The 63,497-nt window shown below is 38.0% G+C and overlaps 1 protein-coding gene across 1 annotated transcript; it reads right to left on the reverse strand.

The window, feature by feature from the left end:
- Positions 1 to 7,686: 7,686 nt before the first annotated feature.
- On the reverse strand, positions 7,687 to 44,233 carry slc7a5 (solute carrier family 7 member 5). Its single transcript, XM_023270432.3, has 10 exons — positions 43,482 to 44,233; positions 38,613 to 38,738; positions 21,301 to 21,406; positions 19,958 to 20,002; positions 19,725 to 19,848; positions 19,197 to 19,300; positions 19,014 to 19,110; positions 17,535 to 17,684; positions 10,695 to 10,872; positions 7,687 to 9,726 (listed from the first exon to the last, which is right to left on the reverse strand). The coding sequence occupies exons 1-10, from the start codon at positions 44,029 to 44,031 to the stop codon at positions 9,671 to 9,673; spliced, it is 1,536 nt and encodes a 511-aa protein (XP_023126200.2). The 5' UTR covers positions 44,032 to 44,233; the 3' UTR covers positions 7,687 to 9,670.
- Between the last annotated feature and the right edge of the window lie 19,264 nt (positions 44,234 to 63,497).

The raw sequence follows: 63,497 nt of genomic DNA on the forward strand, positions 1-63,497 counted from the left end.
CTTTCTTTCACTTGTTGTTTTTTTAAGTCATTTTTATAAAAGATAATTTGTTCTTTTACAGCATTTTACGAAGTGTTTCTACTTTTAGCAGTAAAAATAAATTTTTTTTACTGTATTTAAATCAGCAAAAATATTATATTCCAGATATTTGAGAGAAAAATATGCACATTAATGACTGAAAAATTTTACAGCTATATGATGCTATTTGAGGGAATAATATGTACATTAAAGATGGGGAAAAAAGTATTTATTTTTGAAACTGTTATTTTCCCTGTTTTGATCAATTATAGATAATATCAAGTAAAATCAGAAAAAAGTGCAACCTAGTTGTATTTAAATCTGCTGAAAATGATTCTACAGATACTTTCTGTCACCGTTTTGATGGTTTTTGATCATCACATTCAGTGGCTTTTTACTGCTCTGGTCTCTTTGCTGCAGATTTTCACAGTTTTTTCTTTACAGTTTTCTTTTCCAGTGTGAACTCAGCACATTCTTAAAATATTTACAAGCATTTTACTGCATGAAATGTGACAAACACTCGTTTCCAGCTCTTAACACAAACACCCATGAAGAGTTGTGAACCGACTGTCTTGTGATCGAAGCTCCTGGGAGGTTGTTTGAGGTCAGCTGAGGTTTGGCTGTGAAATGTTGCAGCATCCTGCGGCCGAATCCACCTCCGTGTAATTTCCTAAAACGCTCCTTCACAGTAACGCAGTCAGAGTCAAGCAGCTGCAGGAAGTAGTGGAACAGTTCCAGCAAAATAAGGCAGGAGGTGTGAAGGAGTTTTAATCAAGGGATCTATTCTCACCACAGAGATCTGTGAAATATTATCATCATTAGCTGATTTAACCCTCCTGTTGTCTTCATTTACAGGCACAAAAAAAATGGTTTCCTTGTCTGAAAAAAATTCAAAAATTCAGCAAAAAATTCCCCAAATTTCATATATATCAGTAAAACTTCTAATATTTTCTTTAAGAACATTCACAAAAAAAAAATCAACCAAAATCCAGCGAAATTCGCTGGATTTTGGTTTCCTTTTGGTTTCCTTTTTGTCTCGCTTGAGTTTTTCATCTTGTTTTTGTCATTTTGTGTTTTGATTTATTGTTGTTTTTGTTGTTTTGTTTCATGCTTTTGTCATTTTTGTCTCATAATTGTTGTTTGTCCATTTTTTTGGCCCTTCATATTTTTTGTCTAACTTTTTGTGTCTTTTTTGTTTTGTTTCGTGTAGTTTGTGTCATTTTTTGTTATTTTGTTTCGTGTAGTTTGTGTCATTTTTTGTTATTTTGTTTCTCGCTTTTGTCATTTTGTGTCTCACTTTTATTGTTTTGTGTCTCATTTTTTAAATTTTGTTTCTCATTTTTGTAATATTTTGTCTTGTTTTCGCTTTTTTGTCATTTTTTGTCTGACTTTTATCATTTGTCTCATGTTTTTGTCATTTTGGTTCTCGTTTTTGTCGTTTTGCGTTTCCTTTTTGTCTCACTTGTGTTTTTCGTCTTATTTTTGTCATTTTGTGTTTTGCTTTATTTGTTGTTTTGTGTATCATTTTTGTCGTTTTGTTCCACACTTTTGTCATTTTTTATCTCGATTGTGTCGTTTGTCCATTTGTTTGTTACTTTTTTGTTTTGTGTCGTGTTTGTCTCATTTTTTGTTATTTTCTATCTCATTTTTGCATCTGTGACTAAATATTTTGTGCCTCAAACTGGGCTGAATGTGGCCCTGAATTAAGATGAGTTTGACACAGGATTTGTGTTACATCGGGAAGTTCATCTGCAGTTGTGTGATTTATAATTGACATTAAACGACTTCTAGAGCAGCATCTTCATCTGCTGATGAAGATCATTCAGTTTAAATTAAAGCTGCAGAGAAGCTAATAAATGGATCAGTGGTTCAACAGTCCTGGGTTTAAACTTCATTCTTCATCCTCCTGCTTTACATTTACCGTCAGACTGTAAACTGACCTGGGATCAGCCTTCACTTCCACCTCTGGCTTCTCCGAATAGCTCCGAGGATTAAAGTCTGTTTACTTCTGAGAACATTCATCAGCCGAGTGTCATTTCAACCTTAAACCTGAAGCAGCCTCAGCAGCAACGTGGCGTCTGAACACAACATTTTTAGCTGATTAGCTTCCAAACTAAACACTGAGCTGCTGTTTGTGAGACATTAAGACGGAGACGGTTTGTTTTTCTTTTCAAACTCCAGGATAAAAACAAGATACAGAATCAGACAGATGTCAGGAGGAAACAAAGATAAAGCGGCTGAAGGTCGATCTGTTCTCACCTCCACTCAGTTTCAAGTAAATTTAATACATAAATGTTGATTTTTGTGCGATTCTGAATGATTTTACTTGCATCTTGAACTGAAAATGGACCCAAAACTGCAGCTTTGTCCTTCATATTTACCTGAACAAGCACAGAAGTGGCCTACAGCTGCAAACTAAAGAAGGTTTCAGAAGCTTTAACATCTTCAAAACATGCATCCAGTCAGAAACAGAGGTGGGATGCAGGAATTTCAAATCATTTGCAAATCTTTAATGGATACGGGAATGTTTGAGCTTCAGCAGGTTGTAAAATGTGCATTTAAAGGCAGAATAAAGCTTGAAAAAAGCAGATTTGCAGCATAGAAAGAGAAAAGGAATCTCTGCTGCAGGTTTCACAGCATCTCAGAGGTTTAACCTTCAGAATAAAGGCACAAAGAACCAACAAAAGACTGAAAAAAATGCATAAATTCATCATCAAAATCATTTTCTTCTGCACTATAGAAGCAAATCAAAGGACACATACTCACATCTAGATGCACATTTATAAGATAAAAGTGTCTCATTTACTGATTTTAAATTCCAAATATTATTTTGAAGGGTCGCGTTGACGTAATAATGCTGCATCAACTTAACATTGTGTATAATTTAAACTCAAATTTCTGCATTAGTTCAATAAGTGGAGGTAAATTGACAAAATTGGCTTGATAATTTTACTTTTCTTTGCTTTTATTTCAAGATTTCAAGTCTCCTTTGCTACTTACTCAACACTGGAGCATTTTTTTATTCATTTTTTAAAAATCTACCAACTTAAAAATTATTAAGTACACAAAACTTGAAATTTAATTTAAAATCACAGAAAAATGCTAACTGCCAAACAACTTAAAAGTAGATTTAACAGTTAAACTTGTATTTTTGTGCCACTGAACTAAAATTGCACCCAAAACTGTAGATTTATTCTTCACTGTTAGCTAAAAAAAAGTGACTTTTGTGCCTCTGCAGAAGCAGAAAAGCAGCATAAAGGTCTGAAACTACGACTACATATCGCTTTAAAACATGCTTCCAGCTGCAGCTTACAGATGGGTGTCTGCAGGAAGTTCAGATTATTTATAAATCTTTGATGGATACCAGAGGATCTGAGCATCAGCTGACTGTAAAAAGAGCATTTAAAGGCAGATTAAAGCTTGAAAAAGGCAGATATGCAGCATAAAGAGAAGAAAAAACACTTAAAGGTGACTTTACAGCCTTTTTCTGTCTTGTGAGAACCCAAAATGTGCAACTTTCTCCTATCTGACCCTCTGATACAAAGCTCTTTGGTTTTAACCACGATGCATCAGCTGGTCTTAGTTCATATTTACATTTCAGAACATGTTAGAAATGGAAAGAACCGTTTTTGGTTGGATAGAAGCTGCATTTCTCAAAGTATTCCAACAATTTCAAAGGTTATGAGCCATTTTTTACACACCATCTCCAACAAAAATGTAATAAAATGGTTCAAATTCAACAGTTTTTTTGACTATAAATCTAAATTTGGCTTGTCATTCAAGTAATTCAAGGGATTGATTCACATCTTTAATTAAATTCGTGTTTGCAAAATCAAAAAAATGGAAATAATGATGCACCAACTTAATATTTTGTGTAATTTCAACTCAAATTAGGTGATTGATTAATCTTAAGTTGAGGCAACCTAATAAAATCAGCGGAATAACTTCATTTTCAAGTCCCCTTCCCTTTTTTATTGAACACTGGAGCAACTTATTTTTAAAAATCTGCCAACTTAAAAATGTATGATCACAATTATGGTCATTTCGTACAAAACGCTTCAAAAAATCCTTTAAAATAACATGAAAACACTACTTGGAAGAACTTAATTTTGTCATTAATCACCTTAAAAATGTGTGCTTATGCTTAACAAAAATAAAATAAATAAAAATATAATAATAATAATAATAATAATAATAATAATAATAATTATTATTATTATTATTATTATTATTATTATTATTATTATTATTATTATTATTATTATTATTATTATTATGTGACTGAGCAGGTAAGGCTGATTGTTGGTTGAACATAGCTTATTTAGAAGTTGTCTAAATTCAAAAATGTTAATGCAAACTGTTGTGTGAAATTTTCACATTATTTTTTAGACTTCATCAGTTTGTTTTTCACATTATAGCCTCGAAACAATCTACACACACGGACAAAATTGTTGGTATCCCTTGGTTAATGAAAGAAAAACCCACAATGGTCACAGAAATAATTTGAATCTGACAAAAGTAATAATAAATAAAAATTCTATAAAAAGTAGTCAATGAAAATCGGACATTGCTTTTGAACCGTGGTTTAACAGAATTATTTTAAAAAATAAACTCATAAAACATGCCTGGACAAAAATGATGGTAGCCCTAGAAAAGACTGAAAATAATGTGACCATAGGGAGATGTTCAATCAGGGTGTGTCCTCTAATTAGCATCACAGGTGTCTACAAACTTGTAATCAGTCAGTCGGCCTATTTATAGGGTTACAGTAGTCACTGTGCTGTTTGGTCACATGGTGTGTACCACACTAAACATGGACCAGAGGAAGCCAAGGAGAGAGCTGTCTCAGGAGATTAGAAAGAAATTTATAGACCAGCATGTTAAAGGTAAAGGCTAGAAGACCATCTCCAAGCAGCTTCATGTTCCTGTGACTACAGTTGTACATATTATTCAGAAATTTAAGATCCATGGGACTGTAGCCAACCTCCCTGGACGTGGCCACAGAAGGAAAACTGATGACAAATGGAAGAGACGGATAATATGAATGGTAACAAAAGAGCCCAGAACAACCTCTAAAGACATTAAAGGTGAACTCCAAGGTCAAGCTACATCAGCGTCAGATCACACCATCCGTCATTGTTTGAGCCAAAGTGGACTTCATGGGAGATGATCAAGGAGGACACCATTGTTGAAAACAAATCATCAAAAACCAGACTGGAATTTGCCAAACTGCATGTTGACAAGCCACAAACCTTCTGGAAGAATGTCCTATGGACAGACCAGACAAAACTGGAACTTTTTGGTAAGACACATCAGCTCTATGTTCACAGATGCAAAAATGAAGCATATGAAGAAAAGAACACTGTCTCTACTGTGAAACATGGAGGAGGCTCTGTTATGTTCTGGGGCTGCTTTGCTGCATCTGGTACAGGGTGACTTGAATCTGTGCAGGTACAATGAAATCTCATGACTATCAAGGTATTCTAGAGAGAAATGTGCTGCCCAGTGTCAGAAAGCTTGGTCTCAGTCGCAGGTCATGGGTCTTGCAACAGGATAATGAGCCAAAACACACAGCTAAAAACACCCAAGAATGGCTAAGAGGAAAACACTGGACTATTCTGAAGTGGCCTCTATGAGTCCTGATCTAAATCCTGTTTAACGTCTGTGGAAGGAGCTGAAACATGGCGTCTGGAGAAGGAACCCTTCAAACCTGAGACAACTGGAGCAGTCTGCTGATGAGGAGTGGACCAGAATACCTGCTGAGAGGTGCAGAAGTCTCACTGACAGTTACACAAATGGTTTGATTGCAGTGATTGCCTCAAAAGGTTGCACAACAAAATATTAAATTAAGGGTACCATCATTGTTGTCCAGACCTGTTTCATGAGTTTATTTTTTACAATAATTCTGTTGGACCACAGTTCAAAAGCAATGTCTGATTTTCATTGGTTAATTTTCATAGAATTTTTATCTATTATTCCTTTTGTCAGATTCAAATTATTTCTGTGACCATTGTGGATTTTTCTTTCATTAACCGAGTACCAACAATTTTGTCCACGTGTGTAGTTTGATGGTCAGAACAGCGATAAAAATGAAATAAAAATTCTCTATAATCTAAACAAACAAGAAAATTAAAAGATAAAGTAGATCTAATTGGAGCTGCATTATCAAATTATTGTTATTGTGTGACTCTGAGGTAAAATAAACACAATATATTCATCATATAGCAGTAAAATAGAATAAATGGCGAGTATGTTGCAGTATTTTTAAATAATCCTGATAATTAAAGTAGAATATTTCATCAAATGCTGGGAAATGAGATTCATCGTTTTACATTTTAGCCAAACAGAAACAACAGAAATTCAGTTTGTTAGTTTTTTTTAAAATTAATGATTCATTAATTAACATGTTTAAGGTGGACATTTAAGGTGGATCGACGTTGCTGTTGTCGGTGAAATTAAACATGAAACAGTTTGTGCAGCAGGAAGTTTGCTGCTGGGCGACTTTCACTATGTCAGAGTTGGTTTAGTTCATCTTTAAGTTTGCTTTTCAAAGCAGGAAAATTCTATTATACTGACAATAAGTACAGACTGCTCTGTTTCTAATCCCTCTTTGACTGAAATGACTCCAGCTTCATGTACTGCAAAGAATAAAATACTGACTTTTCTGAATAAAATGTTCTCCAAAAAGCCAAGTTTGAAACCGAGGATTGTCCAGATTTCCACTTCACACAGCTCAAAAGTCAGGCGGTTATTCAGTGTATTTAACCATCATTTTGTCCAGTGTTCATATAAAATTATGTCAATTAAACCTCTGCAGTCTGAGTTTTGTTTTGGTTGAACTTTATGCTAAAAGTAAAGAATCGTTCCGTCTGAAATCATCACATTTTTACCACAATTTCTGCTCCACCATCTCTGATTTGCCTGAAATTTCTACAGCATCAAATGTGGATATTTATAAAGATATCTGTAAAATTTTAGATTCATATATCAAATACTTAAAGAGATGCATTGTTTTAAAAAAGAACTGCCCATCATCCCACTTTTAGTCAATTTTTGCACAAGTATGAGGCTGTTTGAACAACATCTCAGAAACTATTAAAGATAAAAGTCTGATTTTTTTTTACTGTTATTTCTCATCATGTTATTGATTTAGAATCTGCAATATTTAAAAACTGAACTTACCAGAAATGTGTTTATAGTAGAGAAGGTGAGGCCTTTAACCCCAATAACACCAAATTGAGGTTAAAGGCCTCACCTTTGACTACAAACATCTTTCTGGTCATTATGGGCATAAAGCTCAGTTTTTAAAAAAAAATATTGTAGATGAATCAATGACATGATGAGAAATAGTGAAAATTTCAGACTTTAATCTTTGTTTCTGAAATATTGTCATTTAAACAGTTTCAATTTCAATGTGCGAAAAAAAAACACTCAAAGTAGGTCGATAAGCAATTTTTAAAAAAATTGTAACTTGGAAAGTATTCCATATATCAATCTAAAGTTTCATAGATACCATTTTTAAATCTATACTTAAAGATAAAAGGGTTTCATCCAAATCAGAGATGGTCGAGCAGAAGATCTCTGATGGTTTTAGATGGAATAAATAAAAATAAGGAATCAAGGAGAACAGATGAGAATAAAAAAATCAAACACAAGAAAACACAAGAGTGGAAAAAAAACTCAAGATTTATTTGTAAAGCACTTCTCCACAAAATGCCCTGTAAACAAATTAGAGGGACTAAATAACAAACAAAGTTTACTAAAAATAAATAAATAAACTTTCTACAGTCCTATCCAGGTTAGTTTTATTCCCCCCATCGGCCCTGTGCGACGGCTGGAGTGTTAGAAGAAAAAAGACTTCTAGCTCTAAAAAGTCACACTTTTTTACCCCTCCCGTTTCCACGGCAACATGTGCTTTTGGTCCTTTTTGCCAGGATGGAGGACGACGTTAATAATAATAATATTACAGCACTAAACTTCTTCTGGTTGTCGCCTGACTGTGTGTGAAGTAAAAAAAAAAAGAAAAAAAGAATGAAAACTAGCAGTTCATACTGTGATCTGTCTGCACTTCCTCCAAAATAATCAAAAATAAACTCCCTCCTTCGCTTTTCTCTCCACAGACTGAAGCCTGTCATCCTCTTTGACCTTCCACCCACCAGCAAAGTGTAACAGAGAACAGAACAGTGAAAACTTCCCTCCACAAAAACACGAGCTACGCTAAAAGCATCTTGTTCTGACCTGTTTGTGTGGTTTTTTTTTTGTGTTTTTTTTTTAACAGTTTTTACAGTAAATCGGCTGAAAAAACTCGACTCTGGCGGAGCTTCGACGGCGCTCTGGCAGCTCAGAATGCTCACATATCGATCCCCAAAGTGAACACGAGCTCAGTGACCCGGAAAATAACCAACAGCAGAAAAAAGTTTTGACCCACTTTTCTTCAGTGGCAGACGGTTTCCCAACTCTGTCGATCTGGTGATTTAAAGAACTCAAATTAGGCTTTTCTAAGGGTGTTTTCCCTTTAATTTAGTGTTATAATGATGCTCCTTATCTGCCTGAAATGCCTCATTTAAATCCTTAAAGTTTCTTCCGTTTATGTCACCATGCAACATATTAGCATAGCAACTCCTTGGCAGCTAGTTTGGCCCTTGAGCTTTGGAGCTACAGTACAAAACCTTTGCATTTGTCGGACCAGCTGACCAATCACAACACAGAAAATGGAGCTAAAACAAAGCTTTTCAGACAGACGATCCGAAGAGGAGGTACACTATGACTGAAATAATGTGTTTTTTGAACATTAAACCACCTAATATGCTCTAGAAGACAAAATAAATGTGCATAAAATGGGCTCTTTCAACAAAAAATACACAGAAATCCTGTGAGACGACATCAGTAGACTGCACATGCATGTAATGACTTATTCAACCCTCAAATAGGACAAATACTAAATGGGCTTCATTTCCCGACCTGCATGAGGGTAAACCGCAGCAGCTGATTGCTATCAAAAGTCTCTGAAGATTTCATTCTCTCATTGGTAAAGCAGCACAGACGCCGACATGTAACAACATCCAGCGACAGCAGGACGCTTCAAGCTGCTAAATGACATCAACGCCGCTTCCACTTCTGGAAATCAAAAGTCCCGCGGCTCCCTGTTTGCTCAGGATTTAATCTCCGTCATTGTCAACAACTGACAAACTCCTGCGGCGGCTCTGAATTCATTAATGCCACGTAAGGCACGACTTTCTAAACACTTAGAGGGATCTGATGAGACAGAGGGAGGGTCACTTTACCTGAACGTGTTCACAAAACAACAACAACTCAATGAGAAACAACAACGCATAAGAAACTACAAATGGCAGAGACTAAAAATAGTGAAAAAAGCAACCCAAAAATGTCAGGAACAAAAGAAACTGAAGAGAAAACGACAAAAGGAGAAGACGGCGGAGTTGCCTCTTTCAGGTCCTCATCGCCGCCCTGCAGACTGGACAGGGTGTGGGTCTGTTTGTGTGTGTTTGTGTGTGTTTGTGTGTGTTTGTGTGGGAGAATAGGGCAAAGAACTGGTCAACAGAGGTCAAGCTTCATCGGTCGTGATGTCGGAGCCCAGAGGTCACTGTAGTGCAGTCTGATTGGCCGCCGGCTGAGGTGGGAGGCGGGGCTTCTACGACTGCTGAGGAACCACCTCCATCACCTTCTGACACATAGCTGTGGTGGAAACTGCAACAAGAGAGAGACATCAACAGTGTGGTGATGAGGTTTAGGTCAAAATGAAGCAGAAATGTTCATGAAAGTTTGAGGAAATCCAAGTTTCAATCTGGTGTCACTAAAGGAACATCTCAGCTTCTTTATTTCTTACTTCTAAGGAGCCAAACAAAACCAGTTCTGCTGGTGCTTCTGTGGCACAAGAAGAAGAAGATGAAGAAGATGAAGAAGGTGAAGAAGAAGAAGAGGGAGAAAAGGGAGAAGAAGCAGAAGAAGAAAAAGACAAAGAAGATGAGGAAGGAGAAGACAAAAAGATGAAAAGAAGAAAAAAGATGAAGAGGAAGACAAGAAGATGAATGAGAAGAAGGAGAAAAGAAGCAGAAGAAGACAAGAAGAAGATGAAATAGAAGAAGACAAATAAGAAGATGAAGGAGAAGAAGGAGAAAAGGAAGCAGAAGAAGACAAGAAAAAGATGACGGAGAAGATGAAGACAAAGAAGAAGATGAAAGAGAAGAAGCAGAAGAAGAAAAAGACAAAGAAGATGAAGAAGGAGAAGAAGAAGATGGAGAAGAAGCAGCAGAAGAAGGTGAAGAAGAAGATGGAGAAAAAGGAGAAGAAGAAGACAGAAGACAAAGAAGATGAAGAAGATAAAAAATAAGGAGAATAAGAAGACGTAGAAGAAGAAGGCGGCATGCTAGAAACCTGGAGAGCCTGTAGGCTGTCTTTGTAATCAAGTAATAGGAAGCTTCAGGAGAGCTAAAGGAGCATTTTAATTTACATCTGAATCTACATACAAACTGTTCATTTGTCTAAACAAAGAGATTTCATAGACAAAACACAGGAACACAGAGAAACTGGAATTTTAACAGCCTTGGCTGAAGCAAAAATATTGTTTATTTCTCAGTGACCAGTGTGAGACTCGTGGCAAATACAGTCTGAGACACTTTCTATTCCCAAGAAGACGAGATAAATGCTGTACTCACAGATTCCATGCAGCAGCCACTTGGGTTTGTTCTTCCACCAGACGCCGATCATGTAGACGGGAACTCCGGTGGCGATGATGCCGAAGCCGATGGCGCATTCTTTGGGAGTTTTCCAGATGGAGACGACGATGAGGAAGAGGCAGGCGAGGACGAAGCTCACCGGCAGCAGGATGTTCACCTGCAAGGATGAGGCAGGACTTTATTACAGAAATAGTTCAGCTCATTAGAAACAGACTTAATCACTCTTATACTGGGACGAGAGAAATGAGAAAAGTGACACAAGGGATGGTTTGGGCAAAATAACCCCAATATAATCACAATATGTAGCTTATACAGTTTGGTTTTTGTATTGATTAAGATGAGATGAAATGATATGACATGAGATGAGATGAAATAAGTTAGGATTCCATAAGTTCAGTTAAATAAGTTATAGTAAGTTGGGATGAAATGAGATGAGACAAGATAAGATGAGATAAGATTAGATCAGATAAGATACACAGAGATAAGATGAGATTAAATAAGATGAGATGAGATAAGATGAGATGAGATACGATGAAACGAGAATGGATAAGCGATGATAAAAGATGAGATACGTTAAGATGAGATTAGATAAGTTAACGTAGGTTGAGATAGGTTGATACAAAATGAGATGAGACAAGATAAGAAGAGATAAAATGAGATAAGACAAGATAAAATGAGACAAGTTAAGATGACATAAGTTGAGATAAGATGAGATAAGTTACAATGAGATGAGATACATTAAGATAAAATGACATAAGTTAGAGATAAGATGAGATAAGTTTGGATAATTTGCATTGTTTCAGCATCAATGGAGATAGTGTGAACATACTAGGAATGCAGCACAAAAATAAAAAATAAGCCAAAATATACACAAGTACTAGTTCCACACCTAACAGTACTGGTCACATTGGTGGTATTTGCACAGATTCTGAGAAAGATTTACAGAGTGAAGTACTAATATTGCACAGATTTGTCTCTAAGTAGAAATATAACGACACAGCACATATTCTAGAACATGTAGTACAGTAAAGTACATGAATACATAATATTGTACCATAAAGTCAAGTATGACAGTTTGTCGGTGTTAACAAAAGGTGGACAGGCTAAGCTAATGCTAAGCTAACTGGCTACTAACCTCACCTTCATACTGACCACATTATTTTTATCCAAATCTCAGCTTGCTCCACTATATTTAGACTTTATAGGCCACTAACTCTGTGTACCTGCCATTTGTCTCTGGGAAACGGTGTTCAGCAGGTTTTTGGTGGTATTTTGTGTTGCCTGTTGTGGCCACAGATGGAAAGACTGAAGCAAAACAATGAAAGTACAAAACCACAGAGACAAAACAATGAGGTGAAGGGTGGGAAAACTCTGTTGACCCGATGGGAACCACAGCGTTGGTGATAATTCTTTGTGGTCCAGGTCGACAGTATGACCTTATCCAGGCAAATTCTCATTGATGGGACAATCTTTAAAGTAAAGCCTTTCATAAACTCTTCTTTCAAAAGGTTCTATATAAATAAATAATCATTATTAATATTTCTACTTGCATTTTTTTATTTTTATCATTATTATTTTTGCCATCTAATTGTTTTCTAACTTTATTAATTTAATTGTTCATTTTATTCTTTTACTTTTTATTATTATATTATATATAATATTATTTTATTTATTATTATATTATATATAATATTATTATATTTATTAGTTACATATCTATTTACTATTACTGATTGCTTTTATTATTACTACTTTTCTGTTTTTGATTTTATTTTAAATTTTTATCATCAATTTTTTAAACTTTAATTTCATTGTTCATTATATTCTCATTTATCCGTTATTTCTTTACATATTTATGTACTTATTGTATTTTTATCACAATTATTAATATTTTTAGCCCTCTGTTTATGGTTTTACCTTCTTTTTTTCTTTCGTTCCACTTCTTCTTTTCCCTGACTTGGACACAGCATTTTTTTTCTTTTATTAATTTATCTGGTGTTGCTATATTTTGAAAATATTTTACAATGTTTAACTTTATTTATCCCTTCTGGTCTTCTTGAGTATCCTTCTTTTTTTTCTTTTTAAAATAGTAAATAAGTAAAATAAATGCAGAAATAAGTAAATAAATGAACTTCAAAATTTTTCCATTTTATTTTACATTTGTATCATCTAATCGTTTTTAATTATTTATTTTATTGATAATTTTATGCTCTTTTACCTTTTATTTCTTTACTTATTTATGTACTTAACTTTATTATTTACTTTTACTAATATTATTCTTTTTAGTCTTGTGTTTATGGTTTTATCTTCTATTTCTCTTTTATTCCACCTGTTCTTTTTCTCTTACTTGGATGTGACATTTTATTATTTTATTGGTGTTGGTTTATTAATTTTGAAAATCTTTTCAACTATGTTTAACTGTATTTCTTTCTAATGCTATTTATATTTTTTAAAATATTTTTCTAATTGTATTATTTTCTTTATCTCATTGCTCATTTTCCTTTCTTTTACCCTTTATTTATTTATCTACTGTTGTTTCTTTTACGATTTTATATATTACTTTATATATTAGTTTAACATGTTTAACTGTTTCTCCTCAGTGGTCCTCCTGAGTATCCATCTTTTATTTTTTGTCATATTGCAGGTTTAGGTTGATTATTTGTCTAACTTGTTTTAGTGTAAGACTCTGTAAACTCTACTAAACTACAAGGTGTTATATGGACTAAGTCATTATTAATATTATTTATATTTTTTTCTCTTTTATTATTTTTAATGTATTTTTATTTATTTATTTTTACTTTATTTCATTGTTCATTTTTTTCTTTGACCCTTTATTTATTTATTTATGTATTTATTTATTTATTAACAGTTTCTTTCATGATTTTATATATTACTTTATATATTATTTTAACATTATTTTTCTCCTCAATGGTCCTCCTGAGTATCCATCTTATATTTTTTATTATATTGCATATTTAGGTTGATTATTTAGTCTAATACGTTTTCGTGTAAAACACTATAAACTCTATTAAACTAATGTTTTTTCTATTTTTATCTTTATTATTTTCTATGTATATAATTTTTATTTTATTTATCTCATTGTTCATTTTATTTTCTTTTACCCCTTATTTATTTACTGTAGTTTCTTTTACTATTTTATATATATATATTACTTTATATATTATTTTAACATTTTTCTTCTTCTCAAAGGTCTTCCCGAGTATCCTTCTTTTATTTTTTGTCATCTGTGAAGCGCATTTTTAAAAGCTACATGAATAGGCTGTGTAAATGAAGGTATTATTAGTAGTAGTACTTGGCTGTTTTTCCATTTTACTACAGCTATATACTCTACATAAATGTACAGTACTGTAGTCCAGCTTTGCAGCAGCCTGTTTCAACACCATTATTCTGTTGTGCTCAAACCATGAAGCACTTTTTGGATGGACTAGAACTCCGACAGCGGCGTCTGAATGGGACCAAATGCTGCAGAAGGTTCAGAAATCAGCTGGAATGTCTTAAATAAAGGAAGCCGTCGGTGCAGCAGATTAACTTCCATGGTTTTGGAGATGCAACGTTCAGGCCTCTGCACGCCTCGGACCGATAACTAGCCGGGTTACAGATGAGTTAATAAATCCTCGGTCCTCCGGCAGCTCGGCCACAAATCTGTTGAGCAGCAGGAATGCGGCGGACAAAGAAAAGGAGGAAGAAATAGAGTGGGAGAGGTCAGCGGAGACACAGAGCCTCCACTGTCCCACCGACCCATCTGTCTGCTGCTTTCACTTCACCGCCTCCGAACCGATGCCACCGGAGTCGGAGCGATAATCAGAGGAAACAGTCCCAGCTACAACTCATATCAGAGGACATCACACTCACTTACAAGAGCTAAATTACTACTTTGAGTCCCATCATTTTAAAAAACTGTAGGGTTTTAGCTATAATATCACATAAATTAGGTTAATCGCCATAAAAATGCGCTTCAAATGTACTATAGTGAGGTAAAGCAGCATTTTAATCCCTAATATATAAATTAGTCAGGTAAAATCACACAATATATAACACTATAGGGTGTTATTCCCACATTTTACACTTGTTAGTGTTAGCCAAGAGTATTTTTAGCTATTTCATTGTCTTAGTTAGGTTGTCCTCCATAAATAATAACTCTAGATAGGACCTTAATAAGATTTTAATCCCTAATATATAATTTACTTGATAAATAACACTAGCTGAGACTGATTTTTTACTATAATATTACACTAGTTAGGTTGTTCTCTATTATTAATAACACCTTAGGGCCTTAATATGTATTATAGGCAGGTATTTTATATCATTTTTGTTGGGTTTTAATTACAAATATGTAAATTATTCAGGTAAAATCACACCATATATTACACTACAAGGTCTTAATCCCACATTTTACACTTGTTAGTGTTAGCCAATCATAATATTTTAATACTGACCTTGAACTAACAGTTTTTTAAAATTGTTATATTGCATGTAACAGACACTCAATGGCATTATTTAGCTATTTTTAGTTGTATTATTACATTAGTTACGTAATTTTTTCATAACTAATAACATTGTATGCTATTAAAATGTACTACTGTCAGGTAAAGTAGTATTTAGGTTCTGTATTTTAGAATACCGTAGTGTTATTATTATTAATTATGAGATGTGTGCCCATAATTAATAACACTATAGGGCTCTATTATGTATTCTACTCAGGTAAAGTAGCATTGTATATAATATTTGTAAGGTTTCAATCCATAATATGTAAATTATTCAGGTAAAATCACACCATAAATAACAATAAATGATATTAATCCCAAATTTTACACTTGCTAGTGTTGGCCAATCATTTTCTGTTTTACTGGATGCACCGTCTGCCGTCTTTAATGTGCTGTAATAAAGACATTAACCTGACTTTTACCTTGTTATATTGCATGTTTAGGATGCTTATTTGTCTAATTTGATTATTTATTGTAAAACACTTTTTAAGTTTGTTTTTTAAAGGTGCCATATAAATAAAGTTACTATCAGTACTTTCCCAAAGCTCACCTAAACTTTAAGCAAAGTTTTCAACCTAAAATTTACCTTTTCACACAACAGAGTTGCTTTTTTCCTCAAACTCCCTCAGTGTGAAGGTATAAACAGAAACTACCCAGCAGGCCTCTATAACCGGCTGATCCAGCTTCTCTTCTGTCTTCTCTGATCTCAGGTCAGATCTCAGGAGGACCAGCTCAGGCTGCACTGGAAGCTACAAAGGACCCTGGTAAGTAAACAAGTCGGCCTCTATCCACTGGAGCTGCACTGAACGGATCTTTGTTGGTCGCACGAGTCGAGGAAGAAACTTCTCCGGCTGCCAAAGCTAACTGGAGTGGGAGTGAATGGTGACAAGAGAGGAGCTTCAGTGTCCTGTTGTTTATCTGGGACCATCTTCAACTGGTCGGGTTTCTGCTCTCCGATGTCCAATTAACTCAGTGTGCCACATCAACACAGCTGTTTAACTAGGATTTGCACATCCCAAGTTGTTTATACCATATTTTTGCACATTTTCTGGTTATTAATCTGTATATTCCTGCACAATACAAACATTTCTTTTACTTATAATTCCTTGTACTTGCTACAAGTGTCTCTTGTTTGTCTTCAAACACTTACTACAATCAGCATTGACTTGCAAATGCTTGTTTCTATGCAAACATTAAGATATTGTTCTACTTTTATGGCCATTTTTAAATATGCAAGTCTTTTTTTTTGCACATTCGATATAGATGAGCCATATTGCACACTGTATATTTGTATTTCACATAAATTTTCTACATCTTTCCACATGTCACATTCTCTATACTGTATATTTTGCACATTATACACTACCGTTCAAAAGTTTGGGGTCACCCAGACAATTTCATGTTTTCCATGAAAACTTCCATTTTTATCCATGTGCTAACATAACTGTACAAGAGTTTTCTAATCATCAATGAGCCTTTCAACACCATTAGCTAACACAATGTAGCATTAGAACACAGGAGTGATGGTTGCTGGAAATGTTCCTCTGTACCTCTATGGAGATATTCCATTAAAAATCAGCTGTTCCCAGTTGGAATAGTCATTTACCACATTAACAATGTCTACACTGGATTTATCATTCATTTAATGTTATATTCATTGAAAAAAAAGCTTTTTTTACTGGTACAGCATCACTGTAACCATGACAACAAGTGAACACTACGTCAGCTGCCTGCTGACGATCACATGATTGTGATTCTACTACAAACTGACTGTTGTGGACTTATCAGGACTTATCCATCCGAAATGATCAAAGGAACAACTGATTAAGTTGTGGGGATGTTTCCGAGTCCCATCAATTCCCGCCGCCCGCTACATATTTAGGTCACGCGATTCGGTATTCGTACATAACGTACACATGCAGAACACACACCTGTGCTCAGCGCAAGATCATTTTGTTTGTGGGTACGTCTATATTAAATATCCACATTTTATGGTGCCGTGATTTCTGATCATCAATAACCAATAAACAATCAAATGCTGCATTTCTGACAATGCTATATGGGGGAATGAACAGCTTTGGTGGAGTACTGCACTCTCTGAGTGCTTTTCTAATTAATGCTCTTTTTGTCTATTTCTAATTACTGTTATACACCAAACCCAAAGTCAAATTCCTCATATTTGAAAACCCACTAATTTTGCTTCTCAAAAACAAACAAAAAAACTATTCTGAGACTTGAAATTTTGATGAAAACTAGTTTAAATCTATCCTTTTCTTTCATTCTTTATGTCTTTGCTGCTGAAAGGTCGACTCACCTTGATCGGTCGCTCCAACTCGGGCTTCTTAAAACGGAGATACATCATCCCAACGATCGCCATGGCGATACAGAGCCAGTTGAAGAAGCTGAAGAAGTTGATGACGGAGAAGATGTCGTTGGAGAAGGCATAGAGCAGCGTCATCAAACACTGGAGAAAGAGAAAGAAAAGATTTTCAAAAACACGTTTGAAAACAACCCAGATATAAACTCTGACTCCTCATTGGTCAACAATGTGTCAAACAAGTCTGATAAACCTGCCCCTATCTCTAAGGTCCGTCTTTGGTTGTTGATTTAACCCCTAAAACCTCATCTGTGTGTGTCAAAATTATATATTAAGATGCCTTCTTGCATGAAAATAATCCTTTATTGCCTTAAAAATGGCTCAAATGCGACTCTAGATGCAGCTCGAGAACACCAGCTCACCTTGGACTTTGCTAAAACACTGTAAAAAATAGTCTTTGTTGCATTAATGGCAAGATGTACTGAAGTAACTCAGCTGCACAAACTGATTCTGATGATGAATAAAGACACAGAAAGCAGAATTTGGTCTTTAGGTTTGTTACATGTGAAACCCTGAAGTCTGAATCTGTGTTTTTGTGATTTGAACGCAGCAGTTTCAAAGTGGAAAGAGGTGTTAATGGCTAACTTTATGGATGCTAACAAGTTCAAAAAACAGGATTGTTATGATCCTTTTGCACAGATATCAATGAACCTGCAAAATTTCAGGACTGTAGCTACTTTATTTATCAAGTTATGGTATTTCACACATTGATATACAGCATGATACTGCCACCACCATGCTTGGCAAAAATAAACATAATCCCACCTTCTTTAAGAATTTTTAACTTAAAAACTAATTTTAATCTATGAGCCAATATTTTACTCTTGTTTTACTTAAAAACATACGTATGCACAGAAAAAAAATCTGTTTTCAGCAGTTTCAAAGTAGAAAGTGGTGTTAATGATGAATTTTAAGGATGCTAACAAGTTTTTAAAAAACAGGATTATTGTTATTATCCTTTTCCACATTTCATGCTGTTGTTTACATTATATACTAGGCAACGTTGTATATTCTCAGATTAAGTCATTTGCAAACTCTTGAGTTGACCTGGAGACATTTTCAATCCATCTGTTAGTGTTTATGAGTCAAATTCCTTGTATGTAAAGACCTACTTGGCTATAAAACCTTTCTGATTATAAAAAAAACTTGATTTTTAACTTTTAAAACGTGCCTATTTTGAGATTTTGTGGCTGGAGTATCAGTATCTAGTTCACAAGCAGCAACCAGACACCAGAATTTCACTGAAGTGTAGGTAAAAATTATCAACTTTGTGTAAAAAGAACGCAAATTGTTGGTTTATATCTTCATTTTTTTCACCACCGTAACTCAGTGAAGTGGTACTCTGTGGGTCAAATGGGACGTAATTGATTTGCTCGGCTCACATTGTGCAGTGTGTTGGAAATTAAAAGTACATACAGTGAATAAAAGTGAGGGCAGTGGGGTCAGCAGAGTGGGGTGGATCATGGATAGCAGGCTGGGCAGGTGACCTTCCCGAGAACCAACAAAGAATAACCTGAGAGGGAAGGAAACGAGTGGTTTACGATTGTACGACTAGATGCTGGGTGTTCATGCAGGTGTTTTTCCCTGAAACTGACTCACCTGGACGACGTAAAGAGCGAACCGTTGACTGAACCGAAGCAGGACAGACCTACAAACACCGGGATGATCCAGGCCATCGGACCCAGGTGCTGGTTACCGAAATCCTGCAGGAAACACAGATGGAAGTCTTAAAATCAGTCAAGCATTGTGGCAAATATTGGAACAATTCTATATATACTATATGTATAGGTAAAGAAAATAAAACACACAAAATGGAACAAAAAACAACCAAACTAGTTTAATTTATTAACCTCTCCGTGTCTGTACATCTCATATCTTACTGTTTCCTGTTTTTACACTTGTTTTACTTAATAAAATCCGTACACACAGAACAAAATCTGCTAAATATTAGATGATCATGTGCAAACTTAAAAAAAATTTAACAGCAAAGTATGAAAATATTAATTTTGCAGCAGATTATAAATGTGCTGAGCAGCTTAGAAGTAATTTTTAACTCACCTTGGAAGGTATTAAACTGTTCTTTACACTGTTTATACAAACAATAGAGCTTAAAGTGTGTAAACTCACCACAGCAACGGCCTCTGATTGCAGCATCTGATCTGGGGACAGTGTGGTGAAATAAGCCAGGTTGGTGAGGACGTACACGGCAGTGACGATGGGCAGAGAGATGATGATGGCTCGAGGAAGGTTCCTGCAGGAAGAAACGCAATAGCCTGAGTTACAACATGCAACCAAATAAAACTGCAGACTTTCAATCACTCTCCTGCAAACACGTGATATTCTAAATGGTGTGAACTCACTTGTAAGGCTCAATCATCTCCTCGGTTACGAAGTTCAAGTAGTTCCTGAAAGCAAAAGAGAGAAATATGAGATTCTGTGCAGTTATGAAGCAAAACAGATGTAATTTATAACACACAACTGGTTCCAAGAGGTTTCTCAGAACTTTAAATTAAGATTTAAGACAGAAAGAGTGATTCAATTTAGAATTCAGTCCAGTGTTATTAATATATACACCCGACACCTTTGCACCTAACACATCTTTTGCTGATGCACCTTGTATTTCTTTAGTGAACCTAAACACTTGTACATATGTTTATGTATAACTGCACCTTTTATGTACTTTTTGCACAACTTTAAGGCATTATTTTTTTCTTATGTGTCCAGTAATGTACATTATTCAGAAGTTTTTGTAATTCTTCTTCTACCCTTTCAAGAAGACACTATCCCATTGTTTCCATAGATTCACTTTTATGTATGATTTTTCTACTAGATTTTCTATCAGACGTCTGTATTTGCAGCATTGCTGCTGCTGCTTCATTGGGTGAAATCGTATCATGATAAGAAAATATCATGCTACCAATTACTCCGCCAAGGAACGCGGTGGAGTTATGTGATGATTGGCATATGTTTGTTTGTCTGTCTGTCTGTTAGCAACATTACTCAAAAACAGACTAACAGATTTGGATGAAATTTTCAGGGAAGGTCAGAAATGACACAAGGACCACCTGATTAGATTTTGGCAGTGATGCAGCTTATAGTCTGGATCCAAGGATTTGTTAAAGATTTCTGTATCATTGCGAGATAGTGGCACGGCGTCACTGTAACTATGACAACAAGTGAACACTACATCAGCTGCCTGCTGATGATCACATGATTGTGATCCTACTACAAATCCACTACTGTGGACTTATCAGGACTTATCTGTCAGAAATGATACAAGGAACAACTGATTAAATTGTGGGGGTGTTTCTGAGTCCCATCAATTCGCCCGCTACATATTTAGGTCACGTGATTTGGTATCTGTACATAACATACACATGCAGAACGGACGTCTGTGCTCAGCCCAAGGTCATTTTTTTTTGTGGATACATCTATATTAAATGGACACATTCTATGTTTCGGTGATTTCTGATCATCAATAACTAATAAACAAATGCAGCATTTTTTTAAAAATGCTGCATTTCTGACAATGCCATATGGGGGAATGAGCAGTTCTGGAGGAGTACTGCCCTCTCTGAGTGCTTTTCTTGTATACAAGATGTTGTGGTCCAGTGCATGACCCATTTCCATCCTTTTCTCCAAGGCGGCAGCATTAACATTTTAATTGAGGGACACTGGATATTTTGCAACCCGATCAACTCACCAGCCCCCGTAGGCGAACAGACCGCTGTAGAGCGCCAGGCCGATGCTGCCGAACTCATATTTGGAGCCCTTGAAGGAATTTTCTGGAAGAAGATCATCAGTTCCACCTGCAGAGGACAAACAGGATTATGACAAACATGCAAAGCTCCTCCTCAGTCTGGAGAATCCGAGATGTGGAACAGTCAATGAAATACACAAACCCAAAAGGCTTTAGGAGAGGGAGAACGTATATATTGGGCTTAGATCCATCTCAGTAAAGGGATCAGAGACATTCTGCAGAATTCCTGGAGGTAAGACGGGCTGAGACGGTCACTAAGTGACCCAGACTGTGGACCTGTGGGTCGGCCTGAGGCTCAAACAGCACAAACACACCGGGCTACAACAAATCTGTGGTTCAATGCCTTCCTTTACTGATGATTCTGGATTATTTCAACCTGATGTATTTCCTTTGTGGGTTGTACTAACTTTGAGTTGTCTACCGTTGTTGCAGAGATTTGATTTGGGGAAACAAGAATTGGCACAAAACAGCATGAAAATAGTGTTTATGTGCAAAATACATATGGTTCCTGAGGTTTTCCAAAAAACATGAATGATTTTAAACTTTTTAATTTACAATAGAGGTGGAGAAAACAAGGTTAGCACGACCCAATGAGCCACAACAGATCCTCTAATGGACAAACAGCTGGTTTAAATAAACCAAAATTATCCTGTAGCCCAGTTTCTGCCTTCTTTTAACGCTGAATAAATTCTAATACAAACATCACTGACTTATGATTTAAGTCTTAAACTGAATATACATTTTTATTGACATAAATTTGGGGTGAAAACAGATTTTTCTTCTTCTTAAATGTCTTTAAATGACCTTTCACTCTCCAAATCAAAAAACCTGCGAGCAGATTAGAAAGACATGCCATCTTTGGAAAAAAAAAAAAATCACCATAATTTCACCATTTATTCATGTCAGAAAGTCTAAAAACAGAAAGAATTGACAGAATTTCAACTTTTGTTTCTTTGGAAAACTTAATCAGAAGCTTAAACCAACAGTTATATGACAAAAAACGTATTTTATTCCATTGGAAAACGTAACCAGAAGCTTAAAATCAACATATTTCATCAACATCACTATATTCTATATATCTGACATAAAATATTGGTAAAAATAGATTATTTGGTTTAAAAAGATTCTGTAAAAGACAAAAACTTCTGCGATACCTGGCGCAGTTCTGAAGCAATCAGACTTAGCTGTGATCAACAATCAAGTGACAAAAATTCTGACTTTGTGGCTCAACTTCAGCAGTTTTTATTTTGTAGTTTAACTGTGTCATAGTGCACAAACGATATTTTTTCAGTTCTCTCCATTTCTAATCATGGTTGTGTTGTTTCCATAGAGGTGCAGGATTTTCTATCACACCAAAAAATGAGCCCACAGTGAATAAAAATGCGACAAGAACAGCAAACGTCCGGACACTGATTGGGGTCAGAGGGTTCATGCAGACATGGTGTAGAAGGAGCGTTTAGACGACAACAGTAGCACATCTGAACTTGTAATTTTGCAAATTTGTAGCTTGTAAAATGCTAATTATCTTGAGAGCTACACTTGTTTGCTGCAGGTATTTGTTTTGGTTAATGTGGAACTCGCAGACGTCGGCATCCACACATAGCAGAGAAGCTGAAAAGGGAAAGCAGAGAGTATTTACTTGTGAGGATTTATATGATTTTGCCTCTTTTCTCTGACCTCCAGGTTCCTGCCAGCTTGTTTCTGGGGATCCGAGCCACATTCCTGCTGCTCTCTACATGCTCACACATTCTCAGACATGGCGACGGTTGCTAAACCAACAGCCCCGGGCCGCTGTTGGTACTGGGAAGGTTCGCAATAAGCCACCGTGCAGCGTGGGAAACGTCCGATTACCGCGGTCTGTCTGACCCACTGTCTCACTCAGTGCTACACCTATTATCAGGCAGACAGATGTGGCGACTGCGGTGCCCTCAGACAGATGTTGGACCTCCAGCTGTGCCTGAGCTGGCCTGGTTTTAAACTCATCACCTGAAGCCGAGGTTTCTTTCGAGGTTCTTTCATCTTGCTGACCCCACTGGTAGACAGAATGCCGCTACTCTATGCTTCAGTTTCACAACATGTCAGAGGAAATACTGTAGTTTTTACTGCACTACATTGTAGGTCAACATTATAGAAAATAGTCAAATTATCCTTTAAACTCTGTTTTTGCTTCACTTAGAAAAATCACAGAACTCTGATTAATGGCTTAAACTAAACACACATTTTTACTGGCATAAAGTCAGGGTAAAGATAGATCTTTTTTTTTGGTGAAAGAAAATGTTCCAGTAGGTTTAAATGCCTTTAAATAGCCTTTAACCATTCAAACCCAAAAAACCCGCTAGCACATTTGAAACACATATTTTCTTTGGTGAAAAAAATAAAACTAAAACCACTATTTATCAGAGCCAGAAACTATAAAAACACAAATATTTTTTCATTTTTCTTTCCACAAACCACTCATCTGTGACATGCCGTTCTGTTGGAAAATTTAACCAAAAGCTTAAAATCAAAATATTCCATCAAAATCATTATATTCTACATATCTGATATAGAAATTTGCTAAACAATAAACTATTTGGCCCCCAAAAGATTCTGTAAAAGACAAAAATTACTATTATCAACAAGTAAAATAGGTTTAAAAGACAAAAAAGTCTCATAAATACAAGATCTACAGTCCAACAGAGTAGACTTGCATCAGTGTACTGCCAATATATCAACATCTGGGTGTTTAACTAAAGGCAGACTGAAGGTTTTGCGTTGGTGCCTGTTTGCTAACTCTTCGTGTATGCAGACTGAAGGATTATGGGAATTTAAACATACAGAGGTTACAGATGTGTGCTTCATGTCATCAAGCCAAGTGCTCGTCACTCCAGTGATGTCATTATGTATAGGTCGAATGTTAATTGGTTGAAAGGTTGGCTTGAACCAGAAAGCACCACGGTTCCTTTTGGTATAATGAACATTGAACAGGTTTATAAGTGACTGCTGGATGCAACAGGACTTGGTTTCCCTCCAACTTGGACTTCTATCTTTTCCACGGCAGGGACCAACAACAGCAGGAACATGAATGAGAGAAGCGTACGTTTCTGATTTTCCATCTATCCATCCATTGATCCATCCACTGATCCATCCATCCATCCATCATCCATCCACTGATCCATCCATTTATCTATCATCCATTCATTCATCCATCTAACATCCAACCATTGATCCATCCATCCAGTCATCATCGATCCATCCATTCATCTATCATCCATCTATCCAATGATCTAGCCATCCATCTGTAATTCATCATCCATCCATTGATCCATCCATGTATTGGTCCGTCCATCCATCAGATGTAAATATACATGCCATCGGTCCATCCATCCATCTATCGGTCCATTCATGCATCTGTCCGTCCATCTATCTATCTGTCCATCCATCCACCCATCCAGCTATCATCCATCCATCCATCAATCCTCTCCTGTTGATCTGGGGTTGAGTCGTGATGGCAGCAGGGTAAACCAGCATTAAAGACAACTCTCTCCTGAGCAACACTTTTCGAAATCTGGTTCTACCCTAGTGTTTACTCCAAAGGATGGATGCGCCCAGAAAACCTCCAAAGGAAGTCATCAAAGAGGCCTCCTAATCAGAATGATCTAGGTTGGACGCTTCAAAGAAGCAGAGACTCTACTCTGAACTTCCTCCATATGTCCAAATTCCTCAGTCTATCCCAAAGGCTGAACCAAGCTACCCTACAGAGGAAACTCCTTTAGTATCTCATTCTTCTGAGCACTACTCAGAGCTCATGACTAACACAGGTTGGGGTTGGGATGTAGATTGACTGGTAAATCGAGAATTTTGCCATCTGGATCAGCTCCATCTTCACCACAACAGACGCTTCACCAATCCATCCGTCCTGCTCATGAACAAGATCCTGAGATGCTTAAACTCCTTTGGTCACCAAAACCACCCCAAGGGAGCAATAAACCAGTGTCTAGAACCGACATTTCTGGTTGTACCACATATTTTTGCCTCCGTGTAACAGCAGATAACCACAACTGTAAGTGCAAGCATGCACCTGCCAACCTCTACATAACATGTTGCAGCTTTTAAACTCGATTCTTGGCTCAAGATGTAAAACTACATGCCATGTGTATGAATGTGGATTAGCGGAGAAAAGAAATATTTGGCATACAGCCATGCATTACGGAAAAATGGAAGTAGAATATCAAAAGGTTTAAGATAATAAATTTTCCTCTATGTTAAAATTCACAGATCTACTTGCAAACCACTTATTTAGTTTCCATGTTTGCATGCAGGATATCTGCAAAAACATGGTGTTTTTTGTTTCAAACCCAGCTGAGAAGCCACACATACAAACAACCCCCAGGCCTTGTTTGTTCCAGACTTGGCCAGTCAACCTTCCCACTTATCTTGCAGCATCTATCAGGCTTAAAATCAGATTTGTTTCTAACCTTTCAAGGAGGTGAAGTGAGACTCTACAACATCTCCTGCCCTTAATACTCCTCTACCCTGTGAGGGGAGGATTCTGCTTTAAAATAAATGTCTGTGATTGCATTTTTCAGTGACTTCTGGGGGCAAAGAGGTTATAAAGAAGGGAATACAAGTAAATTCAGGTACCTTTTTGTTTAGTCTTTCATGCAAAGTGCTCTGTTTAACAAGTACTTGGCAGAATCTACTGAAAAGGCTTCTTTCATTAGGAGAAAGACGTGTTTTATTCCAGTGAATTAAGGCCCAAACCTCCTTCTGTTAACCGGCAGTGGTATAAAGGAACCCTTTGGTCGGTTTGTGGTAGACAAAACACAAATCTATTCTTCCACTCTTTCAATCTGCACTTTACGGCCTCATTTCTTCTTCTGTTCCTCCCCCTCATTACCTTCCACCACACTGGTCAGGAAACACTCGACTGGTCACATGATACTGGTGCCAGGCAGTGAAAGTGACACACAAACACACATAATGAAATATGCATGAACAATGGAGGACACACACACACATAGGTGCACTCAGGCCAAAAACACTGAATGAGCTCAATTCCTGCCTCTAATTAATAGAAGAAGAAGAAGAAGACGTAGTTTAACATGTTGGGGAATCTACTTATTTGGTTTATTTCCAGAGTTACAGTTGGTAAATTAAATTTGAATTTTTAAGATAGATAAGTCCTTTATTTCTCCCCACACCAGGGGAAATTTACATTGTTACAGCAGCTTATGTAGCAATAGACGTAGTGATATGAATAAAATAATAATAGAACAGTAGTAATAATATTTACAATATATACAGGGGTGAGAGATGAGGATGAAATAGTGCAGTATTGACACACTGTAAGACAATGTAGTATAAAGTGGCTTAAAAAAATAAAGTTTAAAAGTGCAAAGATGTAGCAGTGCAAGAATGTCAGTGCAAATTTTATGGTTTGGGGTGGTAATGATATAGTCCAGTTTATGTTAACATCAGCCAGTGATGCTGATGTTGTAAAGTCTTATAGCAGATGGGATGAAGGACCTGTGATAGCGCTCTTTCTTGCAGGGTGGATGTCTCAGTCTGCTGCTGAAGGAGCTGCTTAAAGACCCCACAGTGTCATGCAGTGGGTGAGAGGGATTGTCCATGATGGATGTGAGCTTTGACAACATCCTCCTCTCACCCACCTCCTCTATGGAGTCCAGGGAACAGTCCAGGACAGAACCAGCCCTCCTGACCTTCTGTTTAGTCTCTTTCTGTCCCTTTCAGTGCTCCCTGCTCCCCAGCAGACCACTGCATAGAAGATAGCAGACGCTACCACAGAGTCATAAAATGTCCTGAGCAGAGTCCTGCACACTCCAAAGGACCTCAGTCTCCTCAGCAGGTGGAGACGACTTTGGCCCTTCTTGTACAGAACCTCTGTATTGTGTGTCCAGTCCAGTTTATTGTTGAGGTGAACACCCAGGTATTTGTATGTGTCCACCATGTCAATGTCCAAACCCTGGATGTTCACCGGTGCAGTCTGGGGTGTCCTCCTCCTGCTGAAGTCCACGATCATCTCCTTCGTCTTACTGGCGTTGAGCTGCAGATGGTTTCGCTCACACCAGTCCACAAAGTCAGAGATGACCGTCCTGTACTCCCCCTCATCCCCCTCAGATACCCACCTGACAATGGCTGAGTCATTGGAGAACTTCTGGAGGTGACAGCTCCCAGAGTTGTAGTGGAAGTCCGATGTGTACAGGGTGATGAGAAAGGAGGAGAGCTCTGTCCCCCTTAGGAAGATAGCTTTAAAAAAATACTTACCACTTCACCAATTAACCTGTTTTTATCCATTTTGTCCCCCTGTACAGTACTAGAAAATTAAAAAATTACATTTCGCAGTTTCATGAGGAGACATTCAGCCAATTCGTCAAAAGCCACCAGCTGTCATTTTTGTATTCCTTATTTGAGCAAAAATTGAGCAAACAAGATGTATTGTGATAATTAGTGAGCAGGTAAGTACATTTTTGAGCTTTAGATTATTTCCTTCCAGTCTTCTATGCTAAGTTAAGCTATTTAGCATCTAGCTTGAGCTTGAAAGAGGCAACAATCTGTTCATTTTACGCTCTGTAATTTAAAAATTGAGCATAATTGTCAACATTTTTTTATGTTTTTACCTAACCAATGTCCAAAAACTTACATTTACTTTGTACAAAAAGGTTGTTGACATGTCAAACCCATGAAAACAACATTTTTTGGAACTTAAATGAAATTGCGTTGACCTATTAATGCAATTTAAAGCTTCATCTCTCACCTGGATCAATAACTCAATGCAGGTAGGGAGTGTGCAGGCAGAATTCAAATGACAAAACTTGTTTTTTGCAGATTAGGTTGCGTCTAATGGCAAATCTTAGTATATCAATGCGTCTACTTAGCAGTGACTTTGTTTTCATTCAGTTTATAGTGAGATTAGCCGCTCAGCTAAGACCGGGATGAATGAAGTTCTCCACGCTTCGGAAAAAAAAGGATTATTTGTGCACAGGGAGGGACTGAAGTCTGAATCAGGCTTTGTAAACAGACGTCTTAGCAAACACACACCTTGATTCAGTGGAAAACTAGTTCAAGGTGATGATGACGCCGACTTTAAAACAAGGTCAGATAATACTGGTGTGTAAGTTGGCTCATGCTTGTATTAATAAATCATGTCACTGTAACGCAGTTAAAGAATAAGAAGGCAGAGTGTTGCTACAGATTCAGTGTGACAGGATGAAACTTGTCCGGTTCACAGGAGATCAGCCTCTCCGAGTGTTCCACTTCCAAACAGTGCGGGCGGCTGTCAGATTGAGAAAGCAGGGTTTTACTGAAGCTAATCAGATTACGATGGTCTCTAATCTGAGACACCAGCAGACTCTGACCTTATGAGCCACAGAAACACTCAAGACACGTTTCTACTAATGGACCTACTTCACCGAAACCTAAATCTAACCTTAAAACTGAGTCGCAAACAGTCATAATTAGCCTCGTGCAAAAATATGCTCAATAGCTGGTTTTAAAGCTAGTGTGGTACCCATGTGGTACACTGACTATCCTCTAATTGATTATAATAAATGAGAAACCTATAACAGAACAACTGAAAGGCCAAAATGCATGTATGAGATTTCAATTGGAAGGCAACATCTTCTAGTTTCTCACAATGTGATTGTTTAGCATATGGATAAAGGCAACCCAAGCTACAGTGGTTCAAAGAAGGCTCCCGACAAGAAGTCATATTTGAATATCAAAAACTCGGACGTGCAAATCACCACAGAACTTCCACATCTGGTCAACCACACCTGTAAGAAATTCCAAACAACCAGGACCAACCTAACGGGAGGTAGGGAGTTTCTGGTGAATGATTGAATTGTGAAGAATCTTACCGATCTAGCCATGTGTAGCAAGGCCATATTGAGAAAGTTTATGCAGGGGGTCCTCGGTTTATGACGTCCTCAATCTATGGCGTTTCTTCGTTATGTCGGAACTGGTTACGTGGAACTCGTTGGCGAGCAGGGTGGACGAAAACGTCGTCTCGCGGCGAGCGGAGCGGACAAATACGTCATAAACATTTGTTTACATTCGCCAAGATACCTTGGATCGTGCTACATTCACTAACTTATTGCCCTTCATTATGCTCCCAAGTGTAAGTCAGACTCTTCTTGTTGTTGTATTCATATTATGTTCTGTTATCTTCTTGTAAAATGACTCAAACATGCATGAAAGTCATTGGTATTCATGACTTTTCCGAAGAACCGATCTATATCGTGATGCACGTAACGGCTTTACATTTTCGCCGGAGTTCCAACTTATGGCAAAAATCAACATACGCCGAGCCGCAACTTAACTTCGATGCAAGTTGAGGACCTCCTGTATATTTATACGTAATTCTAAGCTGATTCTAACTGGTTTAAACAGGGAAGTTCATCTTCGTCACTGGTTATATCCACATCAAAGTGGTTCCCTGCTATAAGAAAGTACTATAATTGATAAATGTTGTTAAAAACTTTGGGATTATTGCTTCTAAACTGACCCATTCTTGCACAAAGTACTTTCAAGGTGCCTGCACTTCTGTTTGTTGGTACAATCAGAGCCACGGCGTTCGTCTTTGTCTAAACCTACGTAAACAGTTATTAGAGGCAGTATGATGATAAAGACGGACGCTAAAGACTCAAGAACAACATGAGACTTAAGACGACACAGAAGTGACACTTAAAGGACTAGAATTACAAATGAGTAGAATTACAATCCGGCTATAAACCAAAACAACTATTAAATTGGAGCGGCTTGCTGCTTGCTATGTGGATTACGATCGCTTCAGGAATGAAATGAAAGCACTTCCTGCTTCTGTTTAAGAAACAGTTAGAGCTCGTGTTTGGTATTTGCTGAAGATCAGCGGGATCCAGTTTGATCCACTGGAACCAGGTAAGGAAGAATAAAAGCTAAAACCAAGTGGTGGAAAAATATAGTTGAAAAATGAAGGTTTTTGTGATGGTGGGAACATTATGAGGAACAAGAAGGTGGAAAATCAAGACAGTCAAGGTTGTGGCGGTTGACCTTCATTGGATATTTGAAATGTTCAATTAATGTATCACACCCAGGTGGCAGAGAACATTCCAACAACATTAGCTATCATAAGTTCCAATAATGTTCATCATTACCAACAATGTTCCTGTGAAGTTAGAAGACCATCAGATGCAAAGAATGTTTGGAGGAAGTTGTCAGATTGTGTTCCATGATACCAAAGACACAACGTTCTCAAACAATATTCAAACATTTCCACGTTACCGAGGTCTCAGATGATGTTTTTTTTTTAAAAAAAAAATAAATAAATAAATCAATGTTCCTGTAAGGTGATTTATTAACACAGATGGAACATTCTGACTGCAATGTTTTAAAGATGTTTTGGGAACGTTGTTAAGGAACACAATATAGGATATTCTTCTATAAAATATTCTCACATTGTTCTATGATAACAAAGGAAGAATGTTCTCAAAGCAACATTCAAAAAATGTTCCTTAAATGTTACTGAGGCCTCCGTTGACAGAATGTTTTTACACAGAACATTTATGACGTTCCTGTAATGTGATGTTATCATGGGACACTGTGGGAATGTTTAATAGAAGAGTGTTCTATTATGCATTCCCTTAAGAACAGCTACAGAACATTGCTGGCAGAATGTTCCACCTTTGTTACTGTATCATATAACAGGAACATTTTTATAAAAAATCATCCAAGGTCTCGATAGCATCTAGAAAATGTTTCACTGGATGTTGCATTGAGAACATCCGTCCTTTGGTATCATTGGAGAAACATTTTATAAAAGAACGTTCTATAATGTGTTCCCCCAACTTTAAGGCTGAAAGTTCTACCTTTAATATCTCACATTACAAGAATGTTACAAAAAAAGTTCAGTCGTCTGTGGCCTCATTAAACATTGGAAAATGTTTTTTGAATGTTGGTTTGAGAACATTCTGTTTATATCATAGAACACCGTGAGAACATTTTAGAGAATAGCATTCTAGTATATCTTTCCCTTAAGAACATCTACAGAACACTGCATGCAGAATGTTCCATCTTTCTTGATATATCCCACTAAAGGAACATTTTACAAAAACTATTTGAAGCTTCGATAACATCGAGACTTTTTTGAATGTTGGTTTGAGAATGTTCCTCTTTTGTAATCATAGAACACTATGAGAATGTTTTACAGAAGACTGTTCTATTATGCACTCCTTTAAGAACATCAACAGAGCATTGCAGGTACAATGTTCCATCTTTATTGATATATCATATAACAGGAACGTTTTTATAAAAATCATCACCTTGATGACGTTGGAAAACGTTTTTTGAACGTTGGTTTGAGAATGTTCCTCCTTTGTTATCACGGAACATTGCGAGAACGTTTAAGAGAAGAGTGTTCTATGCGTTCCCTCAAGAACATCCTCAGAACACTGCAGCCAGAATGTTCCATCTTTGATGATTTTTTGATCACACTATAGGAACATTTTAGAAAAATCATCTGAGACCTTGATAGCATTGGGGCAACTTTTGTTGAATGTTGGTTTGAGAACGTTCCATTTATATCATAGAACACTATGAGAACGTTTAAGAGAAGAGTGTTCTTCTATGCATTCCCTCAAGAACATCCTCAGAACACTGCAGCCAGAATGTTCAATCTTTGCTGATATATCACAGGAACATTTCACAAAAATCATCTGAGACCTTGATAGCATTGGGGCAACTTTTGTTAAATGTTGGTTTGAGAACGTTCCTCCTTTGTAATCATAGAACATTTACATTTTTTTTAACCTAAAATGTTCTTTGAGCTTTGGATTGACACATTCACTTGAACTTGTAGGTAATGTTTCTTGCTGCTAAACTACCAGTTCCCCACCTTCCCTCTCATTAACCTCCATTCTGACCTCCTCCCGTTCGGTTCCACGTCTGAACAATCCTCCCCACTGTTGAGGTTCCGTTGCCCACCAGTCAGCTGATCTGAGATCTGTGACCTCCGACCTTCACACAAACAGACGGCCTGTCGCTTCACCCACCATGAACTCAAGCCAAGTTTGACCTTCTTAACAAACAGGTGCGTCTCTCAGCTCCACGTTTCCAAAGAATATAGAACATAAAATCACTAGAAATGGTTCTAGTTTGGTTCTGATCTGGTGATGTGAGGGCAGCACAACTAATTTAATCTAGGCGGTGTGTTTTTTAGAAAGCAGATGTAAGATTTTCCACTTTTTGTAGCTGTTAGGAAGTGAATACAGTGAGCTGACCTACTTTTGATTGAACAAGCAGAAGTTAATTAAAGCTCTGGGATGAGAACATGGAAGTAACTGCAGCTGTTAAGGGTTCTGTATAAATAAACTGAATGTGAAACTGGTGGTTTTGGTACATTAGGCATTTGAATTTGTCATCTAAACACTGGATTCTACTGCTGGGTACTGCTAACTTACTTGTGGATATATATACATTTAAATATACATACATTTGCATGTATATAGCCTGAAAAAAAGCTAAAACCTGTCTCAACTTTTGTTTTATTGCCACTTTTTCAACTAAAATTCAAATGTACCTCCAAAAAACACAGATTTTTGGGGGTCTACTGCAAATAAATGAGAATAAACACTGAGAAAATTTGCATTTAGCCATTGCACTTTGGTGTTGCAGTTCTAGTGAAACTGAGATTGTAGAGAAAACTGCTGACTTTCAAAGTCCAACCTTACAGAGAATGTTTGCATTTGAAACAAAACACTGGATTCTAATGTACTTTTGGAACTACATTCATACAAATAAATGTACTTTTGGATGTAAACAGCCTGAAAAAAGCTAAAACCTGCCTACTTTAGTCTGATTTCCATGTTTTGATCTCAAATTCAATGTATAAGCAGCAGAAATCACATATTTTTGGAGATTCCTGCAAAATAATCACCAAAAAAAAGAAAGAAAATTTGCATTTAGTCATTGCAGTTTGGTGTTGCAGTTAAACTGTAGAGAGAACCGCTGCCTTTCAGAGCTGACCCTCATGTCAGATGTCATATTTGGGCTCCAGACAGATGAAACAGATGAAAGCAGGCGGGTTAAGTCCACAGATATTTCTCCTTCAACAACAAATTGTGCTGCAGCTCAGTGAAAACTGACAAAGCGTGCTCTGCAGGAAGACTGGGACAATTCACCGCACGCTAGCGGTTTCCCTTGGGGTGGGTTTCCCCTCTCAGGTTGGTTTTTTTCTCTGTACATTAGATCAGCGCTGCAGCTTCACCGCAGGCAGGAAGAGAAGCCGCCATCAGAGAGCATCCAGGCTTGGCAGCCAGCAGACGAGCAGCGGGGGGGAAATGAGGCTGCAGCCACCTACCAGAAGGCTTCTGCATCGTTGGGAAGCGTCATGTCACCTCTGATATGTAGGACGGCACATCATAGTAGGCATGAACCCAGAGAACCCTGAGGTCTGAGAGCTGCACCGCCGTCCTCTAGAGGGCAGAGTTTGATTCTCTGAGCCAACAGACTCTCCTCGGTCATGAGTTCCTGCTTGTTCAAACGGATGTTTCAAGTCTTTTCAGTGAGTCAGACTTCCAAATTAAAGGAGCGGAGTTCTACTTAAGAGACTTTGTGTGGCTTTCCGACATTTCTGGCGGCACTTCACAACATCCTGTGGCCGTAACGAGGGCTAGAGCCGACTCCAGGAAGCTACGCATCGACAGCATGCAAGACTCGACATTTACCAAGAATACAACCACAACGGTTCAATCAGATGACATCAATCTACTGAGATAAAAAGTACAGGCATCTGCACCAACATAACCTCCCAGATATCATCAGTTACAGATAATGTGTGTTGGAGAAGCTGATGTTTTTGGTACTATGGGCATTTAAATTGTACTGTTAACATAGTTTTGGATATATATTATTATAAATGTGTGCTTTTCGTATGTAAATAGCCAGAAATAAAAGCTAAAATTTGCCTATTTTTGGTCTGATTGTCATGTTTTGATGTCAAAGATCTCAAATTCAAGGCATATTTTTTGACAGTCCTGCAAATAAATCCCCAAAAACGTAGAGAAAATTTGCATTTAGCACTCGCAGTTTGTTGAAATAAAACCTTTATCCGTTTGTGCTGCTATAACCTCCCAGATATCCTCAATTACAGTTATTTTGTGCTGGAGAAACTGATGCTTTTGGTACTGTAGACATTTGAATTGTACTGCTATGTACTCTCAGCATGCTTGTGGATATATATTGTTATAAATATGTGTGCTTCTTGTATGTAAATAGCCTGAAATAAAAGCTAAAATATGTCTACTTTTGTCTGAGTGCCATGTTTTGATCTCAAATTCGATGCATAAGCAGCAGAAATCACATATTTTTGGAGGGTTTACTCCAAATAAATCACCAGAAATGTAGAGGAAAATTTGCATTTAACACTCAACGCAGTTCCTTGAAACTAAAAGTTCATCCATCTGTGCCGCTATAACCTCCCAGATATCCTCAGTTTCAGCTAACTTCTGTTTGATTTTGGGTTTATTTCATTCCACCAGTTGTTGTTTTGTCTACAAAATGATATGCAAAGCTCTTAAATTTTGTGATCTAATTTACAGATTCCCCCATTGGAGGCTGTTTGCTTATGCAACAGCAGGGAGGAGCACATGGCAGCAGACCGCTGGTAAAAACCACCACTCCCTGTTTCACATGTACATAGTAAACTGTCAAAGCCTGTAAGTTCCTGCATGAAGCACTAAACCTGCAGAGCTCATGTCTGTGTAAAGCAGCTTTGTAAACAACCGCATGTTTGTTGCAGGTTTAGTCTGTTTAAACCCAAAAAAAGCCCAAACACGTACAGGGAGAATTAACCCTAAAGAGTTTCAAATTTCACAGAAAATAAAGTACTAAAGCTGCAACAATTAATTGATTAATCATTGTCAACCATTAAATTAATCACCAACTAGTTAAATAACAGGTTAACTGGGTCATTTTTAATAAAAGAAGAGATCAAATTCTCTGATTCCAACTTCATAAATGTGATTATTTTCGGGTTTTGTTCCTCCTCTGTGACAGTAAACTGAATGTCTTTGAGCTGTGTAAAAAACAAGACGGTGATTTCATAATTTTTTGATGATTTATAGACTGAACACACTGAATAATCGAGAGAAAAATCCACAAATTAATCTGCAATGAAAATAAGCATTTGAAACAAAACACTGGATTCTAATGTACTTTTGGAACTACATTCATACAAATAAATGTACTTTTGGATGTAAACAGCCTGAAAAAAGCTAAAACCTGCCTACTTTAGTCTGATTTCCATGTTTTGATCTCAAATTCAATGTATAAGCAGCAGAAATCACATATTTTTGGAGATTCCTGCAAAATAATCACCAAAAAAAAGAAAGAAAATTTGCATTTAGTCATTGCAGTTTGGTGTTGCAGTTAAACTGTAGAGAGAACCGCTGCCTTTCAGAGCTGACCCTCATGTCAGATGTCATATTTGGGCTCCAGACAGATGAAACAGATGAAAGCAGGCGGGTTAAGTCCACAGATATTTCTCCTTCAACAACAAATTGTGCTGCAGCTCAGTGAAAACTGACAAAGCGTGCTCTGCAGGAAGACTGGGACAATTCACCGCACGCTAGCGGTTTCCCTTGGGGTGGGTTTCCCCTCTCAGGTTGGTTTTTTTCTCTGTACATTAGATCAGCGCTGCAGCTTCACCGCAGGCAGGAAGAGAAGCCGCCATCAGAGAGCATCCAGGCTTGGCAGCCAGCAGACGAGCAGCGGGGGGGAAATGAGGCTGCAGCCACCTACCAGAAGGCTTCTGCATCGTTGGGAAGCGTCATGTCACCTCTGATATGTAGGACGGCACATCATAGTAGGCATGAACCCAGAGAACCCTGAGGTCTGAGAGCTGCACCGCCGTCCTCTAGAGGGCAGAGTTTGATTCTCTGAGCCAACAGACTCTCCTCGGTCATGAGTTCCTGCTTGTTCAAACGGATGTTTCAAGTCTTTTCAGTGAGTCAGACTTCCAAATTAAAGGAGCGGAGTTCTACTTAAGAGACTTTGTGTGGCTTTCCGACATTTCTGGCGGCACTTCACAACATCCTGTGGCCGTAACGAGGGCTAGAGCCGACTCCAGGAAGCTACGCATCGACAGCATGCAAGACTCGACATTTACCAAGAATACAACCACAACGGTTCAATCAGATGACATCAATCTACTGAGATAAAAAGTACAGGCATCTGCACCAACATAACCTCCCAGATATCATCAGTTACAGATAATGTGTGTTGGAGAAGCTGATGTTTTTGGTACTATGGGCATTTAAATTGTACTGTTAACATAGTTTTGGATATATATTATTATAAATGTGTGCTTTTCGTATGTAAATAGCCAGAAATAAAAGCTAAAATTTGCCTATTTTTGGTCTGATTGTCATGTTTTGATGTCAAAGATCTCAAATTCAAGGCATATTTTTTGACAGTCCTGCAAATAAATCCCCAAAAACGTAGAGAAAATTTGCATTTAGCACTCGCAGTTTGTTGAAATAAAACCTTTATCCGTTTGTGCTGCTATAACCTCCCAGATATCCTCAATTACAGTTATTTTGTGCTGGAGAAACTGATGCTTTTGGTACTGTAGACATTTGAATTGTACTGCTATGTACTCTCAGCATGCTTGTGGATATATATTGTTATAAATATGTGTGCTTCTTGTATGTAAATAGCCTGAAATAAAAGCTAAAATATGTCTACTTTTGTCTGAGTGCCATGTTTTGATCTCAAATTCGATGCATAAGCAGCAGAAATCACATATTTTTGGAGGGTTTACTCCAAATAAATCACCAGAAATGTAGAGAAAATTTGCATTTAACACTCAACGCAGTTCCTTGAAACTAAAAGTTCATCCATCTGTGCCGCTATAACCTCCCAGATATCGTCAGTTTCAGCCAACTTCTGTTTGATTTTGGGTTTATTTCATTCCACCAGTTGTTGTTTTGTCTACAAAATGATATGCAAAGCTCTTAAATTTTGTGATCTAATTTAGAGATTCCCCCATCGGAGGCTGTTTGCTTATGCAACAGCAGGGAGGAGCACATGGCAGCAGACCGCTGGTAAAAACCACCACTCCCTGTTTCACATGTACATAGTAAACTGTCAAAGCCTGTAAGTTCCTGCATGAAGCACTAAACCTGCAGAGCTCATGTCTGTGTAAAGCAGCTTTGTAAACAACCGCATGTTTGTTGCAGGTTTAGTCTGTTTAAACCCAAAAAAAGCCAAACACGTACAGGGAGAATTAACCCTAAAGAGTTTCAAATTTCACAGAAAATAAAGTACTAAAGCTGCAACAATTAATTGATTAATCATTGTCAACCATTAAATTAATCACCAACTAGTTAAATAACAGGTTAACTGGGTCATTTTTAATAAAAGAAGAGATCAAATTCTGCTACCTGCACTCTTAAAAAATCGATTTAATTCAAATTCAGACAGTTTGTGGATCATAAAATTAATTTTTAATATAACAAAAATATAACGTGTTCTTTAAAATTAACTTTATGTCAAACGTGCCCTTTATTTTAAATGTTCAGCCTGCTAGCTTGATGCTAAAATGCTGATAATTGTGTTAAAGGATACAGAAATCAAACCGCACTTACGGGAACATTTTATATTTTGGTTCCTGCCAATGTGGTTAAAATCCTTGTTGCATTACATCAATTTATATTATGGCAGCAACTAGTTTTTAGTTTCATTATCAATTAATCTGTTGATTATTTTATTCAATAACTGATTTTTGGTTTCGCCTAAAAGCCCGAGAAATGTCTTGTTTTCTCCACAACCCAAAGATATTCACTTTACTGTCACAGAGGAGGAAAAAAACTGAAAATATTCACATTTGAGAAACTGAAATCATAAGTAATCAGTGATCAAAACGGTTGATGATGCCTTAGCTAGCATCACACTAACGTAAATGTATCTAAAGTTATGTAGAAACAAATTAAATGGTCTTAATTACAACTTATTCAACCAAAATGTGTAAAATGTCAACATGTTAACTTCATATCATCACATCAGAAACTAAAATTAACCATCAAGGTCTTAATCCAACATGACGACTTTGTGTTATCATCACGCTTTTGTGTAAATTCTGTAGATAATTTACTTTTCTGTTGTTGGAAGGTGTTCCATGGGGCTGATAAATACATTTATGACCCGTGACAGGAAACTAAAACCTGCTCCAGCAGTGAAGCTGTCAAAGCGTTAGAAGCAGGTGTGCTTGTGCGACGTACCTTGGCCGATCTTGACGAAGCCGATGATGATGATGAGTCCGAGTGCGAGAAGTTTGGCTGCAGCGAAGAAGTCCTGCACTCTGGTGGCAGCTTTCACACTGTAGCAGTTCACGAAGGTCAACAGGACTGCAGAGAAACACAGGAAGTACGATGTTAACGCAGAAACCCGGGTTCGACTTTGGTTTTCAACTTGAATGTGAGTCAGAACGTTTAGAGGCTCTGGTTTACGAAAAATAAATAAAAATGTGCATATTAGCTATGTAGTTCCCATGTTAACATAGGCTCTAAAAAATTATTTTTAAGTGCAGACAACTGCCTCAACCAGTTAGGGTGAGGGAAAGAGGTATGATAGAGGGATAAAATGATTTTTTTTAATTGCCAAGTATCAGGTAGTCTTTTGTGATGCGTTTATTGTGCGTGTTCATGTTGCATTCACAATGAAAATATAATTTATTGGTCAGGACTGCCTGCCCACAATGGATCCTAGAGGTTTCAAATTAATATGGGGTCAGCAGTGTCTTAAAAAGTTTTAGAGGTCATAAAACAAAAGGCAAACTTTTGGCAGAACCAGGCTCAGGGAGGGCAGACGTCTGCCTCCACTGGTTGGGGTTAGGTTAAAGGGCATTAAGAATAAAATACTATTTCTGATTCGTCACCATGTTTTAGCAATCATAAAATGAATGTGTAACAGTGCAAAGAAAAAACTCCCTTTAAAGAGGAAGAAACCTTCAGCAGAACCAGGCCCAGGCAGGGCAGACGTCTGCCTCCACTGGTTGGGGTTAGGTTAAAGGGCAGCGTGACTAAATGGATTTTTTATGCATCAGTCAGGCTCCTGTGATGTGTGTTTTGCACATGTTTATGTAGCAATGATGACAAAAATATAACACTGGTGTCTGCCCAGACTGAAATACAATCCAAAAGTTTGCAAACTAAAATTAGGCCATGAGCATTTCCAAACAGTGTCAGTTTTAGGGGTCAGAAAGCAACAGAGTAAAGTAGATGTGAGGAAGCAAAAGTGATGCATTTTATAACATATTAGGGTGGATATAGCCTCACTGATTGGTGCCACCGCTGCTGACCCAATATTTAGATTTGCACAAGGGTTCGTCTCGCACAAAGAACACTTCTGCAGTCATAAATATTGTAAACAGTCCTTTAAATTGCCTCGTGCACCTTTGAGGACACAACAGCGGTCGTCTTTGTGTGCACGTGTCCCTATGCATTTCTCACAACACAACGTGAGCCGCAGAAGAATTCAAAGCGCCGGTAAACAAGGTCTCGAGAAAATAAAAAAGCCCTTGCAGCTGCCCCCCTCTGTCTCTTTTTAAAAGCACATGTACAGCGCTGCCGGTATTCGCCTCCCTCCTGGTCCCCGTTAGCAGCAATTAACTGGAGCAGCAGGTCCCTTCAAAGCTCCTAAATCAGGTCGAGGGCCACAATGGAAGGACAAGACAGCACAATGAGGCTCTGTGTTAGAGGCCGAGTACAGTAGTGGACTGGACACACACACACACACACACACACACACACACACACACACACACACACCCACATAAATGGACATACATGCACGAGTGTGAAGCTGCACAAATTCCCACAGAAACGGGTCAAAGGGAACAATAGCCTGCACCAAAACACACGTACTGAGCTTTACATGCACCAGTAGCTGCACCGGAGTCGTGCACGCAGAAGTAGTAAAACACACACACACACACACACACACACACTGATAGCTGAGCCTCAGCGTGGTCATGTGGTGTCAGGATTTCGCCTCCGAGTCAAGCCTGAAGATTAGGAACCAGAGTTACTTGCTGGCACCAGACACACACTCTGATTACACATGCATGCACAATGTGGTGTGTAACTGCGTATTTAGGCAGAGTGTGTGTGTGTGTGTGTGTGTGTGTGTGTGTGTGTTTAAAAAAAACTAGTGCAGAGGTGGAGGGTTAGTAGAAGCAGATACTGGCGCTAACAGGCTAAAGCGGCTAATAATCCAGAGTTAATCCCGTTAAGGCTCCAAAACAAGGCGCAAAAAGGACCACGTTTGTGAAATGCATCGAATTTATCACACCGAACCGACAGTAAACATTATTTAACTCTTCTAACGCACACAACGCATTTCTGATAAACACAGGTGTGGGTTTAGTTCAGAAATAGGGGTGGGACATGTTGGGGTTTTGGGATCCAAATTTTGAGCATCAAGCACCTAATTTCCTGCATTTTGGTGATTTTTTTGTGTAAATTTGTGCCTTTTTTGTGTCAATTTATGTTTAAAATGTTCATACAAGTAAAAAAAAAACAGGTGATGATTCAAAATAAAACAGAATATAATGCAGTGAGGCTCTCAGAAGTTCTGTATAAACATTGATGCATTAGCTCGTCTCATTTATTATTTTCCCTGCTGAGTCACACAGGCAGCAGATTTTAGAGCAGCCTACAATATATAACGTTGTACTTTAAGTGAACTCGACTCAATAAGTTAATTTTATTACTTCCTATTTTTAGCTGGGGACATTATGCCCCTTGCATTCTGTTAAATCTACAAAACTTAAGCCAATATTGGCATTTTTGTTTCTTATTAAGCCCAAAATGATGAAGAAATGTGCTTTTAATTGCATTTTTTTTCAACATGTAAGCATCTCATTTAAACATATACTCACAATAATGCAGCAGCTTACAGTATATTTGACTCAATAACTTAATTTTATTCCATTTAAAAGACATTTATCTTGACATTTAGGAAGATTGTGGCAACTTTGTGAATCTTAAATGACAGAAATTTTACTGAGAAAAGAAAATTAAACAAACTTAGACGTAGCCCCTCTGTCCCACCTTCAACCTTATAATGACAAATTAGCTTTAATTTTTTTGCTTTTATTTTGTAAATATCTCTTTCTTTTGCATGTTTAGGGACATTCTGGCATCTTTGAAACATCGCGAGTCACAGGAAATCAGTTACCACAATGAAAAACGTGTAAATTTAACACTTTGGGTGCACATCAATAATGGTAAATTATCTTTTTAATCAGATTTTTCAACATGTACCCATCTCATGCCAACACATTCTTACACTTAGAGTGAAGCAATATTCTACTGGAGCAGCCTATGTAATTGAACTTGACTCAATAAGTTAATTTGACAGTTTTTAAGCATGCTTTTTGACACATTTAGGAACATTCTGGCATCTTTGCAGCATTTTAAGTGACACAAAATGAACTGAGTTATTATAAAGAGGTCATTTTAATTCATATTCATGATGCAATAAGCTAATTTGACAGGTTTAAATTACACTTCTTGACATGTAGAACATTTGAGCATCTTGGCTGCATCTTAGGGGACAAAAAATTAAATTTGTTATTATAAACAGGTAATTTAAATTTAAACTGTTCACTAAATGCTGATGGTAACTGACTCCATGTGTGAGAACATCACCCTCAGTATCACTAGAGTTGATCTAATAAGTTAATCAAGTACACATTTGGTCATATATAGGAACATTTTGGCATCTTTTAGACCCTTAAGTGACAGAAAATGAAGAATTTTACTTAAAATAAGATTTTTTTTATTAAAATTGTGGACTAAATGCTGAATTTAACTGATGACATGTGAGTGAACATTATCCTCAGCATCCCTACAGCTGATGCAATATGTCAATCTGATTGTTTTTAAGCATATTTTTGGACACATTTTGAAAGTTTTTAGCACATTGGAGCTTCTTCAGTGACAGAAAACGTTTTTTAATCAAAAATAAGACTTTTCAAATTAAAATTGCTCACTACCTACTGACAATAAGTGACTCCATATGAGACAACATCCTCCTCAGCATCACTAGAGCTGATGCAACAAGTTAATTTGACTGTTTTTAGGTATATTTTTCACACTTTTAGGAACATTTTGGCATCTTTGAGCTTCTTAAGTGACAGAAAATGATTTGTTTTATTAAAATGAAGGTTTTTTAAATTAAAATTGCTGACTACATACTGACAATAAGTGACTCCATATGAGACAACATCCTCCTCAGCATCACTAGAGCTGATGCAATAGGTCAATTTGACTGTTTCTGGGTATATTTTTGACACATTTAGGAACATTTTGGCATCTTTGCAGCATGTTAAATGACATGAAATGCACTCAGTTACTATAGAGGTCATTTTTAATTTATATTCCTAATGCAATAAGTTAATTTGACAGTTTTTAAGCACTCTCCATATGAGAGCACATCATCCCCAGCATCACGCAGCTGATGTAATATGTCAATTTGACAGTTTTTAAGCATATTTTTGAAACATTTAGGGACATTTTGAGCTTCTTAAGTGACAGAAATGATTTTTTTCTTAAAAATAAGATTCATTTAATTAAACGTGTTGACTAAAAGCTGAATTAACTGCCTCCATGTGACTGAACATCCTCCTCAGCATCACGCAGCTGATGTAAAATGTCAATTTAACAGGTTTTAAGCATATTTTTTGACACATTTAGGGACATTTTTGGCCTCTTTGAGCTTCTTAATTGACTTTTTTTCTTTAAAAGAAGATTTTTTTTAAACTAAACGTGTTGACTAAAAGCTGAATTAACTGCCTCCATGTGGCTGAACATCCTCCTCAGCATCACGCAGCTGATGTAATATCGCGGCATTTTTCACCACCGGCAGCGCGCGTGGACGGTTGTAGTTGTGTGCGCGTGCGTGTGCGCGTGCGTGTGCGCTGCCGGCATCGCACGTGGTTTTTTCTGTTTCTTGAATGAACATGTGCGAGACTCAGGTGAGCTCAGGTGTGCTAACTTCACACAGGAAGTCGAAACATCTGCACATCGTGACTACACCTAAAGTTGCATCATCCCGGCCCGGCTCGGCCCGGCTCGGATACTCACGGATGCAGAGGCAGGCCACCAGCTTGGCCCCGGTCTCCGGCACCGGACACACCGGGAACAGCGGCTTCAGGAGGTAGGTGGCGAACACGTAGGCGACGATGTACTGCGAGGACGGCCGGATGATGAGCAGCTCGATCCAGAGCTTGAGGAAGGCGGGCAGGGAGCCGTACACCTCCAGGATGTAGGCATAGTCCCCCCCGGACTTGGTGATGGTGGTGCCCAGCTCCGCGTAGCAGAGGGCGCCCACCGTGGAGAAGACCCCGCACACCGTCCACACGATCAGGGACAGCCCCACCGAGCCGGCCTCCCGGACCACGCCGGTCGGGGTGACGAAGATGCCCGAGCCGATGATGGTGCCCACGATGATGGCCACGCCGTTCAGCAGGGTGATGGTCCTCTTCAGCACCACCCCGTCCTCCGCTCCGTCCCCCGCCGGGCTCCCGGCGTCTCCTCCACCGGACCCCGGCTTGTCCAGCATCTTCTCGGTGACCTGCTTGTCCTCCTCCCGGTCCGCCGACGAGTTGGAGTTTCTCTTCTTCACCGCAGACATCGCTGCTCACTAGTTTCCTCTTTTTTTTTCTTCTTCCTCGAAGCTTCCCGTCGCTCCGTCTCCGGCTGCTGCTCCTGTCTTTGTCCGGGGAAGAGGTCTGATGCTCGGGCCGGCTCAGCCACGAGGAGTCGGTGTGTGTCTGCGGCGGTGAGTCACGGCAGCGTGTTTCTCCGTCTCTGCTCTGTCAAGTACAAAGAAACTGGAATTAACATCATGGCCCTCCTCAGGTCCAGCCCCTGACGCCACAGCTCCGCGTTAGCATCCCGCCCTCTGGTGGTGGAGCTCCGGTACCGCCCCGGTAGTACTGAAGCCCGGATCCACCTCCTGACACCGGCTGTCAGGGACCAGACCGGGGAGTCCGCAGGACCGGAGGCAGGGGACAAATAATGGGTGGAACAAACATTTATACACATGATTTGTTAGTGTGAAGTTATTATTTGGGTGGAACTACTGGAAGTACTTCGCTAGAAATCAGTATTTTAGGTGGAATAAACCCTTAATCCCGTAACTTGTTAGAAATCATTATTTAGATGAAATTACTGGAAGTACCTGAACAGACAGTAGTACTTTGAGTGAAATAAAATTTTAAAACCACAACTCTTTAGTTTGGAAGTACTATTTGGGTTAATGGAAAGTAGTACTTTTGGGGAAAAAAACTTTAAAACTAGAAGTACTTGGATAAAAAGTAGTATTTTGAGTGGAATAAACTTTTACAACCACAACTCATTACCTGGGCAGCACTATTTGGGTGGAATAAACTCCTAAAACTATGAGTACTTGGATAAAAGCAGTATTCTGAGTGGAATAAGCCATTAAAATTATAAGTGCTTGGTCAGAAAATAGTATTTTGGGTGAACAGGAAGTAGTATTTTGGGTGGAATAAAGTTTTAAAACCACAACTCATTACTTGGACAGCACTATTTAGGTGGAATAAACTCCTACAACTATGAGTACTTGGATAGAAGCAGTATTTTGGGTGGAATAAATCATTAAAATTATAAATGCTTGGACAGAAAATGGTATTTTGGGTGAACAGGAAGTAGTATTTTGAGTGGAATAAACCCTTAAACCCATAACTTGTTAGAAATTATTATTTAGGTAGAAAGTATTGGAAGTACCTGAACAGACAGTAGTACTTTGAGTGGAATAAACCTTTAAAGCCCCAACTCAATAGTTAGGAAGTACTATTCGGGTGGAATAAACTCTTAAAACTATGAATACTTGGACAAAAAGTAGTATTTAGGGTGGAATAAACCTTGACAACCACAACTCAAGTTAGGAATTACTATTTGGGTGGAACAATATTTTGGGTAGACGGAAAGCAGTGTTTTGGGTGGAAAAAACTTTAAAACTATAAGTACTTGGACAAAAAATACTACTTTTGGTGGAATAAACCTTTAAAACCACAACTCATTAGTTTGGAAGTACTATTTGGGTGGATGGAAAGTAGTACTTTTGGGGAAAAAACTTTAAAACTCGAAGTACTTAAAAAATCAGTAGTATTTTGAGTAGAATAAACGTTTAAAACTATAACTACTTGGACAGAAAGTAGTATGTTGGGTGGAATGAACCTTTAAAACCCATAACTTGTTAGTCAGACAGTACTATTTGTTATTATACAAGACGCTACTGTCAAAGTTGTTCCTCATCATCACCCTTTCTGTTGCAGAAATATTTCCCTACAGCTTCTTTTACCCGCTAACTCTTAATTTTCACAGTTTCTTTCATGTTTCTTGCTCATTTTGTGCACATGTGGTCAACAAACTGTCTTGTAAATAAAGTTTTTTAAAAGCCCGTGTATCCATGAACCTTTGAATTGCAGTAAATGATCTTCTCTTGTATATTGGTCATGGAAAACTTTTTAACCTCCAATACAACCACTGAATATTTTGTGGTTATTATGCATCATTGATGTGAATCGGTGCCACGTGTACATTTGAAGTCGTGTCTATATTTGTGTTGCCTCAGCAGGGACAATATTAAATAAGAACATTTGATCTACGGGAGAATAAATATTTGCATCAAGTACAGAATGATTGAAAGCCTGACAGCTTTATTTTCCATTCTATCTTGTACTGTCACCTGGTACCTTAATAGTCAGTTTTTCTGATGTATATAAAGACATTTCCACCATAATCTGATGGGCGATGTTCAAACAAAACCACAACCATGCATGTATACATCCTCGCTGCAGCAACAAGGAAGTAGCAGCATTACAGCACAGTAGTAGGAAATACTGAATGATGTTGCGTCAGTTTTCGCGCCAAACACCAAAAACCAGCTGGACCAGTTGTACTGTGTTGTAATCTTACAGAGCAGCCTGTAGGGAGTCCAGGAACAGATTCTGTTAGAAGCATTGCATAACCTAAAGTTTAAAAACCTCAGCATCAGAAATAAAATACAACATGTTATCCACTTATTTGAGGAATGCAAAGCTTCTTTTTACAGAAGCCTCTTTGTAGAATTGGATTTGAAAATCAGCAGTGCTTCCTCAGAAAGAAGAGTACAAACTCTACGGAAAATGCTTATATCTTTATTTTCTACATTAAGCAGGGGTCTGAAACATATTCCCATGGGAGGTGGGGAACGCCCTGAACACGCTGCCAAAAACATCCACACCGATACGGAATTTAGAGAAGCCACTTCATCTAACCTGCATGTTCTCTGACTGAAAAAATGAGATATTCTACCTAGAAAAGCTCCTCAGGTCTTGCTTTGAGCTGACAGTAGGTTAATTAGCACCAATAACAAAACACATCAGACAGTAAAAGCTGCAACATCGAGGGAAAATCCACTTTAAATCCAGAGAAATTAGTTTCAAGAGAAGATTCGATGCTTTCGTCTTGTGAAAAGGCTTTTTGTTGTATGTTTGTTGCTATAAATTGTGCATTTCCCTTAAACTTCATGCTGTTTTATGAGTTTTGTCCTCAGGGTCTTCTGAAATCACGTTCCAGTTGTTGCAACAAACCGTTCACCCTATATAGAAGTCATTTTTATTTTCTTTTTCTTGCAGTTTTTGTCAGGTTAAGCGTGTTCTTCAGACTATGCTGTGGTTTTAAACCTCTTAAATTCCACCAGGATGTACACATGCTCTAGTTTCCTCTTCTCTCCCGCTCTTTATAGCTTTGTTGTGTCACATCCTGGCAGTAAATTCAGACACGTGGTCTCACCAGAACCAGGAAGACCTCATGTGTAAACAGCAGTGATTTAAATGAAAGCGTAGCTCACACCAGAAACACCTCAACTCACCACATCCTAAGATTTGCAACACTTAAACAGATATTATGACAAAAATAAACTGCTGTAAAGGAAATGAAATGGTTAGGGGAAAAACGTACCTTACCATGTGTTCATTTCCAGACTCTAAATGCCCTTTTTGAGAGCTGACAGCCAGCGGTACATGGAATAATTAGCTCATCTTAACAGACAAAACAGAATTCAGAGCACCTAGACAGCCAAAAGAGGTCCATGTTGAAAAGAGAAAATAAATAATGGTGGAAAAATGAATAAATGTTTGAAATATGTACCTAAAATTATTGCTAACAGTAAAATCCTGCTGTATAGATATACAATTTTTAGCTAAAGGTACGGCTAACAGTTGATGGTATTAGCTAAAAGTATTGATCAACAAATTAAAAGTTTAACAGTTTTTTAACAGTTGAAATAGGGATAGTTATACAGTTAAAAACAATCAGAAATTATTAGTTAAAATTATGGCTAGCAGGTCAGATTGTTTGCTAACAGTATGAATTTCCAGTTGAAACTGTTAGCTAAAAGTGGATAAACAGATACAAACAAAACAACGCTAAATTTTCAGCTAAAAGTGTGAACAACAAAATGAAATTGCTACCAGTTGAAACACCGAGGAATGAACAGTTTACTAGCTAAAACAATGGCTAGCAGTTTAAAATCGTAGCTAACAGTAGCCTATTAATTATTAGCGGTTGAAATTGTTCAAGTGCATCAAGTGCTGCACCAGTAAACTAAAAGTAAAAATAAACAATACAAACTGTCACTTAACAGCATGGGTAAACAAATCAATAAAAAATAGGATTTTTTTTTTTAGCTAAAAGGTTATCAACTTAGATTGTTATCTAATAGCATAACAGTTGAAACGGTTGGCTAAAAGTGGATAAGCAGCTAAAATAGTTAGCTAAATGCGTAGGTAAACAGCTGGAAATTTTTGCTATAAATGTAGATAATCAAAATAGTTCAATTAGAGCATGGATAAGCAAGTATTAATGTTAGGATTTGAAACAGCTAGCAGAAATTAAGAATGAACTATTAACAATTGTTAGCTAAAATTATGGCTAGTGTTTAAAATTGTTAGCTATCAATACCCAGTAGATTAACAGTAGAAACTATTTGCTAAAAGTGGATAAATGGCTAAACTAGCTTGTTAAAGTGTGGAGAAACAACTGGAAATTGTTAGCTTAAAATATGGATAAAGTGTTGAAATTGTCAGTTAACATCGTGGATAAACAACTAAATTGTTAGAAGCTGAAAAAACAAGCTAAAATTAAAGCTGCAAGCAGCGTTGGACGGGTCCTCGCATCCGAGTGGCCCGGCTTGCCCGCGCATATCCACCAGGAGGCGCTGTAACTGAGAGAGTAAAGTTTCAGGCAGATTGGACCATGTAGAGGCTACTTCCACAGCACTTCCTGTTTCATGGCGAGAAATCGAATTTCGCCGCGCCGCCACAGACACGCCCCTTGACGACGAGTCACCATTTTCTCTGGGAATCATCATCAATGTGTTCTGGCATATGTCACCACATTTGAGGTGAATCTGATCAACGTGCTAAGAATAGTACATCAAAGTGTAAAAAATGTCAATTTCCTGCTACCACAAGGTGGCGCTATGACTGTCAATGTACATGACCACATGGATGTCGTCAGGGCTGGACCCAGATCACACATGTAAAATTTCAGGCAGATTGGAGCATGTACAGCTGAGTTAGACACCACTTCCTGTTTCATGGCGAAGGATCAATATTTCTGGGGGTCGCCATGGCCACGCCCTTTGACTTTTGCAGAGCATTTTGATAACTTTTCATCAGGAGGCAGTCTTGCATATGCTGGCCCAATTTGACGTCTCTCGGACTTACCCCCGCTGAGTTATTAATCTCATCATACTTCACAGCTAATTCAAGATGGCCGACTTCCTGTTGGGTTTAGGGCGTGGTCATGATTGACTTTTTCGTGGGTCCTGATGTGCTGCATATGCATACACATTTTTGTAGCTGTGGATGAAACACGCTGCCAGTTGGCCTAATGACAACTTTTTGCAACTTTGTAGGGGGTGCTATGGAGCGATTTTGCCAGACACATGTGCAACTCCCACAAAAAATCAAATTTTTCGCCGGTCCTAATGTGCATGCCAAGTCTCACGTGTTTTGGGGTATGATAAGGCCGCCAAAAATGCAATTCAAAAGTTCGCCAAAGAATAATAATAAAGCTGCAAGCAGCGTCGGACGGGTCCTCGCATCCTTGCTGGTCGGCGAATCCATGCATGTCCACCAGGTGGCGCTGCGACCAAAAGTGCATGTCGGCCTATGGATGCGATGAGGGCTGGACTCTGATCACAGCCGTAAAATTTCAGGCAGACTGGAGCATGTTCAGGCTACTTACAGAGCTCTTCCTGTCCATCCACCAGGTGGCGCTGCAACCGAGAGTGTATATTGGCCAATGGATGTGATCAGGGTCAGACTGTGATTCCACATATAAAATTTCAGGCAGATCGGACCATGTACAGGCTAGTTATAGAGCTTGTCCTTCTATCCACCAGGTGGCGCTATGACTGTGGCTGTATTTCAGCATGTGAATGTCATCAGGGCGGGACTCTGATCATACATGTAAAGTTTGAGGCAGATTGGAGCATGTTTAGGGCGGTTACACAGCAGTTGATGTTTCATGGCGAAGCATCAAAGTTCAGGAGGCCGCCATGGCCACGCCCTCAGACTTTTGCGGAGCATTTTGATAACTTTTGATCACCCATGTGTGTAGTACATCCTGGCCGAATTTCATCTCTCTCGGTGTTACCCTGTTTGAGTTTATAGCTTTTGAAAATGTCTAAAAATGACCCAAAATCGTCAAAACATATGACATATAATTCAAAATGGCTGACTTCCTGTTGGATTTTGGTCATGGGTGTCAATTACATTTTTGTGTGTCTTGATGAGTTACATATGTGTATGTTTTTATGTTCAGCTAATATCATTTCCTCTGGACAATGTTTGTGGTGTTAGAAGTGGACGTTTGTAGGGAGTTTTCAGTTGCGATACTTTAATGCATAAATATTTGCAGTGGTGGTTTCACTGCAAGCATCTACTGATGTCACCAGTGAAGTAAATAAAAACAGCATTTGTTGAACTTTACGCCTCTCAGTGTCTGCAGTTAGTTTAGCTGAATCAATGCAAAGATATTTCTATTTTTCTACATGACAGGAATGTCAGTGAAATCCAAATGCTAAGAATAAACAAGTGATCTGCCTGGTCACAGATCCCACTTTAATCCAAAATAAAGACTTTGCAAGGAAATGAACTTGAAATATGAGCCACCAGTAAAAGTTGTGATCAGGCAGAAGGGCCTGTATTTTATCTTTGGAGAAGTTTAACATGTAAGTTTGTGCAGCTGATCAGTGGTGAGGCCTGTGGATGACTGGAGATGTGTGTGGACACTTAGACGAAGCAGCAAATGTGTTGAAAATGAGTTGTCTTCTCAGAGTCTTGAAGATGTTTTGTCAGAGCTAAGAAAGAAGTAAGAGATCCTGCAGGTGATTGTTGAGTGGTGTTGAGGAATTTGAATGTAGAGGAATAGCAAAGAGATTTTGAAGATATTTAAGCCATAAGTTGTATTTTATTTGTTTGCTGTTCTCTCCCATTTGTAGTGAAGAGAAGTGATTTGACATGAAGAATGTGATTTGTGTGGCTTTGAAATTGTGTTAAAATGTAAAAATGAGTGATGAGGAGAAGAGTGTGACTTTTTAGTATTGTGTTTTTTAGCGTGTTCTTTAAAAGTTGTAGGTAGATTATGTTCTTTTTTTGATTTTGTGGATTGTTTTTTTTTTCTTTCAGTGTTGATGTCACCGCCTTGACGAATAGAAGAAAAGCCTGTATTTGGGTATGTAGGACCGGTAGTCCAGAGGTAGTGATGGTGGTTTGGAACCTGGAGAGTGCAGGTTCAATCCCCCACTCTGCTCAAGCTTTTTTTTCACATTTGGGCAAAATTCGCCAAAAATCTTCTTGAAAGGCTCTTTACGCTCTTTACGCTCTTTACGCCCTCTTGTGTTGCAGGTACATGGGCCAGACGTGGCCATCGAACAGGCCGGGGGGGTCTGGCACCGTGTAGTTCCTAGAGCACCTCCTCTTTTTGCATTCTTCATTTTTCCTTTTGGTAGTGGTTTATACAAAATTAGCTTTTTAATCTCCACTCGCATTGCCTCAAGAGACAAATCAACCTCAGCACAAACACATTTAATGTCGTGAGTCTTTGGCTGAGAGCTTCTCAAACTTTACAGTGCAGTAAAATTAGCTCTTCGCGCTCTTCGCGCTCTTCGCGCTCTTCGCGCTCTTCGCGCTCTTCGCGCTCTTCGCGCTCTTCGCGCTCTTCGCGCTCTTCGCGCTCTTCGCGCTCTTCGCGCTCTTCGCGCTCTTCGCGCTCTTCGCGCTCTTCGCGCTCTTCGCGCTCTTCGCGCTCTTCGCCTTTTCCAGCAACTTCTTGGTTTTGCAGGAACCACCCTTCAACTCCAATCCACTGACACTCCACACCACACACCACAACCTTTCCACTCCGCTATCATCCTCCACAAGGTTCCCAGTGGGGATTCGAACCGTGACCCTCCACATGACAGACACACAACCTATGTGTGAGCTATCTTTCACACAAGGTCCTTCGTGGACTTTGTTGTAATGATGGTTGAAAGAGGTTGTCATACAGCCAAAGTATGTATATATTGTAAATAAAGCTGCTGTAACGATGTAAATTTCCCCTGGAGTGGGGACAAATAAAGAACTTTATCTTATCTTTATCTTATCTTATAAAGTGTCAAAAGAGCCCTGGGCTGGATTCGAACCAAAAACCTCCTGTATGAGAGGCAGATAACTTACCACTGCGCTATCCTTCCTACTGGGTGTAACTGTTAGTTTTCGTAAATGATGGTACACAAAACTATTAAGGAAGTGAAGATAATAAAGGTACTAAGATGGATTTCAACCGGGCACCTTCAACATGCCAGGCAAAAAACTTACCTCTACACCACCTGTCCTATAAGATGCTGCTCTAACTTTCCTTAAATAATGCTAGCAATTAGTAATGGAGCATCCAAAGGACACATAAAAAGTGTGAGTGGGGATTTGAACCATGGACCTTCAACATGTGAGGCACAGAACTTACCTCTGCACCACATTTCCTACAAGGTGTTGTTGTAAATTGGCTTAAATGATGGCATCAATCAGTACTGGAGCAATCAAAGGACAAATAAAAGGTGTGAATGGAGATTTGAATCATGTGAGGTACAGAACTTACATTGCAGGTTTGTTTCTGAGACTGAATACACCCAATCTCATCTGATCTGCCAAGCTAAGCAGGGTTGGGCCTGGTCAGTATTTGGATGGGAGACTACCTGGGAATACCAGGTGCTGTAAGCTTTTTACTTCTCCTCACAACCTGAACAAGACACTACTGGTCATTCACTAGAGACAGCTATCAACTAAAACCTCTTGGTTTCTTTATTATACACTCTATGAGGTGGATAAGCTGCAGCTCATGCTGATTTATTGCTGGTTCTGGTTGGAGCCAAAGAACAAAGGCGTCACCTGTTGGAGCAGCTGATGTCCTGCAGCCTCTTCACCACAGAAAGCCTCTGACAGCTTCAATTCTTTACACTCTGACTGCAAGACACCAATCACATAGGAACATATACATGTATGGAACAAAGAGCTGAACTGACACTCAACATGTGTTTGAGCATTTATTGATAAAGACATTCAAACATGTCTAGAGATAGAACACCAACGCACGGTGTAAGAAAGGTCAGAACAGACTTCACCTGCTCAGGAAACTGAGGTCCTTCGGGGTGCAGGGAGCAATTCTGAGAACCTTTTATGGTTGTGTGGTGGTATCAGCCATCCTGTATGGAGTGGTCTGCTGGAGCAGCAGCATCACGGCTGCAGACAGGAAGAGACTAAAGAAACCGGTTAAGAAAGCAAGCTCTGTCCTGGGCTGGTGTTAGACAGGAGGATGATGACAAAGCTGTTGTCTATCATGGAGGACATCTCCCACCCCCTGCAGGAAACAGGACCATCACTGGCAGCTCCTTCAGGGACAGACTGCTTCACCCACGATGTTTGAAGGAGGTCCTTCCTTCCTGCAGCAGTCAGACTGTGTTCAATCAAACCTGCTCTCAGTAGTTCAGATCACCCATGAAGTAACTGCAATAAAATGTAAATAAGTCAATATGTGCAATTTCACAAGGTTTTTTTTTTTTTTACAAGCATTTCTATTTCTTCTCTAAGGAGAAAGCATCTATTCATATCTGTGCACTGAGTGCTGCTTTTCTTTTTACTTTTTTTCCTATCTGCTACTGCCACACTGAAAATTTCCCCACTGCAGAATCTACCTATCCATCCATCTATCTATGGTCCATCTACCTCCCTACCTATCTATCCATCCATCCATCCATCCATCCATCCATCCATCCATCCATCTCTCTCACAGATGTGGGGGTTGATTCACCTGTTCTCAATCACCTTAATCCACGAAGGCCCGGTTCTTCATTCTTCCGCTCTCTGCCAGACCAGAGACTTTGAAACCAGAACCTTTCTCCTACAATTAGTCTGGTTTCCCCTTTTTGTTTTCACCTTGGTTTAGTTATCCTTTCTGTGTTGGTTTTAGTTTCATTCGTTAAATAAACTCCTTGTAATCTTTGACCTGTGTCTGCAGATGTCCTGTGACACCAATGATCCCATCTGATATTTAGCATGTTTTCAATTATTGGTCCCATTTCTTTAAAAAAAAAAAAAAAAAAAAAGCCCCCTGAAATCTGATCAGATAAATGAATGTGAAACTACTTTGGGTCTGCTGCAGCTGCCTCCCTCTGATCTTGTTCCTGCCCACAGCACAATCTAATCAGTGAAACACTGAAGGACAACTTCAGCATGTAAAACATAAATAAGCAAAGGCTGCAACTCGTGATTATTTTAATTTTAACTTAACTTTATGTGCTGTTCAAAAACTTTATTTTTTCTGCAAATGTGTAGTGATTCCAAATCTTGGTTATTGATCTCCTTGATTACAAAAAAAATCTGTATCGACCCGGAAAAAAAACAAACATGTCAGGCACCCTATGATGTTAACTGTTTGCCTGAATGTTTTTGTTTAAAATCCTCAGTAATAACCTTTGACTGGTTGCTCTTAACCCTGTAAAACTCACTGCTGCAAAAATACAACATCAGCTTATTTTTTAATTACTATTTTCTATTATATATATCTGAAATAAACCCTAATCTGGGGTCTGACAGCAGCGTGAGGTCAAAGAAGCTGCCATCAGCTGCTGCACTTCTGTCCGTCCAGCAGATGGAGCCATGGAGCTGCAGTGAAGTGAAGAGCAGCACAAGGCAACCACCACTTCCATCCACTGACGCATTCAATTTGACTGACGCTAATGTTTTATTGACTTCCAACCACTAAACCAATAAAAGCTGCAAGCAGCGTTGGACGAGTCCTCGCATCCAAGCGGCCCGACTGGCCCACGCATATCCACCAGGAGGCGCTGCAACTGAGAGAGTAAAGTTTCAGGCAGATTGGAGCATGTACAGGCTACTTACACAGCACTTCCTGTTTCATGGCGAGAAATCCAAAATGGCCGCCAAGTGGTGCAAAGATGTGATTAGGGCCGGACTCTGATCATACATGTAAAATTTCAGGCAGATTGGAGCATGTACAGGCTGGTTACACAGCACTTCCTGTTTCATGGTGAGAAATCCAAAATGGCCGCCAAGTGGCACAAAGATGTGATTAGGGCCGGACTCTGATCATGCATGTAAAATTTCAGGCAGATTGGAGCATGTACAGGCTGGTTACACAGCACTTCCTGTTTCATGGCGAGAAATCCAAAATGGCCGCCAAGTGGCACAAAGATGTGATTAGGGCCGGACTCTGATCATGCATGTAAAATTTCAGGCAGATTGGAGCATGTACAGTCTGGTTACACAGCACTTCCTGTTTAATGGCGAGAAATTCAAAATGGCCGCCATGTGGCGCTATGACTGTGAGTGTATATCAACCTATGGACGTGATTAGGGCTGGACTCTGATCACACATGTATAATTTGAAGCAGACTGGAGCATGTCCAGGCTAGTTAGACAGCACTTCCTGTTTCATGGCAAGACATTCAAAATGGCCGCATTCCGCTGGTAACTATGGCCACGCCCTCAGACTTTTGCGGAGCGTTTTGATAACTTTTGATCAACCATGACTGGTGTCCATCCTGACCAAATTTGAGCTCTCTCGTGGTTACGCTGTTTGAGGTTATAGCTTTTGAAAATGTCCAAAAATGACAAAATTGTCCAAAATATGAATCATATTTCAAAATGGCCGCATTCCGTGGCTCGCCGTTTCCACGCCCTCAAACTTTTGCAGAGCGTTTTGATAACTTTTGATCAACCATGACGGGAGTACATCCTGGCCAAGTTTGAGCTCTGTCGGGGTTAAGCTGTTTGAGTTTATAGCTTTTGGAAATGTCCAAAAATGACAAAATTGTCCAAAATATGAATCATATTTCAAAATGGCCGCATGCCGTGGCTCACCATTTCCACGTCCTCAGACTTTTGCGGAGCGTTTTGATAACTTTTGATCACCCATGACTGGAGTATATCCTGGCCAAATTTCAGCTCTCTCAGGATTACGCTGTTTGAGTTTATAGATATCAAAAAATGTCCAAAAATGACTCATAATTCAAAATGGCCGACTTCCTGTTGCATTATGGGTAATGATGCAAGAAGCTTTTTTGTGCGTCTTGATGAGTTACATATGTGTACCGAATTTCAGAAGTCTAGGTCAAACACTGTCCGGGGGCTGAATTTTCTTAATTTTCTAGGGGGCGCTATTGAGCCATTTTGGCACGCACGCGTGCCATTTCCCTAAAATATCAAATTTTTTCGCCGGTTCTGATGTGTGTGGCGATTTTCATGCGTTTTCGTGTATGTTTAGGGCGTCAAAAAGGCCGATTTCCCGGCGGACGAAGAAAAATAATAATAATAATTCTTAGGATTTCAATAGGTTCCTCGCACCACTTCGTGGTGCTCGGACCCTAATAATTCCTAGGGTTTCAATAGGTTCCTCGCACCACTTCGTGGTGCTCGGACCCTAATTAGAAAGTGGAAATTATCAGCTAGAAGTATGGCTAACAGTTGAAATCGTAAGCTAACCGTAACCTATTGTTAGCTATAGCTTAAACTAAACAATTAGAAGTTCCTATCAAACTGCCCTAAACATTGACTGTATAATTACATATTTTAACAATGCAATTTTTATAAAATGAATTGTTGAAAAAAAAACTATTTCAAATGAATTCCAATGAACACATTTGGAGTTTAGAGGTGGTGGTGATGAAGGGGTTCTTGAATGTGGCTGTACATCAGATTAACAAAAACAAACACCGGAACCACTGGATTGGAGCATTTAATTAAAAAACACTGGAAAATTGTCATTTTTAGTGGAAATTTTATCCAATCATACTGTTAGTCTTTGACATTTTCAGACAAAACAAGTAATTTTTTAAGCTGTGATACTTAATTTTTCTTAGGTGGACCAACATTTTCCATTTTTATTGACTTTCACAACCTGCTGATCAGAGTGTTTCTGAAACTCTGGGAAATTTTCTTTCCAGTAGATCTCATTTACGTATTTAGTAAGCGTGATTTAAATCAGTAATTATAGAATTGCTCCTAATTAAATAAATGGGCAATAAAGACCTTTTATAACTGTCAACTGCAAGTGAATGCAGAAGGAAGACACAGAAAAGATTTGTTTCTCTCAGGTGATTAGATTTGATGAAAAAGTTCTGTTTAATTACTAACTGACAACCAGGAAAGCAGTTAGGAGGGAGATTACAACACCACTACTAAATACCTCCTAACCAGCTACACCCATGAGATGCCCCACATTTTTTGTTTGGATAACAAAGGAGGTAGAATTATGTCGGGGAGGTTTATAAGTGTCTCGCCACATGGGAGCATCTGGAAGTCAATCAACTGGATTAGTTTAAAAGTACTCAGAGTACATCCAGAATAAACAGTGTAATTTGACTTTCCAACCATGAGGACAGTCCAAACAGCAGCGGTGGAAACCCTCCACCAGGTCCACTGACAGGCCGCAGACACACAATTTCCTGTGTTCAGACGAGGTGGACGACGTTTATGAGAGCCCAAAGGTTTGTTCTTATATTGGTCTGAAGAATGCAGGAGCTTCCTCTAAAATCATAAATGTATCTTAATCTTCGTCTGCCGTCCTGGATCATCCCACTGTCTGTCCGACTCAGTGAAACAGCTCCCAAAGGCCCCCAACAGACCTGGGAACGCTGTAGGAACATCTGATAACCTGCTTTCAAACCTCTGAAACTCTTATATTCCATCAGCGACTCTATATGATTGACAAGATTGAAGTTATCTCAGACAACACAACCAGAATCAGTGACATAAGCCTGTGTAGACCATATGCTCACTGCAAAAACAAACAAAAAGGTTGAAAATCTAGCAGCAAGAGGGCCAGAAAAATAGATTAAAACATCCAAAAATCATTACAAAACTGTCCAAAAATTTACAGCAATTATCTGTAAAATTTTATTTTTAGTGAATTTAAATGAAGTAATTTGAGATTTTACAAGAAAAAAAATACTTTGAGTAAAAATACAGATGTTTGATGTGGATATTGTGTACAGTTCAGGCCTGTCATTTTACCAGATATTATCTGTGATTTAACAAAACTGAGAAAATATGTAAAATAACAGTTAAAAAACTTTTTCACAATTTTTTAAACACTTAATATATAATATTTTCCTTAGAAATAACAGAAAATATCTATAAAATAACAGAAAAAATAATCATTTTAACTGATTTAAATATAGTAATTACAGTCAAACATTGTAAAAAAATAACTAATTATTATTTGTAAAATTACACATTTTAGATGTAGACATTATGTACCATTTCAGGCTGTTTTTTTAATATTTATTTTTTTTACAATCTAGATGTAAATTAATTACTTTTTTTACTGTGATGTTATGCTACTATATCTCATCTGTAAAATAAGTTTAAAATTTTTTAGTCCTTAATATACATAATCTTCCTTCCAAACAACAATTATCTGTAAAATAATTACATAAATATTTTTTGTTAGTCAACATATGAAACATAGATTTTGCCAGATATTATATTATATTATATTATATTATATTATATTATATTATATTATATTATATTATATTATATTATATTATATTATATTATATTATATTATATTATATTATATTATATTATATTATATTATATTATATTATATTATATTGTATTATATACAGGAAAATATTCTAATTAATAGTAAGTGATTTAAATACAGTTAAAAATGTTTACTTTTACAGTGCTTGTTACTACTCAGGAGGAAAAGAGATGTAAATATTTTGGTGTTTGGCTGGATGGTGTATTTCCTTTAAAATATTTTTTTTCAAAACACAGTAAAATAGATTTTAAAAAATGCCTAATATTGCAGTAAATAAATGTTTTGGAACACCGGTCTAAAATTAGGAATAATCAACTGCAGGTTGTTAGCTAAACGTGCGGCTAACAGCTGACATTATCAGCTAAAAGTATGGATTCTGAATCAATGACATGATCAAAAATAAGTGATTTAATTTCAGGGTTTTATCTTTAACAGTTTTTGAGATAATGTCATTCAAACAACCTCAGACACCAATTTGAAGATGAAAAGGTTGCGATAAAAAGGTTTCAAGGTAATCAGAGATGATCGAGCAGAAGAACCCTGATGATCTGAGATGGAAAAATCCATCAGGATAAATGAAAAAAAAAGATATTCAATAAGTCTGTCAACAGACATGAGTGCAAACTGCAACTTGCCTATAAAAGTGAATCTGTAATTATAGTTGATTTATTTGCAGAGCTGAAGATGTGTCATCCACCTAAAACCTGTAGCTCTGCTGTCTAGAGAAAGATCTTACTGAGGTCTTACCTGGTTAACCCTCATCCTGCGGGTCAAATTCACCATTTTTAAAGTTTGAAAATGTGGGAAAATATATATATTTTCAGAGTGAAAGCTTCCACATCTTCAACATTTTTGGGAAATTTTAGAAAATTAAGCAGCATCTGTAAACGTTTCCTAATGTTTATTTCCAGTGGACATTTACATAACAGTGTGCATTCAAGGTTGCATATATGCATGAATACACTGGACTCATGCCAACATAATACTGAAATTACTTCACGTTTGTTGGCAAACTAATTAGGATGACACTGGAGAGGATTAGCAGCCGTGATGCTGCAACACTGGAGCTATTTTTAGTCATGCAAGTTGTGAAAATCCTCCAGGCTGTGATGCGAAATCCGATGTTGCAGCTTTTAAAATGCAGGGCGGATCTTTTATCATCAGATTGTCACTTGAGAAAAGCTCAGAAAGTTTCCCACAAAACAGCTCAAACTACAGTAGCTGCTGTGGGTTTACTGTGTCAGAAGGTTTCTCATTAAATTCAACCAAGTGGCGCTTTATGAACAACAGCGTAATGTTCTCAATGAATCTAAGTTATTTATTCATGTTCAAATTCTTCACATGGCACCAGACTGACTTAATTGAATGCTGACGGCAGTGAAAACAGATTCCTACCATTGTTCCAGTCGGTCATCTGACTCCCGCTTCAAAGAGCTGAAAGGATTTTTTTGTCCAGGAACATAAAGTTGCAGATGTACTGATGGGAAAAAGGTTTAGTAAATAAAGCTGTGATATGTGCTGTGGGTGTGGGAGAGGAAACTAGTACAAGTACGCAAACACACAAACAGCATCATTCATGAAACTACCGGCAATAAACCCACTTAGTTTCACACTATTTTCTGCACATAAGCTGCTTTAAAGCTGCACAAATAACTCTATCATATTAGCAATTGGTCCAATTACTCTGTGAAATATAAAAGAAGCTGCTTTTAGTGGCAAACTGGAAGCTCCACAGTTTTCTACAGCTCTTCAGAGACCTTTAATACCTCATTATTTAGTTTTTTAGGCCAACACCGTTAGCATTTTACAAAGCAGTGACAGCTGTTCATGGAGAAAAGCTTTGGAAACACCAGCAAACAAGCAAAATTTGTGTATAACTGATGAACATATTGGATTTTGGAGCCAGATATTCCCTTCTGGAGCTGACTGACACCAAATTAGAGCTAAAAAATAGCAAATATTGGACTTAAAGGTCCCCTGTGTAGTGATTTCGACCACAAGGAGTGCTATATAACTATAAAATGTTAATGTACTTTAGCTGGTTCTTGTGCATGGGTGATGGGACACATATTCCCAAAAGCTGTTTTATACTATTTCACTGATCTCAAAGTCCAGCAAGGTTTCAGCAAAAAAGAGGACTGCAACCAAGTTAGACACTGGAAATAAACAGGTGTTTTGTTTTCATGTAACTATAAAGCAATTTTGAAGCAAATTTAACATGTCGCAAAAAAGGGAAAAAAGAAAATGAGTTAAGCTGGTTTGGAGCAAACGAATCTGCTGTGGAGGAAGAAAAAGAATTAAATTAGTAGCCTTGTTTACTGTGAGAGAGAAATGGAAAATGATTGTTGATGATTTCATTCCAGGAACATCTGAAATGTCAGGAACGCCTTCTTCTTCTTCTTACTTAGAGGCAAATAAAGCTGATCTGTCATGAGTTAAATGTTTATGTCAGAAGTCCTTCTGAAGAGCCGTTTCTATTTCCCATTAAGTGCTTTAACTCTTTCCTGACAAAGGTAAAAATCACCTCCAGTGACTAACTGAGGACACTTTTTCATATTTTGTTGTTACTATCAAATGTTTTCTGATGCAATACTTGACACAAAATGAATATTGAAATATATAAATGCAAAAAAGGCTAAAGATGGTTTAGAACTTTTAAGATAAATCTGGCTTTATTGATTCCATACTGGAGCCTTTGCTGTTCCTACTGGCTCAGACAATAGAAAACAATCAAATAGGGTATCATTGCTATGCAGATGACACCCAACTTTACACAGACATGTCACCAAGGGACTAAAAATATGTACAAGATCTCAGTAGTTCCAAATTGATTGGGTGTACCACAGCCTTTTCAGCAATTAAACAAAGATAAAACTGAAGTCATTATTTTTGGAGGCAAAGAAAAACTATTGATTGATCATCTTGAAAAGCCCAAACTAAGCTAGAAACCTTAGCATGGTATTGTTTTTTACTCTATGGAAGCTTTCGTTCCAAATAGGACTAAAAATGCACCTTAATAGTGACATAGCCTCTATGTGACATTACATGAAACTCTTCGTTCTTTCACGTTTCATCCCCAACAAACCGGTTCAGACTGCACTCAGACCCAGACAGGAATCCCATTATAGAAGGCCTTTGTCTGCAATCTCTGAAACACCAAACAAACACATCAGAGAGGCTGAGAGGTGAGTAAAGCAGGAGCTAGATGAGGAGGAAGAGCAGCTGGCCTGGACTTCAGAGGCAGGAGGGCCTCTTGCTGGATGTTCCTGTTTACTGGAAGCTTTCTGAGAAGATTCAGCCTCAAACAGAGAACAGAAGGACAACAGGAAGACGAGGCCGGCCTTCTTCATCTTCTTCTTTTCATCTCTCTTCTTCATTGATGGCGAGCGGATTCAGGGGTCACTATGGCAGAAACTAAACATGTCATTGTTGGAAATTACATACATGAGAAGTACAGCTGGAGTCTTAACAGCTGTTTTGTATTGGAATTTTCTTTCATTAAAGCAACCAAAAGCAGCACTGGCTTCTCACAAAGTTTATGTCTAACTGGCGAACATATTAGATTTAATTTTTATGACCTGACATTTTCTTTATGAGCTGAATAAGATCAAAACAAAACTAAAAAAAAAATAGACCAAACACTGCATTTAAAGGTCCCCTTGTTGAACATTCAGGTTCTAATGTTGTTTGTTCGTGTGTGTGAGCAAGCTACCAGGTAAATACAGACGTAAACAGCAACCATGTTTTCACAGAATTCTCAAGTGAATTTGAAGCAAACTAAACAAAAAAGCAAATTATGCTTTTTGAGAGTGAATAAACTTGATGATGGGACCATCATCTACAAAACAAACATCATGTATTTAAAGAGACTTAAAACTAGTTATTGACATCTTAAACTCAGCAGGAAAATGTTCACTGAAGTAACAAATGAAGTCAGAAATTGGCTCATTTTCTCATAGACTTCTATTCAATTGCACAGTTGGACGAGTCGCCCCCTGCTGGCTGTTAGAAAGAATGCAGGTTTAATTCCGGTTTAAAGACTTCGTCCATCTTTTACAGACAGTCTATGGGTCCTACACAATAATAGGAATATGTTTTTGATTTTATAGTGTTTTCACATTTTGAAATTTTGATTTAAATTGATGAAACATCCGGATGCTGAAGTTTTTCATGTACATAGCCTGCCTTGTTAGATGTTATAGAGAAATGTGCTCACCCCAGAATAGGATTAAATATGCAAATTTGCATTTTAGGTGATGCTATATGTCCCTGAAAATGGGTTTTACACTATTTTATCCATCTTCAAATGCATTATTGCACTAGCAAAGACAAAAAAAGATGCTATGAGGTAAACATGAATGCAAACAGAAGTCAGTGAATGCAAATTAAACTGGTTTGAAGCAAATACACTAAATGTTGGAACCAAAAATTGCTAAATAAACATCATAATTTATTTAAACACACTTAAAACGAGCTATTGAGAAAATAAACTCAGCAGGAAAACGTTTAGTGAAGTAACAAATCGGCTTATTTTCTCATTGATTTCTATACAATCACACAACCAGTGCTGGCTGTTAGAAAGAATGCAGGTTTAATTCACTTCTCAGACCTTTTCAGAAACTTTTATACACAGTCAATAGGACCTACACAACAACAGGCAGGTAGTTTTGATTTTATAGTTTGCTTAGATTTTAAAATTACTACTGAAATTGGTCAAATATAAAGACGCTGAAGTCTTTAATTTAAAAAAATCCACATGCTAGCTGCTGTTACCAGATTTGTTCACCTCAGATAGAGAGCAGATGCAAATTTGTGTAAACCAGTGCAGCCGGTTTTCTGATGTTGCCAGTTTAGAAACAAATCCATCCTTTACATCACATGCAAATAAATTCTGTAGCTGCTTGTCAAGTCCTAAAACTACTCACATTTCATTCAGCAGTTATTAAAAAAAAACAAAAAACTTTTTTTTAA

The sequence above is a fragment of the Amphiprion ocellaris genome, chromosome 3 (assembly GCF_022539595.1).
Source record: "Amphiprion ocellaris isolate individual 3 ecotype Okinawa chromosome 3, ASM2253959v1, whole genome shotgun sequence".
In the NCBI taxonomy this organism is placed as follows: domain Eukaryota; kingdom Metazoa; phylum Chordata; class Actinopteri; family Pomacentridae; genus Amphiprion; species Amphiprion ocellaris.

Coding starts and splice junctions, on each gene's coding strand:
- slc7a5 (XM_023270432.3), bottom strand. CDS start 44,031: ATGTCTGCGGTGAAGAAGAGAAACTCCAACTCGTCGGCGGACCGGGAG. Junction 20,003..21,300: donor CTGTTCGCCTACGGGGGCTG/GTGAGTTGATCG, acceptor TTTTGCTTTCAG/GAACTACTTGAACTTCGTAA. Junction 19,111..19,196: donor TCGCTCTTTACGTCGTCCAG/GTGAGTCAGTTT, acceptor CTTCCCTCTCAG/GTTATTCTTTGTTGGTTCTC.